This window comes from Sphaerodactylus townsendi, linkage group LG04 (genome assembly GCF_021028975.2).
Source record: "Sphaerodactylus townsendi isolate TG3544 linkage group LG04, MPM_Stown_v2.3, whole genome shotgun sequence".
Taxonomy (NCBI): domain Eukaryota; kingdom Metazoa; phylum Chordata; class Lepidosauria; order Squamata; family Sphaerodactylidae; genus Sphaerodactylus; species Sphaerodactylus townsendi.
The window spans coordinates 104,895,667-104,967,755 of record NC_059428.1 but is presented as its reverse complement, the minus strand read 5'-3'; positions in this window follow the sequence as shown (position 1 = coordinate 104,967,755).

Below are 72,089 nucleotides of genomic sequence, written 5' to 3'. Positions count from 1 at the left end.
GCTTACTCTTAATATATACTCCTAGTAGATTGAAAGTTCTAGTCTTAAGCCAAATATTTGGTGTAACTTGAGTTTACCTCAGTTGTTGGTGATTAGAAAAAGAGAAATGTTGCGGCAATTGTACTCCAGAGTCTTATAAGCCTGACCCACCCAAGAACATGGAAGTTTTCAGCAAGGACAGAAATATACACAATTGCCTGTCTTTCAATTTAATTTGACCATCTTACTTACACTCTCCCTCATCAAAGTCAAATTGTCCTTGTTCCACTGCGAGCTTTCCCACAGCAGAGGGCCCACAAGACCTCAGATTGGAAAGAAGAGGGGGTTGCACCACCTGATTCCTGCTCCTTTCAGTATCATTCTCTCTCTCATGCTGTCTGAGTGTGGATACTTCATCCTCCCTAGCCTTCTGCCAACCCTCCTTAACTGGGCCACCCTCTCCAACCCCATCCCAGGTCTGGCTCCGACCCTTCATCCTTTCACCCAATCCAGAAAAGTACTGGAGCCAGCTACAGCCATTGTTTCCTCCCTTGGATGGGTCTTGATGAGGTGATGGGTTCTAACAGGCTGCCAAGCATGATTACTTAGCTGGGAGTCTATAGCCACACCCTGCCTGTTTGGGGCATGTCCTGGCTGGGCTGAAGCTGCTGCCAGCTGAGTGTAGCTTGCCTCAGACAAGGTTTGTAGTGCCTACAAGATTTGGGCAGGTCCTGTTGCTGGATAGATTATGTGGAATCAACTGTACAACTGAAAATTTCTATGGCACTGAAATTACCATATATCTAGACAGGTTTTGGATTCACTAGTATAGAATCCATTTGAAGGCATGGAGAACATTTTTCCCCCTGGAAGACAATGCTTAGCAAAAGATGCCAGTCATGTGGATTAGTTTGCACTAGTCTTGTGGATCATGTGGCTTGCACATTACATGAATTTATGGAGAGCAGAGATAGGACACAATAGAATAACAGTTGCAGCTGCCAGATGCCCCTGTGCTGCGTTTGAACAGTTGTTTTGCAAAGTATTTGATTGCCGAAATTTAGAAGTGGTCTCCCATTAGGAAGACCACAGTCAGTTGCTGGGCAGACTACAACCTTCTATTCTGAAGGAGTATTAGAGTGGAACCAAGGAAGAAAGATGGAGGATAAAGTAAATCAGGAGCTATACAAATAAGAATACAATGGGATGTTAAGACATTTGTTGACTCCTTGTCTGCATTAGGCTTCAAAACCCTGAATTTAGCTACAGTTGTAGACAAGTTTATTGTCTGTAATGACTGACTGATAAGATTCCCAAGGCTCTAGAACCCCCTACTACACTCCTATATTTCTGCAGTCAACTGATCTACCACCAATTGTTCCTATGTTTACAGCAGTGCAATCCTATGCAGGGTTAGCTGAATCTAAGCTCATTGAAACTATGGCATTGAAATACGTGCCTGTACACATATCTTCACATACTATCACACACAGTTTATTTTTCATGCTGCCCATGGAAGCATTCTTCTCTTCCTTGTCCAAGTCCAAAAAGTAATACTATGTTCCTTGCCAACGTTTATTTTGAAAATCTCTAAATGGCTCCCTACAACTATTCACAAGCCTGCTTTGGAACAGGGCAATTAAAAAGGTAAGGGGAAAACAAACATAATAAGCGGTAAAAAGGCTCTTAATAGAACACCCATAAAATATTTACAAACCCTGGGGACAACCACTTTGTGGTTTAAAAGAAGGAGAATTTATTTATAGGCACTATATTTGCCTGTTACCATACTACTGTGAGCAGATTGTTTTGGGAATGCTTATTTACATTTCATTTCACCAGCAAAGAAGTCAGTTGTTAAAACGGTGAAGAAATATGAAAGTTTCTTCTGGAACTAGATGAAGACACGGGAGGGAGGCAGGGGGGAGGGAGAGACAAAGGCTATTTTCGGCACAGCACAACTGAAACATCCTGAGGACGGGGAGAAGCATTTTGAGGAGGAACTCCACACAGCTTTCCCCCCAAGACGTCTTCAGGATGTTTTATTTCAGCTCAGTCTGTTGTATCTTAAAAACACTAAACTAGCAAACTTTTCCCTCAAGATGGCTTCAAGACATCTTCTGCTTGCTGTGTGGAGCTCAGGAAACATTTTATTGCTCCTGCCCAATTTCAAAGCTCTCATTTTCAATTTTTCTGCCCCTTGTGCCTGTCATTTTTTGCTGCTCCATGCCACCCTCCATGCCACCCTCCATGCCACCCACTACTTCCTGAAGGGTTCCCATGGATGTTTACTCTGTTGCCATCGCAGCCGCTTCCCATTTTAGTATTTAAAGTACGTTAGTTTTCCTTTTTTTCCCATTAGGTTTCTTTGAAGCTATGAAGACACAAGATGAGAATCAGCTATGAGTCACTTCATTGAAAACAACATAAAAATGCGGGAAAATAACATATTTGCAGAATCACCAAATAAAACTAAGTTTATTCACGTACTTTAAATGCTAAAATGGTGGGTGGCGGCAATGCCAGCAAAGAAAACGTCCATGGGGAACCTTCAGGAAATGGCGAGTGGCATGGAGAATCACTGCAGCAGCAGAAAATGGTGGTGAAAAGAACCATTTTCACTGGCAATGCTATTTTTTCTGTGCTTTGTGGACAAAAAAATCCAAAGCCAGTTCTTTTTTTATGACAGTTCTTACCCACTCCCCCACCCCTCAAATGGCAGAGTTTGAAGCTAACAGGGGCCTGCAGGGATGGCTTTCTCTCTGAACAAGACATGGACCCTGGCCTGCAGTCCTCTCTACCACTAGCAGATGGCCCAATCTCCATGGAGGAAAGGAGAAAAGGCAAAGGAGACCTTGGTACTAAAACAGAAGTTGCAAATAGCACCATTAAAAATTATGCAAAAAGGGCCTCAGTGGAAAAATAATCTCAGTGGCTACCAACTCAACCCTGGGTGGCTATGGTAGCAGATCCAATGTTCTGGAATATAACCCCTGAACCAGGTGATGGAGATTGAGTGGAATCCAAGGTGTAATGTAGTTCTACTTCCCCTGTCCTGAGCTTGAGGGAGGGCAGACATCTTCCCCCTCAAGTCTATGGAAGTAGTCAGGAGGTGTCATGCCCCCACCGAGCCTTTGGTTATTTCCTCTTTAAAATTTAGTTTCCCCATAGTCAATATGGTTTTGCTTTATTGTTAAGTCTTCCAAGGGAGGGTATTTTAGTTAGTCCCTGCCCCTTTAAGACTTTTCCCAGTAGGCAATTTCCTTTTCCTTACCCAGCAACCCCGGTTCTAGTTTAGCCAGTCAGTCTCAATGAGGTGCTATGGGAAGCTGGAGTCTGTTAATATTCCTGACGTCCATATGTCCATATGGTGGTCTAAAGGGAGGTCCATATGACTATATGGTGGTCTAAAGAGGACAAGCCAAGTTTATCATCAGAGCAAAGACCAAGACTTCAGAGCTGTAAGGAACCAAGAGACAGTGAACTATCTGAAAGCAGCCAGAAAGGGACAAAGTCTGCAGCTTCTAACATCCTGATAGTCAGACCCAAGGGAGGAGTTAGGGTCTTGTTTCTCTCCATTAATAAAGCCACTATAAGAACTGTTGATACTGGCTTGTGTCTCCCCCTTTCTGTCCCAGCTGAGAACAGGGCACCTCCAACAGAGTCACTTGGGGGGGGGGGCAGGAGGGTCTAAGTCAGTAGTGGTGAACATATGGCACGGGTGCCAGAGGTGGCACTCAGAGCACATGTGCACAGAGTTTGTCATGTGGGGGGCTTGCTTTTGAGCAAACCCTCCTAGGGCCGTGATTCACCTCTTCAAAGTGTTGCACAGTTGCTTCAAAGCAAAGCCACTGACTACCACCAAGCTTACTCCCTAACGTGTGCCTCGGAGCCAACCGTGTTTTCTAAACTAAAACCTCAGTATTCAGGTTAAATTGCCATGTTGGCACTTTGCGATAAGTGGGTTTTGGGTTGCTGTTTGGGCACTCGGTCTCGAAAAGGTTTGCCATCACTGGTCTAAGAGAACTGCAACATAGTCAGATGTCCTTCCCTCCTCTCTCATTCAAGAGATCACATGGTTCCCCCATGTTCCCATTGGTTGGTATAGACCTGGGGGAAATGGGTTGCTCTCTACAGGAGGAACCCTTTGCAGCAGACCACTAAAGTAGGTAGGAAAGCCCCTTTTCAGGCACCTGCCCCAGCCATTCACCAGGAAATGTTACTCCTCAGTCTCATACTGAAAAGGAAAAGGTAGAGTTTTAATCTGAGGACAACGGAACAGCACCCAACTAAACTATTTAATGGAGAAGATTCGGGGATTCCGGTATTGGAAGTGCCAAGATCAGGATGCCCTTTATCCTCAGAGCAAGAGTGGAAATTTAGAAACCTACTATGAGGGTTCCTTCTGCTCTGAGGTAAGGAGGGTATGTTGCCCACCAAGAGAAAGAAAAGAGAAACAGATAAGGTATCTGACAGTCTCAGTTCAAGGATAAGTGAGAGAATAAGCTTAGAGCTGTGAATGTTTACATATGTGTGCATCATAGGAAGAATACTCAGTTTGTTTCCCTTCCTCAAAAACAATTCACATTCTTACCTGTAGTCCTAACTCACGTCATTACAACAGTTTTTCACCTATTCACACTAATGTTTTGTATTATTATGTTCCTTCCTATCTTTCTTTTTCTAAGCTTGGAAAATACTTTGGAGATTCTCAGGAGATTCTTCCCCTCCCAGGTTACAGTAAGTGATAAATTAGTCCTGCCTCCCTGAACAGCTGGTGGGAATCACCCATGATCAAGGTGACCTACTTACCTAAGAGCAGAAGGAACCCTCACACCAAGCATCCAAGGGACACCCGCATATAACAAGAAAAAACCCTTTCCTTATCCTCAATCACCAGGGAGAAAAAGAATGGAAGAGACTCATTTTTATCTAGCCTCTTTCATTAAAAATAATATAAACAAAACCTTATGGACAGAATGCCTGTCTGGGAAGCAGTTCGCTCCAAAAAGAACATCATTTTCCTATTTTTGATCTTTCTCAATCACTTAAAAAAAATCAGTTGTAATCCAGAGAGAGAGGGCATAGTTATTATGACATTTCACTTGAACTGCGAAAATATCAAAGGTTGGCACGTCTCAGGGAAAACTCACGCTATGGCCTAAAAAGGGATTAGCCCATCTCTTACAGGTTCTGCTACCAGTAGCAGACAATCTCAACAGGATGCTGCAGTTTTAATTTCACCTGGCAACCGGAAAATTATCTATGCTAGGATGGCTAAGCAACTGCCAGCAGATGAAGTCCCCAACACAAATCTTTACTGACCCCAAGCAAGTTTACCCATTTTAAGGGATATTTTAAAAAAAGACATGTGTAAGGAAAAATGTGTTTTCAAACAGTAAGAAATTGAGAAGGGGCACACTTGAATGTTAATCTGCTTTGAGTATCACCTAGGCCAGTGGTGGCGAACCTTTGGCACTCCAGATGTTATAGACTACAAAATATTCAGGGCATCTCTTTCAGCCTTCAAATGATTTCATGCTTTATTTATAACACTTCCATGCTGCCTCTTTAGAGACATGTTCAAGGTGGGTGTCTTTATGTTGCTTCTTCTGAGACCACATAGCAGGTTTCTCCTCAAGGCAACCTTGTATGTCTTCCCATGGCCAATTGGCCATGCTGGCAGGGGCTGATGGGAATTGTAGTCTAAAACATCTGGAGTGCCAAAGGTTCGCCACCACGGACCTAGGCCCCTTCCGCACATGCAGAATAATGCACTTTCAATCCACTTTCACAATTGTTTGCAAGTGGACTTTGCTATTTTGCACAATAAAATCCAGCTGCAAAGTGCATTGAAAGTGGATTGAAAGTGCATTATTCTGCATGTGCGGAAGGTGGCCTAAAAAGGTGGACTACAAATGAAGCACACGCAAACACCCCTGAATTTTACAGCTTTTTTTCTTTAGCATGTTATTTCTAAATGCACATTTGTATGTAACACTACTCCTGAGTACACAGTGTGCCGTATTTCTGAACATTTACACTGGTAGAAAGTGTAGTCAAGCCTTAGTCAAGCCGTAGTCAAGTTGTAGCAACTTCATAAGATCTGCAAAGCAAGAGATGAACTCTTAAGCCACGTTCAGAAATGTTGGCAACTATATAACAAGTTTGACTTCTGGATTTATTGACCTTATATCCAAATACATTATTGATCCTTTAGACAGATAATGTGGCTAATGCATAATTATTACCGTTTAGATTTTAACATTTATGAGGACCATTCTGCAAGTGCGGGTATCATGTGAAGGATTTCATGGTCTGGCTTATATTTATCTCATACCACACAATGTAAAAGGTAGATTATTGTGTGCATTTTTGGTTAAAAATGACCAAATTTTGGATAAATTTCACAAATAACATTTTTTCCTTTTTTTTCCACATTACAATACCTGGCTATGATTAAAATATATTTCTTTCTGTAATGTGTATATTAGAAAACTTTAATTTTGACCACTGAGGAAAGCCTTCCAGACTGAAATGCATATGGTCTTAGTTGGTCATTTGATACGGACTTCAGATATATATGTTTGATTATTACAGTTTTTGTAAAACTAAAAAGTTGCATTTTGGATCAGTAGTGTTTTTAATTGCCTATTTGTGTACACTTTATAATAAATATTGGGTTGATTTTATTTGTGTAACTTAAACTCTTGTGAACAGCGCATATACAGTTAAGGTTGAGTTTGTTTCCTCTTTTCCCTGCTGGCAATGACACCACAACAACCTGTTGTGCTAGAGAGGACAGGAAAGATCAATTTGTGGCATTAATGTGTAACATCCCATTCATACATGCAAACCATCACTTGATGCATTAATGAGCCAGTAATGAACTCCCAACCATGAATCGGTCTCTAGTTTAGCTTAATTCCCTGTTCTTAGAAATTGCAAAGCTTGATCAACTAAAAGAGAGAGGTTTGTAATACTTATTTCAAAAGAAAGAGCAGTCACTGATTTAAAAACAAATTAAAAAAATGCAGCAAAGAGTCACCAATGGAACAAACAAAACAACTTGGACCAGCTGGTATTGCAAGCACCAGATTCTGAGCTGTCTGAACCTGAATTACTAACTGAGCAGTCTAACTAGCTTCAACAAACTGTTAAATATGTTTGACTTGACAGCTTTTTAACAATGTCTTCTTAAGTCGGTGGGCAGCAGTTGATCAACACAAAATTCATAGAATGTACATTAGATTTAGATAAAGCAGCATTTTGGAAGATAATTGCCACAACAAAACCAATTTGTCATTCTGGCTGCCCAAAACCATTTTATTTTCAAGTGAGTTTAATTTATTTGGGCAGAAATAAAGGGCACTCAAGCCTTTCTGCGTACATACAAAAACATAATATATAAATACCACAAAACCTCTCTTTGCTGATGTGTTCAGCTTCTCAGAATGTTATATTTGGGATGTACTTACATAAGTTTTCATCTGTTCATAACATGGGACATATTGCCCCCAAATGAAGTCCAATCCACACGTAGCATTTCTTTTGCAGTAGCCTGTCATAGACCTGCCGAAAACTTCTGATTAGACATATCATGTGTATGTGACTGGTTCCATCCCATCCCTCCAAGCCTTCCCTCCAAGTTATCTGAAGGTCAGGTGGGAAAGACCCACCATCTGGCCCCGCATCATGGATGAAATATCAACCCATTTCAATTCCGATTCATGTCTGCTTTAGATACAAAACCAACCTTGGTTACGTATTGTCAAAGGCTTTCTTGGCCAGAACACAGCCATACAGCCCGGAAACCACACAGCACCCCAACCTTGGTTACCCGAACTTATTGCCTTTGTGAGTAGAGCAACGGGGGTCATGTATCCCTATTGAATCTTATGGATCTCTGTTCCATCCTCCAAGATATCCTTCTGGTTTGACTGGCCAAGCATGGGATTGAGCACAATATGCCCTGAACGTTCCACTCCTCCTTAATCAGTGGTTTCCAGAAGGCAGCATTAGGGAACTACTTTTAGTAACTGGATTGTAGAAATCCCATGCTGTTCAATATGTTCATACAATCACTAGAAGATTATGTCAACCAGCTCTGTTTCTCCTTAGCAGATGAATCAGGTAGGTCAACGGAAGACCTGGACAAGCGCTTGGAAATGGATGAAGGCAAACAAACTAAGGCTCGATGTACACAAAAGAGATGCTGAGACAGTTACCAGAAGTTAGATACAGATAGCATATCACCCTGTATTGAAAGATTTACAGTAGCTGCTAGTGTTGTCAGGTGGCAACAAGTGGGAGACTGACATGACAAGGAGGCACCTTGCCAGTGGTGTAATGATGTCACCCACAACAAAATGAGATCACTTCCAGCACAACCAGAAGTAACATACCTAAGTACTAGTGACAATCCAAATCTGGCTAAAACTCTATATATTACCCATAGAGTTTTGACTGAATGCCAAAGTGTTCCCAACAACTTGACAACATCACTTCCAGTCATGTCAGTAGTGTTGTTACTGTGTCAGGATGTCAGAGATCTCCATCCCAATTTCCTCCTCGTTTTTTCCTGCCATCAAGCCATCTGTCATAGGGAAGGGCCAGCCAGAGAGAGGTTGTATCCCAACTGAAATAGGAATCTGGCAATCATATAAGATGCTTATTTGATTCAGGGCTCAATTGAAGATGTGAATTCTCAAATTTAAAAAACCTTGAATAGCTTAGGACAAAAGAAATGGAAGGACAATTTTCTTCTCCATGGGCTGGCCGATCAACTAAGATCTTCATCTCAAGTCCTCCTCTGGGTGCTGATACTCAAAGAACTGATGACCAGAGACAGGAATTTGGGGGTCCCCATCTATGAAATGCCCCCCCTTGATCCACTTGGCTGTTACCGCTTTCATCATTTATGCACCAGTTCAAGACATTTTTTATTTCTCCAGGCTTTTAATGGAGCACTTTATCCTGACCACCTTTTCCATTCATTAACCGGTCATTCTACCATCTGTTTTCTCATCTCTATGTAATATTATCTAACTGACACTTGCTAATTTACTCTGGGGTTTTGGTTAATTTAGTCTCAATTTCTGGTGTGTTATTGCTTTTGACATTACAGTCTTTTGCTGACAATGGTTATGACTTGGTAGCTTTGAGAAACTATTTTGTTTAATGTGAAATAGGCCATTTTTTTTTAACTGGTCCAGGTTGTTTATTGTTGCTTGTAATTTAACTGCCTTATTTGATTTCATAGTTGGTTGTGATATTGCTGCAAGCCATCTTGGCCTGGCCAGCCCTGCAGAGGAGCCAAATACTTTAAATAGTTTCCCTCCATTGGATCTGGCCACAAGGAACTGTGGTGCTTCCCCACTCACAGATTGCACTGTGTCATCGGAAGCATCCCCAATTTAAATGAGATTGTGCACAAACACAACATGTTACCATGCCTCTGCCACTCGCCATGTCTCTCCTTTTTCATACAGAGTGCAATAAAAGACTCCCACTTGGAATTAAACTCTGGCTCCTTCTAAAACATAGAATGCAGGCGCCTGAATGTACTGAAGTTTGTTTGCTCCTACAAATTCTAGATCACAATTTAATCTGGGTTTAGAATCTTGGTTTGTATGAAGTAACAAAACTCCTCTATTTGCCTGCATCTGCATTTGTGTTTCAAACTGGGGGTCCTGACTTGTGCACTGTGCAAAGAGGCAAGAGGAGCTCATGTGCAAGCATGACAACAAGCCTTTGTCCATAATTCAACAGAGACATGGAGCTGGAAGTTACCTCAAGGGTTGTCTAGTCCATAACACAGGAAATTCACAACTACCTCTCTCAAAACTACCTCCTTCACAACTACCGCCCCAGTAACCTATGTCCAGAGGAAGGCAGTGGTGTATCTGCCTAGGGAAAAGGTGGGTCAAATGTCCCCGGGCTCCCCCCTGTGGGGGGGGGGCACAAAAATTGCAAGTTCGTTTGTGTGTATTTTGAATTTTTAGTGTTTTTTCAGAGGTTTGCCTGCAGGGGGCGCTGTGTTTTGGCTGGCAGCACCAAAATTTCAGGGATTCTTTGGTAGACTCTTCTGATGATACCACCCAGGATTGGTGATGTTTGGTTCAGGGGGCCCAAAGGGGGTGCCCCATACCCCATTGTTTCCAATGGGAGCTAATAGAAGATGGGGGCTACACTTTTGGGAGTCCATACTTTTGGATCCCCTGAACCAAACTTCACCAAACCTGGGTGGTATCATCAGGAGAGTCTCTTACTCATCCCACCCAGGCTTTGTGAAGTTTTGTCCAGGGGGACCAAAGCTATGGACTCCCAAAGGGGTGCCCCCACCCCCATTTTTTTCCAATGGGAGCTAATAGGAGATGTGGGCTACACCTTTGAGGGTCCATAATTTTGCCCCCCCCCTGCACCAAACATCACCAAACCTGGGTGGTATAATCAGGAGGGCCTCTTACTGATACCACCCAAGTTTTGTGAAGTTTTGTCCAGGGGGCCCAAAGCTCCCAAAGGGGGTGCCCCCCATACCCCATTGTTTCCAATGGGAGCTAATAGGAGATGTGGGCTACACTTTTGAGGGTCCATAACTTTGGATCCCCTAAACCAAACTTCACCAAACCTGGGTGGCATCATCAGGAGATCCTCCTAAAAATACCCTGAAATTTTGGTGTTGCTAGCTCAACAATTACACCTCTGACAGCAGGCACCCCTCAAATTCCTCAAGATTCTCCTTTTAAATCCACCCCCTTCAGCATGGGTTTAAAGGGAGAATCTGAGGTCCCCAGTTTAAACATGGAAAGTGATGTTGTTTCAGGGGTGGTGAGAATCTACTCCAAAACAGCATCACTTTCAATCTTGTTTTAACTGGGGACCCCAGATTCTCCCTTTAAGGTGGATTTAAAAGAAGAACCTGGGCTCCCTAATTTAAACACCATTGAAAGTGATGCTGTATGGGGGTGGATTCCACTGGAGGTGTTTTGTGAGAGAGGATGCTGACATTTGTTTGGTAAATGTTTTGCTGGGGGTGATTTGTGAGAGATTTACATGCTTAATACCCACTTGCAATGGCTTGGAGCTATTTCTCAGGCTAACAACATACCTCATAGGGTTGGTGTGAGGTCAAAATTAGGAAAGATAGTTGGTGGGGAGAGAGCCATGTATGTTTTGCTGGGGGTGGGGGGTGATTTGTGAGATATGATGCTGACAAATCACCCCCCACCCCCAGCAAAACATACATGGCTCTCTCCCCACCAACTCTGTTTCATAATTACCAAATTATGTAGTGTGGTGAGAACCGCAAAGGATTGCGAAGAGCTCCAAGCGGACCTTGATAAATTAGGTGAGTGGGCTAAGAAGTGGCAAATGCAGTTCAATGTAGCAAAATGTAAAGTGATGCACATAGGGGCAAAAAATCCAAACTTCACATACATGCTACAGGGATCAGTGCTATCAGTCACAGACCAGGAAAGGGATTTGGGCGTCTTAGTTGATAGTTCCATGGGAATGTCAACTCAATGCATGGCAGCTGTGAAAAAGGCAAACTCTATGCCGGGGATAATTAGGAAAGGAATTGATAATAAAACTGCAAAGATTGTCATGCCCTTATATAAAGCAGTGGCGCGACCGCACTTGGAGTACAGTGTTCAGTTCTGGTCACCACATCTCAAAAGGATATCAAAGAGATAGAAAAAGTCCACGGTGGGGGAGGGTGGCTGCCCATATTGGGGAGGGCACCAAACTCAGGTTTTGTCCCCGGGCTCCAATTTGCCTAGATACGCCTCTGGAGGGAGGCAAAAAACCTTTAGGATCCCTGACCAATCTTGCTTGGAGGAAAATCCCTTCCAGATCCCAAAGTGGAGATCAGCATTATGTATATAAAAAAGGGTCACAAGAGCCAAGCACTGACTTATCCCTTTCTGCCCTCCCTCTCATGATCTGCCTATGTCCACAGTATCAGCCTTGCTATCAGATGGTCATCTAGTCTCTGTTTAAAAACTTCCAAAGGAGAACCCACCACCTCCTGAGAAAGACAGTTCAACTGAGGAATCACTCTGACTGTCAGGATGTTCTTCCTAACATTTAGCCAAAAAGTATTTTGATTTCATTTCAACCTGTTGGTTGTGATCTAATATGCCGTCTTTACCAAAACTTACCAAAAAATGACCTGTGGGTAGCAACATTAAACATTAGTAATGTTTAAAAGAACAAATAGGGGAAAACAGCCGTGCAGCCTGCCAACATTATTATATATTGAGCAAAGATGGGCTTTCACTAATGTAAGATGCAATTCCTTTCCCTCTGCCTTCCTTAATGGGTACTGTTTAAGGACACCCCCCCTCAAGAACGGATGTGCTCTTTCTGTATCAACACTATTGAAACTGTAGAACATATTTTATGCATTTGCCCTAAACATGCTCATTATAGACCTGATTTCTTCAGTATATTATCCTCCCTTGTAAGAGATTGCCTTACAGTTAATAGAGCTGGTAGCGGAATTTCTAACTAATGTATTAATGAACTAATAGAGTTTAAATGTCTGGATCTGTTACCCAGTTTGTACTACTGATACCTAACAAAGGTCTGATTGATTGATTGATTGATTGATGGATGGATGGATTGATTGATTGATTGATTGATGTATTTATTAGATTTTTTTAGTTGTCAGGTCTTATGGTGATATACAATACTTAAATAACATCATAACAGATAAGTTAAAAAGAACAAAATCAGATACTATATATAAAATATTAAGATACTACGATTACCATACAACAATTAAACCACGCGAAAACATCTGGTTAACCTCCAAAGGCCAACCTGAACAATTCAGTCTTGCAAGCACTGTAGAAACCAAGCAAGTCCCACAAGGCAAGAGTATCATCAGAGGATGAATTCTGCTGGGTAGGGGCCATAGTGTGGTGATTAAATTGTTGAACAAGTATCTGAGTAGAATCCCCACACTCATGGAAGCTTGATGGGCTATTTTGGGCCTGTTACAGATTCTCAGGCTAACGTACCTCACAGGGCTGCTTTGGATGCCCCACTGGGAAGAAAGGTGGAATATAAATCAAGTAAATAAATAAATTCTAGAAAATCCTTCCTGATAAACTATGCATTAATGCCCGCACTCCCCCCCACAATCCCCACCTCCCAGCATTACAATTCTTATGGAAAGTGAACAGTATAAGAACGTGCCACACTTCTTAAGGGAAAGCATTCCATAGTATGGCAACCAATACCTACATAGAGTGGGCTGGTGTTGTGGCTGATATCAGACAGTTCATAAGGAAGGATCAACCAAGAGATAAGCTGGGTTTCCGGGGTTCAAGAAATGAGATAGTTCTGTACTAAATGCAACTGACAGAAAGCATTCTTTGCCACTGTGCTTACTTTGTCTTCTACAAAACAGCAAGAGCATTGTTAATTGTAATGTATTTACAGGGGTAATCACGTTCAACTCAATTGAATCTGGGTGGAACACCACACTGCTCCCTCTGCCTTCTTGCTCAACATCACTTCCATCTTTTCTGGATTCATCATGAGCTTGCTTGTTCTCATCTACTTAATCACAGCTTCCAGACACCCGACCACCTTGTGCATAGGACTGTGCGGAACTGGAAGGTATTGTAATGTGTTAATGCAGCCTGTGTGTGAATTTGGTCTAAATTCATTTAGAATTGTAGCTGTAGTTGTTCATGATCCTGGAGAATTTACTTGGAAGCTGGTTTTATTTATTTAAACTGGACATACTTGCAAGAAATGTGTTTAGAATCAAGATAAAAGACAGGGTGTGTGGTTTTAAGGGAGAACAGTATTAGACCACCATGAAATGGGGGAAAAGAGGCACATTGTTTCAATGGGTTTTATACCTCAGAATTGTTTTATAGAGCAGAATACCTAACAATAGAAATAAAGCAAATAAAGCTTACAACTGCCCGAAAATAAAAAGGGCTTTCCAGTCCAATTCTATGGCATCGCTTACTATAGAGTATTACTCGATTCCTCTTTCAGTAATTGTTTACCAAGATTTATCTGGCACAGTAATTTACTTTTTAGCTAGGCCTCACTGTCTATTCAGCGCTATATTTACTTCATTTAGAACAACAATCAATAGAACAAAACCTAAGGCCCGAGACCAATTCATGCAAATAGCATAGATAATTGGCAAGGAAATGAATATAACCAGCAAGGACCGTCCAAGTTTCACGGTGACATTTCAAATTAATCATTGTAAGTAAATTTATATTACTATTATTATAAAATCATAATAGCTGTAATATATATTTCCCCTTCTCCCTCCACTTCTGTTAAGCAAATGAAATATCTGAAACCCCAGTTGAAGAAGATAAAGGAACTCTTTCTAAGTTAAAAACAAACAAACCCTCTGTTGTAAATGTGGATGTTTGCATTCTGGTGATGGGGGAAAGGGGGTTCAGGGAAATAATTCTTAGATACTCCCATCCCTGTTTTATTGTCCCAGCATAAAATTGTGAGCATTAAAAGCAGGAAGTCCTTTTCAGGCTGATAAGAAGTAGGAGCTACCATTCTGCCGCATTAAGAAAGCATGATAGCGGATGAAATGGGAGCATTATTTGTTGCAGTTTTGTATAGGCTATTGTTGTTGTTGTTTTTTAAAGAAAGATTCCAATAAGTGGCTGTAGACAGCTTTAACTTTTTTTTTATTTTAAAAGTCCAGCTGTTTCAGATGCCTCCAAAATGATGTTATTATTCCATTATTATGGAATTTCTCAAATTCAATTATGGTAATTTCCAGACCAGTTATTTGCCTTTGGTTCGATTCTGGCCCTTTCCTCACAAATCTCCTAAAATGTTTGTAAAATGTTTCCCCCCCCCCCCCGCTTTTTTTATTTTCACTCACCCCCTTGAAATGACTACATGGGGGGCATTTTCTGTTTCCCTGTTTTTTCCCAGTATGTGGACAAATCAGTGCTTCATAGCCTCATGCTGAAGTTCCCTGAGTCTTCTGTATTCGATGCTACGAAGATTAAGCCCCCACAAATCTCAAAAATGCTCTGAAATACTCCAAAAACAGAGCAAGGGGCTTCTGCAGGCAAGGAGTGAACTCACAAAATGACTTCTTAAAGGGACAACACACAAATGAAGCCTTTTAAAAAAGGTTTCAGCCCAAAGAATTGCTGGAAAAGAGGATGCATTTAAAAATTTTTGAGGCTGCAAATAAAATGTATTGGGGGGGGGGGGGCGAACAATGCAGAACTCCTCGGAGGAAACTTCTGTTTTGTGAGCAGCCCATGCCCGCCATTTTATGCTTCTTCGTGATTCTCTGTGCCACCCCACAGCAGTTTCCTCTGCTTGCAGCTCATCCACCTGCATTTCATGTTCAAAAAAAGTACATAAAGTTAGTTTTTGAAGAGGATGACGTGGGCGAGGGAAGCAGTGTGGCCGTGGTTGGAGCTCCAGCCACGGCGGCTTCCCTTCTTTCCAAGCAGGCAGGCTGCTCAGAGGGAAGGGAAATGGCATAGTTGCTACTGGAACTCCAGGCGCAGCCACTTCCTCTCAGCCAGCAGAGGAGCAGCCTGCAGGCTTCTCTTCCCCTCACCCATGACTTCTCTGGCACCACAGGTGCAGGGACGGGCTTCTCTTCCTGTCCCTGCACCTGCAGCACCAGAGAAGTCATGGGTGAGGGGAACTCTTCCCATCCCTCATGCTCCACGTGTACAGCTGGGCAGGGAAGAGGAGCTGCCCAGGCAGCAGCCCCGGTGTGAGAGAATCCTCTGTCCCCACCGGCTCAGGTAAGTGGGGCATGGGGGGATGAATGGGTGGAGGCGGGGCACCATGCCAGTGCAGGGGTGCTGCGCTGTAGGTGAGGGAGGGCACCTGGAGAAGGTATTCAGAAAACACCCGGGCTTCTGCACCACATGGATCCCCTAAATGTGTGAATGGGTGCCATATATTTTTTTCTCCAAACTGATAATTGTATTTTTATGAGTGAACATATTTAAACACACATGAAGCTGCCTTATACCAAATGAGACCACTGGTTCATTAAAGTCAGCATTGTCTACTCAGACTGGCAGTGGAAGTGGTATCACATCTCTCTATGGACTGACAGAAACTCTATAGTAAAACCACAGAGATTCTGATAATTCCTGGAGTTGACTGAGGTCATGTCTGGGAAAAGCCTGGAAGTAGCATCATGTTATTGCTATTTATTTGTTTATTTTTCCCTTTCAGCCACTCCAAGTAATGGGAGACCTAGCAACTCTCATACCACCTCTTTTTTTAACCCGGAGTAATTTTTTTTAATCTACAATATTTTTTTTAAATCGAGAATAAATTTCCCCTGGTGTGTTTCCAGGATACACAAACACTGTTGAGTCTTTCTAAAGTATGTTGTTTCTTGTTTTAATGTCATATTTATATAAACCCAAAATGTACAGAAAAGACAGCGTACATTGTAATGATGGTGGCATTGTATTATATGCTAAGAGAAGCCAAATTTCATTAGATTAGAGGTCTTGCAAATGTATGGACAAAATCACTATGGATATGTATTCATGTCAAATTCATTAAACTTGGGTCATAAAAGAGAAAAGTTGATGAAATAATTGTGTTTTAGCAATTACTTATGGAATCAAGAGCAGATTTAGATCTAAACAATACTCAAATTGTACTGTCAGCTATCAAACAAATTGGAGGCAATAGCTAGCACAATTCAATTAAATTGTCGTGACTCCCAAATTTATGTATATGTGGCTGTCTAGAACTGATTCACACGTTCATGCCCTTGACTGGATAAATTTATCCATAAATATGTGTGTGTGTTTTCTGTATACCCTCTTAGGTTTGAAACAGCTCATAGCCTTTTGAGGGGCAATGTACATGTGATAAGCACATGGGCCCTTTCGGCAATATTTTGGGACTTTTCTCAGATGCCACTGAATCAGCTATTAGTTATTCTGGAAAAACCAGGACAACAGTACCTGCCATTTTGAAGTGGGTTTGAATGATTAAATGCTGGAGCGGTGGCTTGAAAGATATCCTGATGAACCACTGCTAAATATTGCATTATAACAGATCGCCTCCTTCAGCAGTGATGTATGGCTTAGAAGCACCACTTGACATTCCAGAGAAACTTATTATACAGTGCTGACTGTTGTGTTACATATTTCACAACTTATTTATAATGTACACACCTGAGGATGAACTTCTAAAAGATATCAGTATTTATATCAAAGATTAATTTGTGGTCAGTAGAACAGCAGGTGAACCAGTTAAAAGCTCTTTGTATTGCTGTACTGGAGTACAGCAGTGTAGAAGAAATCATATAGAAGCACTCTAAGAAGAAGAGAAGAAGTAGAGTTTGGATTTACACTCTGCTTTTCTCAATCATAAAGGTCTCAAAGTGGCTTACAAACTCCTTCCCTTCCTCTCCCCACAGTGGATACCCTCTGAGGTAGGAGGGGAAGACAGAGTTCAGAGAGAACTGTGGCTAGCCCAATGTTACCCAAGAGGCTTCATGTGTAGGAGTGGGGTAACAAACCTGATTCACAGTTTAGCGTCTACCTATCCTGTGGAAGCGTGGGGGATCAAACCCACTTCTCCAGATTAGAATCCACCGCTCCTAACTACTACATCATACAACTTACTATCTCCTCGGGATGCTTCACATAAGGTACAAAATGTTGGGCAGTAGTTAGTTTGTCAGGGTGGAAGGTTAGGGGTTGAATCCCCACTCTGTCGTGGAGTTTGCGGCACTGGCGTAATGCCCATTGGGCAAGGTGGGCAGCTGCCCAGGGCATCACCTTGTGGGGAGGCATCAAAATGCTGGGTTCGTTTTTGGGTATTTTAGTGGTTTTCCATATTTGGCCTGCAGGGGGCGCTGTTTTTAGGCTAGCGGCACCAAACTTTCAGTGTATCATCAGGAGACTGTCCTTATGCTGCCCCCCAAGTTTGGTGAGGTTTGGTTCAAGGAGTCCAAAGTTATGGATTCCCAAAGGGGGTGCCCCTATCCCCCATTGTTTCCAATGGGAGCTAATAGGAGATGGGGGTACAGTTTTGAGGGTCCATAACTTTGGCCCCCCTGAACCAAACTGCACCAAACCTGGGGGGTATCATTAGGGAAGTCTCCTTATGAGACCCTGAAAGTTTTGAGACTGCCTTCAGAAATGTGCCCCCCCCCCCAGCCTGCAACCCCCATTGACAGCAATGCAGAAAACTCAATGCAGAACAAAGATTCTTGGGCAAATTTCGGGATGTTCTTGCAGGGAGGGCATTCTTGGACATATCAGTACCAAAATTTCAGGGTATCATCTGGAGACTGTCATGATGGCACCCCCGAGGTTTGGTGCAGTTTGGTTCAGGGGGTCCAAAGTTATGGACCCTCAAAAGGGTAGTCCCCATCTCCTTAGCAAAGAATGGGGGATGGGGCACCCCCTTTGAGGGTACATAACTTTGGACCCCCTAAACCAAACTGCATCAAACTTTGGGGGTACCATAAGGACAGTTTCCAAATGATACCCTGAAATTTTGGTGCCGATACATCCAAAAATGCGCCCCCTGCAGGAACATCCCAGAAATTTGCCCTAGAATCTTTATTCTGCATTGAGTTTTCTGTATTGCTGGCCATGGGGGTTGCAGGCTGGGGGGGAACATTTCTGAAGGCACAGTCTCATAACTTTCAGAGTCTCATCAGGAGACTGCCCTAATGATACCCCCCAGGTTTGGTGCAGGTTGGTGCAGGGGGGGCCAAAGTTATGGACCCTCAAAACTGTAGCCCCCATCTCCTATTAGCTCCCATTGGAAACAATGGAAGATAGGGGCACCCCATTTGGGAGTCCATAACTTTGGACTCCTTGAACCAAACCTCACCAAACTTGGGGAGTAGCATAAGGACAGTCTCCTGATGATATGCTGAAATTTAGGTGCTGATATGTCTAAAAATGCACCCCCTGCAAGCACCAATGTACTGGTGCAAAATATTTTTTGGTCGTGGTGGAGTGGCCGCCCATGGAGGGGGGGGGATTCAACTCAGGTTTTGCCCAGGGCTACAGTTTGCCCAGGGCTGCCTCGTTACGCCCCTGGTTTGTGGTGTGGGTTTTTTCGGTATAACCTATGTCACAGGATTGTTGTAAGGTTTAAGAGAGTGTTTTATCATTGTTCCCTCTCTTCTCCTAAGGTGTCCATATATAGCTGCCTTAAACTGAATTAGACTACTGGTCCACCAAGGTCAGTATTAACTACTCAGACTGGAAGTGGCTCTCCAGACAAAGGTCTTTCACATCACCACGTTGATCCTTTTAATTGGAGATGCCAGTGATTAAGCCTGGTATCTTCTGCATGCCCAGCAGATGTTCTACCGCTGAGCCACAGCCCAACCCCAAAGTCGGAGACCCACTCCTGTTTCTTCCTGTGAAGGAGGGGGAAAGAACTTTGCAAATAGAGGGAACACATTCTTTACAGTCAGACCCTACACATGTTTACACAGTAGTAAGCCCCACTGTCTACATTAGAGGAAAGAGTATATTCTGTATACTCTGTGCAAGTTTGGTACCATTACCTTTATAAACAGCTGCCCCAGAACCCGGTGTATATTTGCAAATAATGGTCCGGAACTCCAGAACTACATGGATTTGAATCCCGAACCTGTAATGTCCTACTAGAAAATAAGCAGCCACAATAACATTTTACCCTTGAAGCCCTGACCCAAAGTTATAACAACATTAGCAATAAAGCCCACTGTGTTGTGCTAACAATACAGCAGGCTCTAGACAGCTGCTGTGGCGAACACAGCTGCGAGGCAATATATAATTTCCTTTTTTATTTTAGAGAATATGTATTCAAAGCTTCACAATATGAAAATCCATGCCGATTCTCAAATCTGTGAAGCTTCAAAGACATATCCTCTAAAATATAGGGGGGAGGGATGATCCTGCATGCTCAGTCCAGTACCCAGGATTGGGAACTCCCCCCCTCACTTCCCAAGGTCTGTAGGGCAATCTTACCCCAGCTCTCCTGTTCCAGCCTAAAAGGGCTCAGACAGAAGAGGTGAGGGGGCATCTTCCCCCGCTCTCCTGTTTCAGCCCAAAAGGGATCAGATAGGAGAGGTGGGGGAATCTTGCTTGTGGGGCTGAGAAGCCCAGCATGCAAGATCGCACCTGCTCTCCTCCACCTCTGCTGTCCCAAATGGAATGTGTGGCAATTGGCTAGGAGTGTGTTGTCACCACACATTCCATCCTTAGGCAATTATGTCTTAGGATTTATCTTGCTGAATGCACCTAGTAACTACTATACCGCTGTAACTTATAGATGGGAATTAAGCAACCTATGACAAGGACTGCAGTCTAAATCCTGGATCAATACACATATCCTTGTGCTGTATCTTCTGATGCTCAAGCATCCATTTGGGAACCGAATTTTTTGCTCACTATAGAGAAAGATCCAAAAGGTATTTCATAAATTAAACATAAAACATTTATAAAGAGTGATTCATGCAACTATATTTCACAAAAATTGAGAAGTTTCATGATCACCATTAAAAATGTGTAAGTTAATCTTTAACGTGGATCAGTGTATCCCAGAACAAAATGCCTTTTGTAAAAAATGTATTGCAATTTAATTTTATGCCATAGAAGCAAAGAATAAACATGCTTGGCATCAGGAACAAGATTATTATTAACATCTTCATATTGCAGATGAAATGGGATAAGGACTGCTAACTCACTGCTGACTCACATGATTTTTTTCTGGGCTAGATGTGGTACTATTAAAGTTGAAATCCATTGAATACAAAGGTCCTGTGGCTGGGTCAGGGGCTGGTGTGCTGCCACAGCAGCACAAAGCACCAGGGCTGACAATAGTTCATCAGGCAATAATTCAAGAGATCCCAAGTCCATGGGAAAGTCCAGAACAATGTCCATCAAACCAGGAGTCAGAAGCCAGGAAGGTATACAGCAACAAGGAGGAACCAAGAATCAAGGTCAAGAAGCTGGTCTGTAGTCAGTCAGGATCTAGAACCAATGGTAGCATGCAGGCACAGGTTAGGAAGAACACACTTTGCAACCACAAAAGGCCTTTTATTCCTACTTGCCTGTGACTGCTCCTGCAAAGACTGGGTAATGCTTAGCCTGTAACCTTGCTGAGCAGTGCCTCCCCTTTAAGGCCAGTCTCAACCCTCATCTGCAAAGCAGGCCAACATCTGGAGACCCAGAGTTACTGGCATCTTTCTTAGTCCTGTTAATTAGCTCTGAGCCAGAAGCCTGTGATGGTTCAGGGTCTATTGATTCAGCTGGTGTCTCTTCCTCGGATGAGCTGTCACCTACAGCAGGAGGGGCCATGGAGGGACTTAAGTCAGGGGATTCAGCTTCTAACTCTGGATGGGGTTCACCTAGAACCAGCCCTCTCCATCTGAAGTCTGAGAGTGATCTTGGATGCCTCAATTTCTTTAGAGACCTTAGTAGAGATGGCGGTTCGGGAGCTCCTACCCAGCGGTTCGGCCTGAGCTGGGCGTGGCTCGGGCGAGCTCGGGTGCCGCTGGGCCGAGCCAAGGCCCTCCGAACATCAGCCGCTCCAAATCCATGAGGTTCGGAGTGGTGGGTCCCCCGAACTGCAGCTCACCCCGAGCCTGGGAAAAAATACCCATCCCGCGTGCATGACGAGCCCTGCAAGGGCAGCGTGGAATCCCCGCCCCCCAAAAAACAAAAAAATTCCCCTGCGCACACGCAGATGAGCCCTGCAAGAGCAGCGTGGGATCCCTGCCCCGGCAAAATAAAAAACCCCTTCCGGGCGCACGCAGCTGAGTCCTGCAAAAAAGAAAAAAAACCTTCCAGCTGGCAGTTTAAAAATGTAAACAAACACTCCCAGCTGGCAAGGTTTGGCTGGGGACAAACACAGGGACGTAGGTATAGATTTTTTATGGGGGGATTCAGGGGTGGGGCCACACCCCCACCCGCCCCTAGGGAATGGCCTCGCATCCCCAAGCCCCACCCCTGGCCTAGTGCTTATAAAAGCAGCTCTCCAAGGCCAGGGACGGCAGACTCCCCTGCCCTGCCCTCCCCTGCCCCCCACCAGCTGGGCCCCCAGCCAGCAGCCTGCAGTTCCTTCTGCCCTCTCCTCTGGGCAGAGACATAGAGAGAAAATGGAGCCCAGTGCCAAATCTGAGTTTTGCCCCCCTCCCCCCGGGGCAGCCGCTGTGATGCTGGAATCCACCCCCAAGCAGCATCACTTTCAATGGTGTTTAAACTAGAGAACCCAAATTCTCCTTTTAAATCCACCTTAAAGGGAGAATCTGGGGTCCCTAGTTAAATAACATTGAAAGTGATGATGTTTTGGGGTGGATTATCACCCACCCTGAAACAGCATCACTTTCAATGTGGCGTAGTGGTTAACAGCAGGTGCATGCTAATCTGGAGGAACCAGGTTTGATTCCCTGCTCTGCCACTTGAGCTGTGGAGGCTTATCTGGGGAATTCAGATTAGCCTGTGCCCTCCCACACACGCCAGCTGGGTGACCTTGGGCTAGTCACAGCTTTTCGGAGCTCTCTCAGCCCCACCCACCACACAGGGTTTTTGTTGTGAGGGAGGAAGGGCAAGGAGCCTTTTCTGCCCTGGCTCCAACCTTGTGGATTTCAATTGAGTGAAACCCAAGTCCTATGGGATCTTGTGCAATTCCATAAAGCACAGATAACAGAGGTGTTACATGAGCCATTTCCTCCACCACACCTGAGGTTTTTATTAATCTTCTTTCAGTTGAAAATTGGCTAGTGTTGTATCACTGCAAAAGTATTAAAGATGTGTAGTGGATTTTCTAAATTCCTATTTTTCTTTCTTTTTTCAAAACAAAGTTTCTGGCTCCTTACACTGCCTGGCCTTTATACTTTTAATGGAAGGAGAATGAAAGCTGAAATGCAGAGAACCCATCTCTCTATATATAAAGCTAACAGTGACTTTGTTAGTCAAGCCCTAATGCCGAAACGGCTGGACTGATCACAGGATGTCCCTCCCCGTTCTGGGCAGGTAATCAAACCTTCAAATTGCCGAAAGTCCATACCTGAGCCAGGTAAAACGTCTTTTTCCTGGCGCACCAGGCCATGAAGCTGGCTGTGTTCAACTGTCACTCTTAGAATGTTCGTGAGCATGTCTGTGGCCTGAGGGCTTGGTATGCCCTTAGAATGTTCGTGCAGATGGCCAGAGATGAGTAGTGAAAACAGTAAATAGGTAATACTGTTAGGTAATACGAGTGAAAGTGAAACATGTACACACTTTGCCATGTGAGACGTCAGGTGGGGTTTCCCCCCCCCCCACATGCAGGTAACTTTCACTCTCTGTGCCTCACCCAATACTACCACACAACACACATACTCTCATTCACATCCATCTCATCCTCACACACCTCACTCTGCCATCCCTCACATCCAACCACCACTTACCCACTTCCTAACCCATATTCGCCACAGCTCTCTTTTACTAAAAGCGAGCTGGAGTTTGCCTTTTTCTTCTAAGAAAATCTGCGGGTGGGGGCGAACCAACACTACTGGCTCTGCTTCTTTTGCACATGGCCCTTTAAGAACCCAGGGAGCTGGCCTCGATCTGAACGCCTCACCACCCTGCCTCTGCTGCCTGACTGGGATAGCCTCCTTGCTCCAGTTCTGCCTTACCCAAGCCAGGACTGTGCATGTCAACCAGCCTCATGGACAGCGGGATTTGCACTCTGGACAGTTCCATTGTGGAATGGAAAGGGTTACCTTATACTAAAAACACAAGACACCACCATATAACAATGTGAATTGAAAAGGGAAAGAGGGATTCCATCTGACCACCCCAAAAGGCTATGCTGCAGATCATTGGACCTGCATGGACATCTGTGTGGGTTGCAGACTGTGATGAGAAGGACAATTGCCACACCAACGTGTGGCCGGGCCCTGCTAGTTATACATATAGCTATAGTGTTCTATCGTCTAGCATTATTCTATTTCTGATTTAATGCTATTCAATTTCTCTGCATTTCAGTGAACCTGTTTCACATATTGCTATAATGATATCTCAGTATAAACACTATTCAGTTTCTATGATAGGGGAGGAAACATCTGCTTTACAATCCAGGCCTCAGGGGAGTCTACCAGCAAGCCGGGTAATTTTCCAGCTAGGGAGGGTAAGCTCTTCTGCCTTTGATGGCAGCAGTGCTGAGAAGCCTCCAGCAAAGACAATGACAGTTTGGTAAACCCCAAGGCCAGTTCAGACCTTTCTCTTTTAAAATTTAGATGGCCACAGGTTGAGGCCAGGTCTACTTGATCATCAGCGAAACACCAACAGCTATTTCCTGACCAGCTTTCTCCTGCACCTTCCTGAAATACTGATGAAAATCCAGATTATTTTTCATTGATCCTGTAAACTTGGTGGTCTATTGTATCATGTCAGGTAGGTTCAAGTCAACTTGAAACACTTTATTTTGGATATAATTTCAGCTCATATTTATCTGAATACAAACCTGTCTGGTGACTGGGATTTCACCATTCCAGTGCTTTAGATTCAGTCCCATCCTCAGTTATTTCGCTCCTGCCTTTATGAATTTCTCTTTAGCCTAAAACATTCCTTGACATTCCTGCCAAAACAGCTTATCATATTTGCAAAGTTATTGGCACATAAATTATATTTGGACCAGCGACACACTATATCTATATGGACTTTCATTAACTAACAAGCATTATTTTGTTATCTATAATTATATGTATCTCACAATGAATCATATATACACTGAATACTTTTGTCAACAGTTTAAAAGAAAACAGTTTTCCAGGTAAATCCCTGGTACTGTTTTTTTCTTGACAGAAGATGTTTGCATATATGTTCCAATTTTTTAAAAAAGGTCATCTAATTTTTCTTAGAAAACATATTATTTCCTTTTTAAAGATTATTTTAAATAGGTTCTCCTTGAAATCATTCAGGAATCTCAAAGTAATTTAGAAAATAATAATGTTCTAGTGGAACTGTTACAAAACAGGATGATTTTGACATGGCATAAATTTTCATACTGCTATAAGAAAGCACAACAAAGTATAAAGATGATACACTCAACGAAATTACATAGATAGCATAAATGTTATGAAGTAATGATTGACTGAACTAATGGAAATTGAAAAGCATGAAGTGAATGCTTTCTCTTATTAAAAAGTGCTATATAAATGGTATAATGCTCAGTGTACATGGCACTGTGAAGCTGAGACATTCACTCCTGGTCTTGTACCCACTGAGAAGTAGGGCAGGTTCCAATTGCTACAGCAGCATCTGGAGATGGTATCACTGCTGGGTTCCACGGAAATACGTGGTGAGTTCGCCCAAATGACAGCCAGCAGAAGGATCCGTTTCAGCCTTGGGAAGACATACAAGGTTGCCTTGAGGAGAAACCTGCTATGTGGTCTCGGAAGAAGAAGAGTTTGGATTTATATCCCCCCTTTCTCTCCTATAGGAGACTCAAAGGGGCTTACAATCTCCTTGCCCTTCCCCCCTCACAACAAACACTCTGTGAGGTAAGTGGGGCTGAGAGAGCTCCGGAAAGCTGTGACTAGCCCAAGGTCACCCAGCTGGCATGTGTGGGAGTGCATAGGCTAATCTGAATTCCCCAGATAAGCCTCCACAACTCAGGCAGCAGTGCTGGGAATCAAACCTGGTTCCTCCAGGTCAGAGTGCACCTGCTCTTAGCCGCTACGCCACTGAAGCAACATAAAGACACCCACCTTGAACATGTCTCTAAAGAGGCAGAATGGAAGTGTTATAAATAAAGCATGAAATCATTTGAAGGCTGAAAGAGATGCCCTGAATATCTGGCTTCCCCCTGCCCCACCCCTGCGTACACTAGACTGTCTCCCATTGGTGACAGAGGACAATCAAAGGCTTAAGAGGCCTCCAATCAAAAACTAGGTTCCATACATCTGGAACCTTCTCCAAACATTGCTAAATTCTGCATGACATGGAAACCCTTAATATAGACTTGCCTGTGGAAAATGTGACATTTCACATTCACCACAAGGGGAAAGGGAAGTCTCTGCTGTTCTAAGAAACTTCCCATCTAAATTTCAACAATGAATTGAAAATGATCAAGCAGAGAAGTGTGTAATATGAACATACACAAAAGTATTTAGACTTCATTTCAGTTGGTTGTAAGGATACACTTGAGAGCCAAAGCTCACCATTAATTTTACCAGAGAGATATCATCTAACTTTATCTAGCAATATGCAAAACACTTCTTATGAGACTAGTGTTACAAAGGCCAAGTTGCAGAAAACCACACAACTAGCACTATGTTTCAGGCTTGTAGGCACCAGTTGCTATTCCTGTGCTGCGTGACAATGTGCTGCTGAAACTGATGGGACTTTCAAAAGCTTTTTTCTTTTTTCTTTTGGAAGCCTGGCAAGGCTGGGCCTGCTGTTCAGAGACAAAAATCCCACTGGCATGCCAAGCCTGAGGCACACCCACAGCCGCTCTTTGGAGATCAGCCACATAGTTAACAAGCAATTAATTGCTTCGGAGATAACAGCACACATAAAGCTTTTGTAAATGAGTAAATGGATGAACCACAGTAGTGCCCAGATAGGTTGCCAAGTATGGCTTTATGTTTTAGTTGCACTATTTTACCCTGGAGATTTTCATGGCTAAACCATTCTAAGCTATAATATCAAAAACTGGGATCCAGAGAAACACACAATTAGTTCTAGTGGAGCTTTAAATTTGTGTTTGTCAAACAATATCCATATATACTGTGAGGTTAAATTTGTCAAGAGCCACCTTTCTCTGGGAGCTTCCTTGCACAATGCAGACTCAAACCAAATGCCATATAAAAAGTAAATAACATGCCTGATCAAGCTCCACACACTTGGGAGACCTGACCTGAGATGCTTTTCATATTGAGGAACCTTTGAAACAAAAAATGGAGGGTCACTGTTCAATGGTAAACATCACACTGCACATGCAGAAGTCCTTCGGCATATACAAAGCAGCTCTTGGGGTCCTAGCCAGTATTCTGAAGCATACAGCCTCAACGGTAAGTATCAAAGCCTGTTGAAAGGCAACTTTCCCCTCTGTCTGCTAGCACATACATATCTTTTCCAGAAGGACCAACACCTTATTCCAAGAGAGTTATCTCTAATTTTAGTGTAATTTATTTATTCATAAATGTATGAATCATGAGCAATACATACATACCCAATACATTTTTGCATCCTCAGGAGTAAAGTCCAGCTCTCCAAAAGCCTGAGACTAAAAGAACTTTGGGAGATCCTAGGCTATACTGTGAAGTTCACTGAATGACCTTGGACTAATCATCCATGCTAAATTTCTCTGAAGATCATTTTGAAGGGTGGGAGGTAATTGTTGTAGGGTCCCTCATATCCTTAGAGGAGGATAGAACATAAATGTGAAAAAAGATACTACCTTTTGCACAACAAAATAACTTAAGATTTGTTCATCAGTTTTCTACTTGTCAAAAAACAAGACTAGTAATATTTTTCCAGCCTTGCAGACGTTAAAGGAATGGGATTGCTATGAAAGTTAAATTGGCCTGAACACCATACAAGATATGAAGACTTTCTAATACTAATAATGTTTAAAGTCTGTGTGAAATCATGAGCCAAGAACTCTGGTGCCAGTTTCCATTAAAAGGGACAATTAACCATAGAGTAATGGTAGATAAATACATGACTAGTGACAAAGTAAGTGCTATGTAACTCTAGAGTAATTATCTGGTTCCCTCTATCTTTTTTTTAATAAAACAAAGCCTTATCCTATCTAAAAAAGTGGAAGTTACATCATAATTAGTCTTTGGTAACTGGAGGTATAATTATCAAGAAATCTGCATGAATATAATTTGGTATTTACATAGTCTTTGCAGTATAATTACAAGTTAGCTGACTGATTACACAGGGTGTGCCATAGAAGAGAAAGTGATACCAACACAAAAAAATCATGACAAAATAATTGTCATCTTACTAACAAAAAAATGTAGTTTTTAACAACATTTTTTGGTGCAAGAGCACAATATGTTTGGAGGTGGGGGGACAATAGTGCATGACACAAAAGACAACCAGTCAGAGCACTGCCTTTAAACATGCCCAAACATATCTTGAAACATCTCAGTAATAAATGGGAAAGCAAGAGGATTTGCCTTCCTAATTCACAAATAATCTTGCATCATTTTTAGCAGCAGCTACTACACCTCTTGTTTTATTTCACTAGGCCATCTGCAGTGCTAATATGAATAGCTCCTTAAATGCTCAGATTCTCTGTGGATGATGCGTAGTATAGGCAATGAGGGAAAAAGAATGCCAAACAGATTCATTTTTAAAAGCAAACAATAACCAGCGTTGTTGTTGCTGGCTTTGAAAAATATATGCTAAAAGCCACTGTTAGGCCTTTTTTTTTTTCATGAGCTCTTCACATCCAATAACTGACTCCAATCCCTGCTTATTGACATATGGCTTCGGTTGCAGTCAATTACAGGATGGCGTAAGGAGATTATTTCTTAAATTGGAAGTCATTATTAGGAACCTATTTGCATAAAAATGGCAACACACAATGAGCGAGTTTGCTTGGAATTGTATGGAAATGAACGTAACAAAAAGTCTGAAAACACAAAAGCTATCCAGATAAACAAATAATTCTGCTTCTCAAAAAGATATCTTATTTCAATTCCTCCGCTTACAGAGCAGGCAAACAGAGCAGGCAATCAGCTCTCTTTAAAGATCAACTAATATTCTCATTGAAGTGTTTTAGATCTCTTTCGGTATCCTCATATGTTTTTCCCTCCTTACAACAAGTAGATAGTTTGCAATTACCAGGAATGAGCTAATATTTCCTACTTCATTTCTTTTTTGTATTTATTTTTCTTCTTTACAGTTTCAGTCCCTATATCCTGTTCCACATAAAGACCTAAATAAAATTGTAACTTCACCTGCCATTTCCTCCTGCCCCCCTACATGCTACATGCACCCCCTTCACACTCATTGCAGCCTGGTCCAGACTAGACAATGAGTGGAGCATGTGGAGCACATGGAGGGATGGCAAGAGGAAATGGCAGATGAAGCTACAATTTTACTTAGGTCTTTATGTGGAACAGAATATATGGTAGATGGTTTTGTAGATTTACATGTCTGCTAGTTGTACAGTTTTCATATGTGTATTCAGTAGTTATATGAATATTATTTATTGTGAGTGGTTGAAGTATGAATAAAATTAAACAGTTCATAGATTTTACAGGGGGCCATAGGCAATGGCCCTTTCCACACAAGTAATTGAAAATATTTTGAAAACGTCTTCAAAACATTTTCAATTCTCCCATTTGTTCACATGCACTCCCTCAAAATGATTCCTGGCCACCATTTTGTGGCTGTTCTGTTTTGTTTTTACAGAAGTGTAAAACTGATGGTCCAAAGCTCCAAAATCTTGTGCTGTGATTTTCTTCAAAGCTATGAACACAGAACCCCCACCCCCACCCCTGAGAGACTTAAAGACCTACACAAGCACGTTAAAATGTTTTCAGAAAAAGAATCACTTGGGAACAGGATGCAAATAAATCATTTTGAGACTGAAAATAAAACATTTTGGGCTAAAAAAATTATGCATAACTCTTCAGAGGAAACATTTTATTTCCTGCCTCAAAATATTTTATTTTTGTTTTGCAGAAAGGACCAATGACAAGAAGAAAGGAAAATTGAAACAGTTTTTTGACTTGAAAAACCAGCAATAAGCATTTTAACATCATTCTTACCCATTACTGAGCTTGGTACTGAGGTGTGTTTTTTTAAACTGTGCTTTAAAACCACAAAAGTCTGATCTGATAAATCTGGCTTTCCGGCAAAGACAGATAATGTTCATTCCACTAATCCATGTATCACAACCCTTTCATTTGTGGTTGGCAAACAATTCTTCTTTCAGTATTGTCCTGTTTCTTTCCCCCATTCAACTTGGGTCTTCACACATAAGAACTTTTAAACATATCGAAAGGAAGTGTATTTAAAAATAGGTAAAAATCTGATCATTGATCTCTGGATCCAGTCCAACATGTTTTTGGTGAAATAATTCATACTGTGAACTGCCATAAGAAGAAGAGTTTGGATTTATATCCCATCTTTCTCTCCTGTATGGAGAGTCAAGGTGGCTTACAAGCTCCTTTCCCTTCTTCTCCCCACAACAGACACCTTGAAAGGTAGGTGGGGCTGACATAGTTCCAAAGAACTGTGATTAGCCCAAGGTCACCCAGCAGGAATGTAGGAGTGGGAAACACATCTGGTTCACTAGATAAGCCTCCACCATTCAGGTGGAGGAGTGGGGAATCAAACCCGGTTCTCCATATTAGAATCCACCTGCTCTTAACCCACTACACCATGCTGGCTCTACACAGTACAGGTGCCTATCCTCACGTGGATGGAGTCAATGTGAAACACAAAGCTCCACTTACTTCAGTAGAGGATACTAAAGTGCACCTTGTTTCACTGATATTTGCTCCTCATTATACAAGTCTTTCCACACATTTTCCTGTATGCACATTCCTTTCTCCTGAGACTAAAGGCTGATGTTTTTAAGATATTTTCTTGATAAAACAAGAACCCATGCAGCTGCACTCCTAATCTAGGCTAAATAAATGTGATCCTGTTCGATTTTGAAAAAGGTGGGGGAGAAGACATTCTGAGATGGGCTTGAAAGGTGGTCACACTCTAGCCCTTTAATCTATCAAGGTTTATTCTTCACTTCCTCAAAGGTGTTGAGGGAGATGTATATGGTTTTTCCCTTCCCATTTTATCCCCTCAACAATACAGTGAGGTACATTAGTGAATGTCTTAAGATAACTTATTAGTTTCTTGACTGAATTACGTAAGTGGGACTTCCCAGTCTTAGTACAACACCCTGTCTACTCGTCACCACATCAGCTTCCTTTCTCCTAAAAGAACTTAAACAAAAAACCACAAGATTATTAGGTGAATGAGTGCAGCAAGCAACAGAACAAGTTCTCATTTTTTTTTAAAAAAAAAAGAGGCATTGAAAAGTCTAATAGCAGTGGAAGGACAGAATAATGTGTAGGAGATGGCAAGTTTATGGAATATCCCTTATGACCAGTCATTCCTATTAAACGCCTACAAGTTCTTGCATACAAAAAGAGTCTGTTTGGTGCAAAGAGGAATACATGTGGATTACACATCAGCTATTCACTTTTTCTGTAGATTACACACACAAAGACAGTGTGCACTTACGTAGATGGCATCAGAATTACAAAATTCAGGAAGATTCTTACAGTAATTAAATGAGTCAATAAGTTAGTGGAACAAAATAAGGACGGGGTAATTCTGCAGCACAAATTATCAAGAATTTTAAATCCTTCAGTAATTCTTCTTTGAAACCAGTTACATTTCTATTGCCTTTACTGTATTTAGGAAGTACAGGGTATAAAGGCATAGGATCTTTACATTGTTAGTGTGATAAGCTCCAGTTCTTCCCTTTAAACATATGTAAATGCTTGAGGTCACCCAGGTGAGGCCGGAAAGAATCCAGGTTCACTCTCCTCCCCCACTGATTGTGAACCCAAAGATCAGTCATGGTGGCTTCTGGAGTTCAGTGGAATCATTAAAAGAAACCTTAGAGCATCATCCCCATCCACATTAAAACAGCCATAAATCTTTGTCCAAGTATCATGCTGAAGCCATATAAAACCTGAAAACAAACTAAGCTCTGTCAGAGAGATAAAGATCTGCCATACGCTTTAAGGACAGCCAGTGGCATCAAAGGAGTTAACTGAAAAAGGAGAGAGATTACAACCGATAGCCTGATGGCTGTTTTAGGCTCCAGACAGCCCTGAAGTGTGTTCCTACAGGTTTGAAGTGATCACATTCCATTCCTGCAAGACAGCTGCAGTAGTTTGGAGAGGTATTCCCATCTGATTCAATTGATCTTTGTGATAATCAGTACATGTTCTAAGGCTGTGATGGGGTGCTTTTGCAATACTCACTGACATTCTCCAAGCCCTCAGGGTTTCCAGAATTTCACTGTCTCTTTCTACACCTAGGCTGCAATCAGGATTCAAGGGGAAAGCAAAAAAAAAAAAAAGGAATCAAAGGCAAAAGTATTATAATGCACCTATATAAAAAGATGTTTACTCACAAACCTGGTGAAAGAAGATCTACAAAACATAAAGAAAAATCAAAAATTATCTCTGTGGGAGGGCTAAAGTAGTCAGTTTCAGAATGGGTCTAGATTTTATATTCTCAGTGACTTCCCCAGTGAAGTAAGCTGGAGTTCTTGAGTGAAGAAAGCTCTTGAATCCCAACATGTTAGACACTGATAAATCTGGTGGAAGTTGCATCAGGACAGATTGCATTGTGGGACCTGGAACAAAAACTTCATGTGAACTCAGTTAAGCAACTGATAATGCCCTCCTTCAGACTTAATAGTAATAGCTTATGCCATTGGATCTTTTGCAATCATAAAAGGTTAAGTTAAAAAAATATAGGTGGCACAGAATATATTGGAGCTAGGAAAGATTTAGTGTACTGCCTCTGAAATTCTAGCTTGTTTCTGGGTCATGCACTTGCCAAACTTGATTTAACTCCTGACTACCCAAATTTACTGCAGCAGTAGCCTTTGTGAGTTGGACCTCATCGGAAGAAGTGACATCTGAGTCACAACAACTTATGCCGGAATACACTTGATTTAGTCTTAAAAGTGCCACTTGGTTTCTGTCTTACTTTGCTACAACAGACTAACATAGCTACTCTTTTGAAATTCTTGGCATGAGGAGCAAAAGATATTGCCCTATTGTGTTTGTTACTGTAGGTGATTACAACTGCTTACCAAATAGTAACTTAACGATGATAACACATACAACTCCCTGCTAAATGTGTACCGAAATTTAATTTAAAATTTTGCAAAAAATAAAAGCTTTGCCATTTTGCAGAAAGATATTGGGGTGCTCTCTGACATGCACACACACACACACGAACGCACACACAAATTAGCTCTCCCAGGGAAAAACAAAACTGGAACATACAGGTATGACAGGAACTAAACCACAACTCTCTTTACACCTTTGTGGAAACCATCTAGGCCCACAAAAAATGCCGAAATCAACTGAGCTCAGGAAAGGTTTAGCTCTTTTGCTTGCCCTGGGTTTTGAACATATGAAGCTGCTTTGTACAGAGTCAGGCTATTTGTTTATCAAAATCACCATTGCGTACTCTGGCAGCTGATCCCCAAGCACAGTTCTTTCACATCTCCTTTTAACTGAAGATGCCAGGAATTTAACTGGACCTTTTTAATGAGCAACAGATATTATACAACTGAGCCATAACCCCAACCCTAAAATATTGACTCACATTTAAAAAAAAAAATAGGTACAACAAGCAGGGTACATTAAATGGCTATTAACAAACTGATAAAGCATGATGGAAACAATGGCCCGTTCTGCACAAATCACCTAAAACATTTGTGAAATGTTTTCAATCCCCCGCCTTTTCCACACTGTTTGTTCACACTCATCCCCTCGAAATGATTCGTGGCTGCCCCCTTTTTTTTAGTTATTCGTAGAATCAATGCTTCAGTGCTTCCTGGTTGTGATTCTCTATAGCTCATATAATCAATGCATTGAAGATTTTAACCCCACCAACATTTTAAAAAACATGAAAATAAACAGGTGGGGGTGGAACAGAGTTAGCTCAGGGACATGATAAAATGGTGCCAAAGAGGAAGTTCAGGGATAGCACAAAGATGTGAAAAAATGGCAGTGGGAAAGAGAAAATGTAATAAATATTTATTTATATGATCACACAGCAAGGGAAGACATCTTGAAAACATTTCAGATTAAAGAATCGTTTTTAAAAGATTAATTTAAAATGTTTTGAAATATGTAATATATACAGAATGTAAGGGGGGGATGCAGAACTCCATGGAGGAAACATTTTATTTCCTGCCTCAAAACATTTTAAAAGGTTTGTGTGGAAAGGACTATAACCAAGCACATAAAATCCCACCAACTTTAGTGGAAAAGATCTTAGGACAGCCACTCCCTTTTTAGCCCTTTGAGCCTTTAAAATGGTAACCTCACCCCATCCCTGCTTGAGGACCCCAGGAAAGGAGGGCTCACTCATACCACAATGTTGCCAAATGTCTCCTTGGGCCAGCTTCCTAACTAAGAAATTTAATTTCCTGCAGATGTTTGACTTTTTCTCCCATCTGACTGCTATTTGGAAGCAATGATATAATGAGTCATGGTATAATTTGTCACCAATCTATTTTCAAATTGGAGGGGGGAGTCACAATAGATAGACATGTGTTCTATTTAAATCAATGGCAAATTAATACAAAACAGAACCAAAAAACCCAAAGAGGTGCAATGATGGTCACAAAGTAATCCTTAAAACCTGCAGTGCTGCGTACATTTCTTTGCAATAGGCAGGACAGATTGTTCACATAAGTGAGCCATGCCACATGCACAGGGAAAAGTGAGCAGAGTCAGTTTAAATGAAGAGAAAATGCATTAATCAATCAAAAGTTCCTTCTCTAGATAAACACACTCACGCTGCCCCAGATTCTTTGACCCAGAGTTTGGAGTTCGTGGTGGGATGACTATGGCAGAGCCAGTTGAAATTAAATCCATCAAAGATGAAGGTCCTGTGGCTGGGACGAGGGGGACCAGACATGGGATTCCAACAGCTGAATTTGGATGGTGAAGCTTTAACTCCTGCCTCACCTGTAAAGAGCCTGGGTGTGATCCTGTAGTCCTCCTTGTCTATGGAGGCCCAGGTCACACATACTGCCAGGCCAGGACAGCCTTTTTCCATCTCTTTCAGGCCAGGAAGTTGGCCCCCTATCTGTCCCGTACAGATCTGGCAATAGTCATCCCTGCAAAATTCACCTCCAGCCTAGATTACTATAACTCACTCTCTGCTGGCTTACCCTTGAGACTGCTCCAGAAACTGCAGCTGGTTCAAAATGGAGCCCCAAGAGTGCTCACTGGGACATGAGTGACAGAACACATTAGACCAGTGTTCCATCGGCTTCACTGGTTACCAGTTGCATTCCAGATAGTTTTCAAGGTATTGGTTCTAACCTTTAAGGCCTTGAGTGGACTGGAACTAGTTGTATCTTCAGGACCGCATCTCCCTACACCAGTCCCAAAGGACCCCCCCCCATAGCAATTTACTAGTGGTCCATGGCCCCAGGGATATCCCACCAGAGCCAGGGACTTGTCAGCTCTGGCTCCTGTCTGGTGGAACTCACTCCTGGCAGACATGAGGGCTCTGTGAAATATAAACCAAGACTGAAATGTTCCGCCTGGCATACAGTCAATAATGCCAAGCCCAAATAGTAATATCTTGACCCCCAAATTTTCACTGCCTCCTCTCTCACCCATAAAAGTTAGAACTAGGGTGAGAGTGGGACTGGTATATGGGTAAGCTGTTGCTTAACCACCATCGATGGAATTGTGTATTTTTATATATTGGAGAATTTTAATTATATTTCTCTGTACTTGTATTGATATATTTTGTTAAGACTGTTTTTAAATATGTATGTTTAACTGCCCTGAGCAAGCCCTGGTCAGGGAGGGCAGAATATTAAATCGGTTAAATAAATCAAACAATGCTTTTGTATGCCATCTGTGAGTCAGAGCTCAGGATATAACTACACACAACATGAAACATATCTTTAGGACCGCATCTCCCCATATTGCTCTACAAGGCCCCTCTGTTTGGCCCAAGAGATATCTAGCTGGCTTCGACGAGAGCCAGGGCTTTTCTGACCCTGACTCCGGCCTGGTGGAATAAGCTACCTGGTGATGTCAGAGCCCTGCGGGAATTATGTCATTTCTGCAGGGCCTGCAAGGCGTGGCTGTTCCACCGGGCCTTTCCCAACTAGCCAGCCAGATTGATTGAACACAGCAGAACATCTTTTGGTCTCCAGAGGGGGGGGGAGAGGAAGGGTGGAGAAAAGTGGGAAGGATTAACTTATGTCATCAATTTAATTACCAGTTCAGCATTTTAATATTTGTTAAGTGATTCAAGTTTTAAATTAGGATTTATATTTTAATGTTTACTGAATGTAACCTGCCCATAGCCCTTTGGGGATAGGGCGGGATATAAATTCAATTAAATAAATAAATAAACATGGGGCTGTCATCGAACACAGCTCTCCTCCGTTGAGTTTTCTACTCTTCTTCAAGTTATTAAACTGCATCTATCCCCAACTAAAATGGAATCACTATGGAAGACATAAAGTCTACTATGGAATTATCAACTATCTTTTGAATTGCAGAATTGAATTGAAGTAATTCTAGTTGTACCAGGTAGCATAGTGGTGTCTTTCATTGCATGGCAATTTATAATTTTAATCCCACAATAGTAGCTCTGTGTAGGGATGCTGCAAATTTCATGGTGAATGTGTTGGGCAGTTGAACTTACCATGTTAGACTATGTCAGCCAGATGTGTGTCAATTGCCAAGTCACTTTGGTTCGAGACAACTTGAATAGCTTTGAATCTGTTTTTTTAATTATTTTTTTTTGCAAAACTGAAAATGTCTGAAAAACCATTAACGGCAGTATGGACTAACTGGACAAATCTTGAACCTTGAACAGTAGGTTGTTCTTTTTTTGAGACAAAGCATTTAATGTATTTTGTTGTGTTGTATTGAGTATTCATTTATGACTAATTTTTATTATTTGGGACTCAGTTAATTGTTTGTTTAACCAACTGTCTGTGGAACAGGGCAGTGGAGCTCCAGGTAGGGGAGAAAGCAGAATTCATGGCACTGTACAAGAATGTGCATGCATGAACGGAAGATTCACTGCATAGTGCTGCTCTGTTAAGAAGGCATAGTTGAATAACCTGCCATACAGCTGTAATAGGGTGACAAACAGACATCAACAAATCCATTCCCTGTTAGCAACTGACAGAGAGAGAGAGAGAGAGAGAGAGAGAGAGAGAGAGAGATATGAGCTGGATCAGCAGATGTTCAAGCATCTCTAGTCCAGCTGTCCAATCACTTATAAAGAAACATTTTCATCTGCACTATTGCTGGCAGTTAAGAAAAATAGGTGTTCTTAGCTGCCCTGCTCCTCCCCTCTTTCCTAGCATCAAGAGACTCACAATGTGTTTACTGGGTAGTTCACTAGAAATGAGCAGAGAAATCGAAATGATCAGATATATTTGGACAGGAGACCTCTAAGGAATACCAGGGGCATCATACAGATGCAGGACATGACAAACCACCTCTGAACATCTCTTGCCTTGAAAACCCACCAGGGGTTGCCCTAAGAAGTCAACTGGACAACAAAGGGAGAGGGGTATCTGAAGGTCACTTTTCTCTAGGATGCAATATCTTCTTCCAAAAAAGCACTTGAGCTGAAAGGATCAAAAGAACTCTTCAGAACATCAAGAAGAATCATGGCAAAATCTAATACTGCTTTCCTGCTTCTGCTCTTGATAATCCAGTTAATAGCACCACCCCTCTTACATACTAATTGTGTACGTGAACTAATATTAGCGCAGCAAATCTGCCGAGGCTTAATGACAGGTTAGGCCTATAGCCTGGGGGACAATCAAAAACCATCCACCTCTCCCAGCTGATCATTTAAGCACCAGAAATACTCTTCTCCTGAGTCACCATTACTTAATTAAAATCACCACGTAGTACCTTCTGTGAAAGTCATTTCAAACCTTAGGATAAGATTAATAAGTATGTCTAAGCAACTGACACTGGGAAGTCAAATGTAAGTAGACTAATGAACAGCAGAGAGAACAAAGGGACGCAGCAAGGAGATGGTGCAGGCCGGCTTTTACCTGGAAACTGGGCCTGATGCCTAAAGGCAAGAGAGGTCATACCCAGGCACCCACGCTGCTTGCAGAATCTGCTGTCCTCAGCCCTGGCTTCAGGTCCACTCACAAGGAGTTATTCATTTATCATGAAAGGATAAGCCGCAGACACACTTCCAGCTGCATCCTTCACTTGACAGATTTATGCAGACATTCCATATTATTGTAGCTGCGTTTGCTCTGACCCTCCTGTCAGCTACTGCTGTGTGCTGAAGGTAGGGCATTTTCTTCTGCAAGCCAAGTCACTTGACCAAGGCCAAATGATCTGAATCTCGACAGGTGCAGCTTCCAGTCAGAGATTAGCCAAACTCAAGGCAAGCGGGACTGCATCTAGACCAGACTTGCCCAGAGTGCAACAAGGAAAAGGTATTGCCTGTTGACTAGATAAAGATCAGGATCTCAGTAGACTTCAAACTATAAACTGCAAAAGCTTCCATCTCCCTTCTGAACTAGTGAGCTCAGTACATTGTACATAAAATGTCAATAATACATCACCAAGCATCAGGAAACACTGTTAAATCATGAGGTTCCCAATTCAAATCCCAGAATACCTTCCTATCACTTCCCCAATTTGTTAAAGCCCAATTCATATGAACATCTGCAGTATGATAACCACCTCTGGGTCACACAGATGAGATTGTGTTATATTGCAGGCCCCTAAGAGATCATGTGGGAAGAAATTACATCAGTTTACCTTAAGCATGAGTTCAAGCTCTAGGATTATATATCTAGGAATCAGAGCTCCAGATTCATGATGCTTGTGTCCTTCACTTGTACTCCCCAAACAGCATCTAGACTACCACTCTACATCACAGTTGTCAAATCACTTGCTGAACCAGACCAAAAAGCATCTCCATATCGAAGCAACTGCACAGAGCAGCTAGAAAGTTAGCAGAGGAAGAAACTTGACCCATTTGTGAACTCTCAAGATTATGCTGTACTGTGCTGCGCACACAGGAAAATCCACTTAATTATTTCTATAGTGTAATAATAATAAAATATTTAATAATATGTGAATGCTGCCTGATACATACAATGAGGCCACTGTGAGAAAAAATAAAATAAAAGGAATGACAGAATCTTATTGGTTTGTTATATGAGGGTATAGACTCAGGGCTTTAGTCTTGGAAAGTATATAATCAGCTGGTGCATGAGCCATGGATTCACATTTGTGATCCAGCTTATATGCCAGAAAGCAACATGAATTAGCTCAGAATCATGACCTGTCTCTATTTCTAAAATGATTATACTTCTCACTTGGCTGCAATTTAGTGTGGCAGCCCTCTGAACACAAGCATGGTTTCTCCTCTGCAGACAACGCATATGGAAGAAGCAATGGGTGCTTACAAAATTCCACACGATGGGTTCGATCTGTCAGACATTTTGTTCACTTGGTCAATTCCTGCCCCTATCCCAGTTCCAGGTATTTGTTCCTGTGATCTATGAACCACATCAAAGCCTTACGAGTAGTCAGTAGAGACCCCCTCTTTTCTCTCTTTTTCACCAGTGGGAAAGTTGGCTGGATCCATCACAACATCTACATGGTTTGGGATCATGGCTTTTGTTTTGCCTACATCTTCCGGCATACCAGGTCCTGTCTCCAAAATGCATCTCCCTTTCGGATACCATCCTCTTACCCTCTCCTTAGAGAAGGCTTTGTATTTCCTTTCCCACATTCGGCAACCTATTCTACAGGTACCACTTTTTGTTAAGAGTTTTAGCTCTGAAGGTTAAGATAAGTGAAGAAAAAAAGGAAAGAAACATCGTGACAATGTACCTGAACCCATGTATCTGAATGATTTACTAAAGCTGTCAATAGCATTAAATAGGAACTGTCCCTGGCTGAGATTTGAAAGAGCCACAGAAAGAAAAACAGAGGGGGAGGTGTGTTAATCTGTTGCAGCAAAATTAAAACAGGAGTCCAATGAGACCTTGAAGACTAACCTTGTTACAGGATAAACTTTTGTATGAGTCAGAGACCAGACAAAAGGAGAAGAAAAAACTTTATATAACACATACTGGATTGGTTTTTTTTACTGCATTAGTGCATTTTTATAGTCTATCCAATGTCATTTACTACTCGTAAAGCTCACCGGACACCGCATGTTTGAGTGGTGATTAGCCAGGCTTATTATGCAATTAGTAACCATCAAAATTTACAAGAGAAGCTAAATTGGCCCAGCTCATCTCAGTGGATCCTTTCATACAACAGGGTTAAAACTGGTATTGGCATAAATCAGCCCATAACAACCTGTATACACTCAGAAGAAATAACTTGCATATAAATTCAGAAGAAATAACTTGTTTGTATAAATCATAATACTGGTATCTGTAAACTAGCCAGTATTTTGTTTGCCTGTCTGTGTTCTGTCTGGAAACTCAAAAACAAGATTCTACCCTAGCTTTACCCACAACCCAAGCCTAGGGAAACTTTTTTTTATAAAAGCCACAACTTGATAATCCTACCAATGCTATAGTAAAAAAATTGCCTTATTTTGATAAATAATGTACTTATTTCTCCTTGCAGAGACAGCGTAAAACTATTCTACTTAAACAAGAATGGTCTGATTATTGTTCCTGAGAAACATTTAGGAATATTGATTGGCCAGAACACCTCTATTATAGTAGAATCACTAGTCATTTTATATTGTGTCATTGGTTAATCCTAGACATGAATTGTAAGGATAAATGAAAACCTTTGAATGAAATGGTCACCTATGAATTAATTTGAAATTAAAAGGTGTTTCCTTCTTCACTGATATGACAAGCTACCATGCGTGTTGACTCAGGGCACAAGTAAATTTACTTAGAACTTCAATGAAAAGTAAAGGGATTCTATCTATTCTTGCCAAATATATTACATACTTTTAGGGTCGTATACAAGGATTTTATCACAAGTTAGAAATGTTTTACACAACTAGAACTGAAAGCAATTGGAAAAACAGATTTGGCAACACTGACATTAAAAAAAAATCCAAATAATGGGAAAAAGCAGATTTCTCCTCAAACAAAAGCCTGTGATTTACCTTGGAGAGAATATTGGACTTTGCCTGATACAAAATGGGTTCAAATCACCATTTAGCACACATTGTTCACAAGTTGTCCAGGAAAAAAAAAAGGTCAAAGCATGGTCTTCTGAAAGCCACCACTTGTCCCAAGACAAACATTTCCACTTTATCCTCTAGCCCCTCGGGGATAGGGCGGTATATTAAATTAAAATAATAATAATAATAATAATAATAATAATAATAATAATAATAATAATAATAATAATAATAATAATAATAATACTCAAGCATCATAAGAAAACAAAACACAAAGCTTGCTCAGCAATGTAAGTCCCCTAGAGGACCACTTCAACAGTCCCAGACCAGGAATGACCAGTGAATGATGTCTATGTGTCTCAGCAGCAACCCTATCCACACAAACCACATAAAACATTTTGAGGCAGGAACTAAAACATTTCTTTCATGGAGTTCTGCATGGTTTTTAGTCCAAGACATTTTATTTCCTGGCTGAAAACATTTTATTTGTATGCTGTTCTTGAGTGATTCTTTTTTGAAAAATTTTGAAAACATTTTCACTTGCTGTGCAATCTCTTTAAAACATTTCCCATGCCTTTCTGCAGTCCCTGGGCTTCCTCTGCAACAACTCTTTTTGAGCTCGCGCCAGCCATCTCACACTATATTTCCATCAGGTTTTAGAAATTATTTTGTGGAGGTCAACATAGCTACATAGACATGACCCCTAGAGAATCACAGTATGAGGCTTTAACGTTTTGTAGCTACAAATCTAAGCAGTTTTAAAAACGGAATGACCACAAAATGGGTGCCAGGAAGCATTTTTGCAAGGGTGAGCACAGACAAATGGGTTGTGTTGTTTTTTTAAAAAAATTGCAAAACATTTTCAGGGGCTTGAGTGAAATGGGCTAACCTTGCATGGAACAAAACCACATCTCTGACAGTGACAAGTCAAATTGCATCATGCAAGCCACCTTGACAATGAAAGGTGAGGATTTGCTATCTACACAACACTGTTTATACATGCTGCTATTTTATCTATTTTCCCCATTTTACAGTATTAAAACAAGTCAATGCAAGAGATGTTCAACTATGGTGGACTCACTGGGTGGCCTTCTGAACATCACTATTTCTCAACAGCAGTTCTCATTCCCCAAAATTAAAAAAAATGCTAGTATTAGTCTCTCCCAGGATTGTTTTAAAGATGCCTGTCATAAAAAGGACCACATAGCACTTTGGTATGACATATGCTGCAGATATTGCGAACAATTATTTCAGGGGTGGGGGGTGGGGATGGGATTTCCTCTTTGCCAAAGAGCTTTTAAAAGGACAAGGCTGCTTTTCCCAACAGAGGCAGCTGTCCTAATTCATATATTGGCATTATGTTATTATTTTCTGTCCGTTGCTAATGGTCTCTGTTGAGCATCTGCGGCACCATCAATCTGAGGCCTCTGCGGGCCTATTTACAAATGACTCTATCATAAAGAGCATTTTGAACATAGAATGGAACGACATATAGGATGGCAGGCAGAGCACTCTGGAGAAAAGAGCAGTTTGATCTCAGGGACTTCATTTTGAGGGGAAAAATGAGAAAAGGCTGACGATTCTGCATACATTTGACTTTTGAGGAACAAAGATTAATATAATTAAATAATTTATTCACTCCACTTCAACTGTAATCCACCCTTCTTCCCAGCGGGGACCCAAATTGGCTTATATCATTCCCTCCTTCTCCATTTCATCCTCACAACAATCCTTTGAGGTAGGTAAGGCTAACAGTATACAGGCTAAGCAGTGCAAGGTCACCCACCAAACAGATCCCAGTTTGACAATCTAACCACTGTACTATATTGATTCATTTTAATAATAGAAATTTAATTTAATAATGAGTACTTAATTTAATAATAAATACTTAAATAAATACATTTAATAATGAATACTTGCAGGGGGTATTTCATTGTCCCCTTACCCATTATATCTTCTTTCCCTTTCCAGGCAGCCTCCATAGCCTCTCCCCTTTTCCTGCTTCCTTCTATTTTTCCCACCATCCAGCCAATCTATTTTTAACTGCCCTCTGTCTTCAGCTTTCCCTCATTCCCTCACCCAAACAGCCTCTCTCCAGAAAACTCTGGCCAAATTGCCCATTGCCTGTTGAACCGAGCCCAGTTGCAAAGACTTATAGGGGGTACATCACGTTTTGCTATATCCCCTCCCCATACTATTACCTCTTTCCCTCTTCTTGGCAGCTCCCCATCCTCCCGTTTCCCTGCTTTCCTGCTGTCCTTCATACCCACCCACCAACCTACAGCCCTTTTATTTGCCTTGTCTGAGACTCTAACAACTACATCCATGGCTGGACAACTTTAAGCTTTCCTGGACGAGGCAAATTGTTCAGATCCTTTCCAATCTGGTCTGAGGCCTGGTTATGATTCCAGACCTACCTGGAAGATAAGTTTGAGGTGATACTAAGGACTTGATAATAAAATTGATAATAAAACGGCAAAGATTGTCATGCCCTTATATAAAGCAGTGGTGCGACCGCACTTGGAGTACTGCGTCCAGTTCTGGTCGCCGCATCTCAAAAAGGATATTGAGGAGATAGAAAAAGTGCAGAGAAGGGCAACAAGGATGATTGAGGAACTGGAGCACCTTCCCTATGAGGAGAGGCTGCAGCGTTTGGGACTCTTTTAGTTCGAGAGAGGAGGCGCTCCTGGAGGGAGGGGATATGACTTGAAGTCCATAAAATTATGCATGGGTAGAAAATGTTGACAGAGAGAAATTTTTCTCTCTTTCTCACAATACTATAGAACTAGGGGGCATACATTGAAAAATGCTAAAATAACCAGAACTGAATAAAAGGAAACACCGCCTTCAATGCAACGTGTGATTGGTGTTTGGAATATGCTGCCACAGGAGGTGGTGGGATGGCCACTAACCTGGATAGCTTTAAAAGGGGCTTGGACAGATTTTATGGAGGAGAAGCCTACATTTATGGCTACCAATCTTGATCCTCCTTGATCTGGAGATTGCAAATGCCTTTAACAGACCAGGTGATCAGGAGCAACAGCCGCAGAAGGCCATTGCTAAGTGCTCTCACATCCCTTTAAGCAATGCGGGAGTCTCAAAGCGCACCTGGTGGGCCACTTCGCGAGGAAGCAGTGTTGACCAGCTGGATCTTTTACTTTAATTTTGGTCTGATCCAGCTGGTTTGTTCTTATGTTCTTATGTTCTTATGACTGCTTCTTAGCCCAATGGCCTCTAGGGTCCCACAAGGTTTCTGCTTATTCCCTATGCTTTTTAACATCTACAGCTGGGTGAAGTCATCCAGAGATCTGCGCTGGGTTGTCACCAGTATGCAGATGACACTCAGCTCTATCTCACCCTTCTGGCTGATCTCAGGGAGGCTGTGGAAATCCTGAACTGGTACTTGAAAGGAGTTCTGGATGTGGGCTAATAAACTGAACCTTAATCCTGACAAGACGGAAGTGCTATTGGTGAGTGGAAGTTCTGACCCAGGATTGAAGGTATCAGTGGTCCTAGATGTAATTACATTCCTCTTGAAGGAACATGTGTATAGTTTAGGGGTGCTTTTGGATGCAGGTCTACTGCTGAATGAGCAGGTGAAATGTGCAGTGAGGAGTGCATTTTACCAGCTTTAACTGACTACAGATGAAGACTTTTTTGTTTCACTTCGCATCCCCTCCTCCCCAGTGTTTTATCTGTTTTTATTTTGTTTGCACTTAAAGCTTTAATTTTACATTGTTTTAATGACGAGTTGGCGTGTTAGGTTTACTGGCATTTAAGATGAGACTTTAATCCATATGGTTTCATTTATTACTGCCTCGTAAGGGTCTTTATGTAAATGTATGGGGATCGGGCACCTTTGTTGGATAATAGCCGAAGCAGTCCGGGAGGATGCTTTGACTATTGCCATGCCGGGGAGGAGGGGTTGCTGCTGTTGAACAGTAAGCAAGCAAGCAGCCAAGCATGGATGAGTCATGCAAATAACATGGTAGAACTTGTCCAGTGGTTGTTATCAGGACTGGTTCGTCTTCTTTCAAAGGTCAGAACAACAGTCCTGGAAAGGGTCCTGAGCCCTTCCTGCTGTCTTTTTCTGACTGAAACCAAGATTTGAAAGTTGGTTATAAGGTTGTGGTTCTTTAGCAAAGGCTACTGAAGGCATCGGTTTTTAAAAGCTACTGGTGCTCCTTTTTCATTTGGGTTTTTAAATCCACCTCCCATGTAATTTTTTTCCAGATTTTAGATTTTCTGCAAACCCGGAGCTTTCCTCAGATTTGTAGAAAATCCTTATTCCTATTCTGCCCTTGTTTCTAACTCTGGCATCAAGTATCCACAGATGACAACACTGATAATTTGATGCATTTGGAATTTGGGTAATTTACTAAAAGTTTAAAGAGAAATGCACATACTTTGGTTCCCATGGAAAAGCCTCCAAAGACAGCATAAAACCTGATGGGAACTCCTGTCCTCCACTCAGGTAATTTCTCAAGATCTAGCTGAGTAGTTAAGCTATCTTCAGGGCTTAAAACAGATAGGTGAAGAGGGCAAAAATGTTTTAATAGGTTGTTATATGGGCAGATGCCAAACCAGTTTGCATGTTTCAAGACTTCCTCATCTAGTTTGATAGGGCATGGATATGATCACTTTCTATCTCCCTTTCACCGCAAACCCCGCAGGGCTTTAGATATTCTGGAGATTTGAAACCCTGGATTCATGGAAGCCCAGCTAAACCTGAAAATCAGCTAAATGTCAGTGAAGTCAGGATGACAGAGAGGATAATCATGTGTCTCCTGTATGGCGGCGATGAGCAGTGATGACTGTCTGGTTCTCATCTCCTGTCTTGGGTGACTTTTCCTGATGGTAAAGGGCATGAAGAACACTTCTCAAGAATCAATCATTTTCCTGCAAACTGCACACAGATGGCGATGGAGCTGGGCGAACTTTTCATGGAAGAGGATATCAATTTACTCATAGCCAGAGTTAGGCAAGAGAGATACTGAGAAGGGCAACATGAGTATTAACTATTATGGTACCATGAGAAGGGAATGTGTTGCTTACACAGTTCCCTTGAACAGACAAACGAGTGGCAAGTCCAGCCTCATGAGATGTACACAGCATGAACTTATACATTGAAAGTTGAAAAGCCCTACAGAGACAAGTAATAGCTCTACACTTGCATGGAGAAGCCATTGGAGCTGTGAGGAACAGTTGGCAGCCAAGAAAATTCAGGAAGGTGTTCACAGGCCACAAACGTCTGAGCCCTTTTAATTGGAAGCTCTGCTATCGTGATCCCTCTTATTCCTGAAATCACTGATCACCCAAACAGCATAAGATTCCCAAGGTACCTCTGTAGTAGATGGTTCTTGTGAGCAGCTATTTATACATACTGAGGACCAAATCAGATTTTTAAAAATTATTCTTTCCTTTATATCCCATCATTTTTCCCAATGGGAACCCAAAGCAGCCATTCGAGAGCCAAATGCTATGGTTTGACCTAGATGGAGCTCTAATCTGGAGCAACTGTGTTTGGCATTCTACTGACCTTCAGCAAGAAGCCTGTTTGCCAATTTCCTACAGTCAGCTTTCTAGAACCCTTCTCAGCCCCAACTTATCCTCTGCTGCCATCTATTGTGGAGTTATGGCATGGAAACAGCAGTGCCTGAACTTTTCAGCGGTTGATGATAGTTGGGCATCTTTCCTTACATCACTCCTTCCCCACCCCCATTTCTAATGCCCCATAAACCAGCCACCATGCAAAGGTGGCATGCATGAGAGGGGATAGTCCAAGGTCATCCAGTGGGCTTCCATGGCATAGTTGCAATCTGAACCTGGCTTTCCCAAATCAGAAAAAAAACTGGCATTCCCAAATTCCATTCCCAGAATCTCAGATACATGGACTGTAACTGGAGCTGGGGGTCAAGCCTTTCCTTCCATAATTTTCTCATCCTAAACCACCCTGAGCAAGCCACGGCCTGGTCCACCAGGGTAATTCTACACGGCCCCTAACGGGCAATAGCAGCCCATTGGGAGCCAAAACCAGCATTGGTAAAGGAGGCTTACAACATTTTGTGTCACAGTCCTGATTTGAATAAGGAATCTGTGTGTCTGATATTGGAGTTTCTTTTTAAAAATCCAAGAGCCTAGAACATAGAATTCACAGCAGACATCTGATTTGATCCAGGAACAAACACATAACATATGGATTTGAAAAAGCTTGGCAATGCAGGTTTGGAATGTCGACTGCTTCATAAAGTGCATAATTGGACATTTCATTTTCCAGCAAGATAGCCAATGATGCCTGGCACAGCTGTAGACAAACAAAAACCTGGGAGAGCAAGATTCAAGTACAATAGTACTTTAAAGATACAAGTGGTTGATACAGGAAGATCTGACTCACAAAAGATTATACCTGGAACCCTTGCTGGGTTTTGGGATGCTACTGGACTCAAATCTTAAGTCGTTTCCACATGGCAAAATTATACCTGTGTACCCCCTGTTTTTTTTAACCTGGCTCTATTATATCCGGGGGTGTCCGTTCGCATGGCTGTCTGTTTTTTGAAGGAATCCAATGAGGCCCAGGGAGGAAATACTCCAGTTTGTTTCGGGGCTTCTGTATTTACATTGCAAGCATATCTGAGCATGCCCAGTGTCCCAGATTCTGATTGGCTGTTGTTTTTTAATGGCAGGTGCAAGCATATCTGAGCATGCCTGGTGTCCAACATTTTGATTGGCTGTTGCTTTTTGAGTAGCAGTTTAAATGAACATCAGGCGAGGAGATCAGGTGGCTGAACGGGACAAATAAACCGATTCTGCTCCAGACTGGTGTTTGCACTGTAGCAGATTCATGGGATTTTTTAAAAAAAGAGCCACCAATTTGGTGGTTTTTGAATACCTTGGGATGAGGGAAATATTGTGGGGCAAACCTGCTGTACGATCGGGAACCGTGCAGAATTGTTGTACCGAATGGGGCATTTCTCTTACTCAACCCAGGATATTTTGACCGTGCAGAAACGGCCTTATGCTTCCATTGCAGACCAATAATGCTACCCATCTAAAAGAATTTAGGAGGAGACACTTGCAATGGAAGAAGGAATCAGATTTCTTTGTAAAAGGAAAACACTGGGAATCACTGGGGTGTTGTGGGGATTCCGGGCTGTATGGCTGTGTTCCAGTAACATTTTCTCCTGATGTTTCACCTGCATCTGTGATTGGCATCTTCAGGATGTGGACATGGCCCACCCACCCTAGTGGATAGGGAGGGAGGGGAGGGGTGTCATGCAAGGGAAGGGGAGGGAGGGAGGGAGGGGATGGGAGGGTGGCATGCAAGGAAGGAGGGGGAGGGCCCCCAGCATCTGGACATGGCCCACCCCCCCAGCAAAGGGAGGGAGAGGGTGGCTTGCAAGGGAGGAGAGGGAGGGGGAGAAATACTTTCTACTCACTTCTGGAGAGCGTTAGGGACCTAAGCTTGGCAACCTTTTGGCCTGCATGGGATACTGGCATTAGGATTTTACTTCCCAGAATTGCTCATCCGTGCCTGATGCACCCTTACAAGGATTTTCAAAAGACACCTGATCACCAACTCAATCAATTAGGACTTTTTGGTCAATACTGCAATCATGCTACCTCAAAGTAGACATGGGTTGCATTTTGTAAAGATTGTCCCCACTCATACCAATTTCTGTCATATCTCAGGCCCCTTCCGTACATGCAGAATAATGCTCTTCCAACCCACTTTCAATGCAATTTGACGATGGATTTTACTATGCGAAATAGCAAAATTAAGGTATATTATTTTGCATGTGTGGAAAGGGCCTCACAGCTACTAAGCTGTACAACAATGCTAAAAACTAAAGGTTTGGCTCCCAAGTCAGATTCTTGTATAGGCTTCCCAGCATCTATTGGTGGCTCTAGAAAAAAAATAGGGCCTCAAGGAGTTAAGAAACAACCTCAAAAATCACATGTCCATTTGACATTGTCTCTTGCAAATCAAATCTAAATGCTGACTTCTCAGGGGCTCCTTTTCAAAGCTGTTTCCTTAGGGAAGAACGGAGGCAATGTTAGCCTGTACTTCATTAAAAAATACCAGAAAAAGAATTTTGTGTCATTTCTCAAATAAGTTAAGCATTTGTCTGTATAAAAGTGATCAATCAACTAACCATGTAGCAGATAATCTTAGCCCAGCACCCAGCAGGCCATGATTAAAGTACAAACATCTGCAAAGTCATTTACATGACACAACTCCTAAAGTTCCTTGTTTGCTGCTGCAGGACACAACAGGGGAGAATGGGAAATATCCCAGCCACTTCGTAGGTCTTTTTTCTCTCTGCTAAATTGAAAGCACATCCCTATAGCAAATAATCATCAACCCCCATTAATATATTGAGATGGCACACAGGTCTCTATTTTGCCACACATGTGCTTGTTAGGAAGCTATGATTAGCCACTGCAATGTTTTTACCACCCGTTTCCAATAAGAGCAGGGTGAGTAATAAAATTTGAGGGCCTGCTGGCTCAGCCACTGCCATTCTTTTAAATACATCATTAATAATGTAGCTGAAAATTAGCAACTAAGATGCTTTTCCCAACAGAATGTTTTTTTCTAAGCACCACAGCAGCATGGAATACATCTGTTTCCAGTAGCAGAGCAACTCCAGTCAAGCGGATGTTGCTGCATCCAAATAAAAAGAAGGGTTGGGGGGAGCAGAAGTCTAATATATTCAAATGTTAACCACAGTGGAAACTGTTACTGCTCAAAATCAAACCAGTTTGCAATGCACCATTGTTTTTACGCCAGGATTGAACATGAAGAGGATGTCGACCATCTTCCTGCCCGTTTACCCACAACTGCCACACAAGAGTGTATACTGTGGTTAAAGAAGAGACTTGTAGCCTTTGCAAGTGAATATGTTCCATATTTGCTGCCTTCGTCAAGTGTATTGTAGTTTCTTTTCCTGAGTCCAATCAAAACACTGGCAATCAAAAGACAAATCTGACATTTACCAGCAATGCAAGGAATTCACAAGTAATTGCAGATTACAGGCCATTCAGAAAATAGCCTTAAGAAGGAGGGATTGGCCGGGGAAACTTACTTCTGCACATTCTTTAATCTATGCCTGCAGGATGACCTTCAGGGTTTGATCAAAGAAATCAATTGTTCCAAATTGGGATGTCCCATCTCAAGAGTGAGAAATGGAAAAAGGTCTACATTGGTAACTACATTTCAGTAGCTGCACTGCAGAATAACCTATCATAGGTCGATTCCCCATGGGAAAAATCATCCTGGGATTGGACCGGAGCCATAAATACTAGTACCTTTTGATCTCAGTCTGTCACTCCCCACCGCAGCTGAGTTCTGGAGTTGAAACTGAGATTAGAGCCCGGGATCATCTCAGCGCCTCCTCTGCTCCGCATTCCCGATTGGGCGGGAAGCCGGGAACATTTTTTTTAACATAATGGCTACATAGCTACATCGTCACAATGCAAAGAGCTTCATGGCCAAGAACAGCGCACAAACGTGTGCCTATTAGTTGCATGGTTGTGGCTTCATATGCAAGAAGAAAAAATAAAAAGGTGTGTTCCTGCCCATCCTGAGTCTCCCATTCTGCACATGCCCAGGAGACTTAGCTGTGATTGTCTGCCAGAACGAACAGAGTCTCAGGGTGGGAAAAACAACTCCCCACGCTACTGGGCTCATCCTGTGTTCGCCAGAAAATGCCAGAAAAGGTGTACCTTCCTGGCGGTTTCTGAAAAACCCTGGATGAGGTGGGTATTGCAGGGATGACATGGGATTGAGTCGAATTCGACCCAGGAGTCATGGGGAGTTCTCCCATTGTCCCAAGACACCTACCAGGGATATCACACGTTATTTCCCCTGTGGGGAATTGACCACATTCATCCCATGGCCCTTTCCACACAAATCTCCAAAAACATTTGTAAAACATTTCAGTCCTCCCCCCTGTTGTTTGCACTCACCCCCTCGAAATGATTCCTGGTTGCCATTTTTGGTTTTTCCCTGGTTTTTCCCAGTGCATGGACCAATCAGTGTCTCATGCTGCAGTTCCCTGAGTCTTCTGTAGTCGATGCTGTGGAGATTAAACCCCACAAAATCTAAAAAATGCTCAGAAATACACAAGGCAAGGGGCTTCTGAAGGCAAGGAATGAACTCACAAAATGGCATCTTAAAGAAACAACACAAAACTTTTCAGCCAAAAGAATTGCTAGAAAAGAGGGTACATTTTAAACTCTGCAAATAAAATATTTGGGGGTAAAAAAAAAAAGCAGAACTCCTTGGAGGAAATGTCCTGAGACGTTTTAAAGTGTCTTTTTGGAAAGGGCCAGTATGTTTTGCTTCAGTTGTGGTACTTTGGACCCAACACAGATTTAGACTGCAAAATTTCACTGCTTTAACTATCAGCCCTGTAAACTCTAACAAAGCTTGCATGAAAGCAAGTCCTATTGATTTCAGCATGACTTATTTCCCAATTTCTGCACCTTCAGCAATGTAAGAAAATGCACATGAGGAACCAAAAATTCATAATATGCTTTTCGGATTTAATAAATTCCAGTTTGTAGAACTTGTTCATCACCACCAATAGTTAACCATCTCATTTTGTGTGGGTTTTTACACTGGGTTTACTGGAATTGTGCTGGTAACAGAACTTGCATAGCAATACAATATGATTTTCTGTGGTTTTATTTTCACCCATTAAAAAAGAGCAGAAATTAGGGAAGTCTCTGCTGCTAAAGAGTTCTACGAAGAACAGAGATGACAACAAGGAGAAAAATGACACCATTTAATTATCATGTGGGTTTGGGGGCGGTTTGGGGGGCAGCGATAAAACTGGCACTGTTGGCAGTTTCAACCCTCCACATTGTCTTTTCAGTGTAACATCCGTTTAAACTGGCATCTGACGGTCCATTCTAAGCATTGCCAACATTAAACATTTGGCAGCACAGTCTCCATTTAGGCTGGCAGGCACGCACAGGACAAAAAACAGATTACAGGCTTGAATGTACTAAACAGAAAGGCATATTTCAATAGTGCTTGAATGTCTCTTAACAAGATTACCCAGAAAAAGCTAATCTTGATCACCTAGCCTCAGGTTCACTCACTGGCACTCACTTGGCTTACATAATTAGCTGGCTCCAGGAACCTGCTAGACTGGATTCATAACTAAACGTGGTCTGGAGAACAGGCTTCCAAACTATCTTGCTTCCCTGGGTTTCCCCAGGAAGAATAATAATGGTAGATACTTTAGTGTATAACAGCATGTGCATCTGAGGGGAGCACAGTCTAGCCATGTTCTTTGTTCCCAAAATCTGATGGTAAGGGCCCAAACAGCTGGCTAGGGTATAAACTGAATTGAGTGACCTGAAGAGAAGAACTTTAAAAATGTTTTCTTACAGAATGGTGACAATTGATCAGGGTGCTCCCACAGGGAATGCTGCTGCATAAACCCTGACATTGGGCTAGCAATACAGCCACAACCCCAATGAGGACTCTTGTTCAACATAAGTAGGCAGGCTCTTTGCTAACGCAATTCCAGCTGAGAATGTTTGCATAATCTGGCATGCTCTACACACTGCACAAAAAGATACAGAGGAAGGGAAATCAATGCAAAGGTTTTGACCATATAAAAACTGTGCTGGGTAAATCAAATAAATGCACCCTCACAGCTATGGGAGCTAATAAAATTGGCATGCTGATTCAACCGACAGCAACTATATACTCGGAAAGTTAAGATCTGAGAAAGATAGGTTAAGTGAGAGAAGAGTTCAGTTTTGCAGCTGAGAGTTAGAGAAAGTCAGAAGTTGGATTTTGAGGGTTGAGGGAGAGGGTTAGCCTAAGGACAGTGTGAATTAATGATATAAGGAGATATCAGAATTTTAGTTAAGTTTCTTTTCCTGGGTACTGTGTATACAAATGTATTTTAGTATGTCAGCAGGGTTTGATGGATCTAGTGTATAACATAACTGCCACATGTATTTACATGCATTAAACCTGCCTGAGAGAGGGTTATTCCTTTGGCATGTACTATTTAAAACCTAACATCCCACAACTCCTTTCTCAGTATTAATATTTACCGCAGTTCTCACAGTGTGTATGTTAATATTTACCTCAGTGATGTGTTTCTTTCGGAATAAACATTGTTACTTTAAAAAGCAAATCAACTTGTTCAGGAAAGTTTACCTCGGTTATCAATCCAGGTTTGTGCCAGCTTATACTCAGACCTAGATTCTAACCCCTTGAATTATTTTTGATTTCCTGCTAGGAATGCTGCTGCAATAGGTGGGAAATTGTATGCTGCAGAGAAAAATCTGGCCAAGAAATCTGTGACACAAACATTTTGCTTACGTCCTCTGTAAGGCTGTAAGGCTGGTCTCTGGATGTGAATGTGTCTCTTCATTTAAAAGCGACCCACAGAAGACCTCATTATGCATAAGTCCATGTAAAGTGGGATTTGGGGTGGGATTTGGGGTGAAAATATTGGCCCTTTCTGCACAGCTCAAACAAAATACCTTGAGGATGAGGGGAAAAAACTGTTTTGGGGAGGAACTCTGCAAAGGTTTTCCACCAAAATGTCCTCAGGATGTTTTATTTCAGCTCAATCTACGGTTTTTAGAAAACTCTAAATTAGCAATCTTTTTACCCGCAATACAGGTTTAAGACATCTCCTGTTAGCTCTTTGTGAACAAACAGACTGGGAGCATTTTATTTTTCCTGCCCAATAAAGCTTTGGTTTTCACTGGTTTTCACTTTGGTTTTCACTGGTGCCAGTCATTTTCTGCTGCTTGAATCCTGTGTTGTGGTGGCCATTTGCTGAACTTGTCCAGGAACGTTTGTTCTGCATGCATCATACCTGGGCTTCTTTTCAGTAAATAAACTACATGAATCAACTCAGCTGTTCCTGCTGATTCTGAAAATATATAATTTTCCTGTTTTGGTTTGTTTTTTTAAAAAAAATTGAAGACACGAACAAATGATATAAGTATCGGTAGGTGATTCTCAACAGTCACTGAGAGTATCATCCCTGTAGAGAAGGAGATAATGTTGTTGCTTTTACTGAGACCAATGCAAATATCGCCTGAACCATAACATATGATAGAATATGAATACACTTTTTGAACAAAATTTCTGTGTACATCTGTACCATAAAATAAGGACTGAAGAACTTTGACAGAATCATTTCACTTTGAAATAGGAATGCATTCTGGTCTCAAGTCGCACAGCCTTATAAAACATGCCTATTTCCACATACATTCTGTTTCTCCAAGAATATGCTGCTCCACACATCCAAATTTTATACCAAGGGTTAACAAAATTGCCTGCACAAAGAACTGCAAAGTGTCACAGGCAGTTCCTGCAATTCTGCAAAGGGCAGCAGATTCTGAAAGGACTAAGCTCTAAACTCATTTGTTACTAAATTTCCTTATCTGCAGCACAGATGTTGGCTCTCATGTACTGCAGGATTACATGGGTTTTAGGAAAATTTAATCTAGCACTGCATAGGGTTGCCAGCTCTGGGTTGGGAAATACCTAGAGATTTGGGTGGTGGAGCCTAAGGAGGGCAGGGTTTGGGAGGGGAGGGACTTCAGTGGGGTATAATGCCATAGAGACCACTTTCAAAGCAACCATTTTATCCAGGTGTGCATATGTAGGGGGTTCATGTTTGCAGAAAGGAATACCAAACTGTCCCCAAGTCTACCATTAGTCTGCTGCCTATTCTCCCCAGGTTTTCTTTTATATCTAATTTTTCCTAGCCTGGCCCTAAGTATAACCCAAGATAAGGGGTGTTCCGCAGAAGAAAACAGATGAGAACAGGAAGTATTGTATCCAATTCACCCTTGCCTATGGTTAACCTTGACAATTGTGTCCACAGGAAGGTTTGTTTTCTGAAGGAAGATGAAGTTATACTCTCTGTCTTTGCTTTTCTGCTCTGCACATCACTCTCCTGGACCACTCTCTTTCCACCTAGCTCCAATGGTCTTTCCCAGTTTACACTGTCCAGGCCACTTCTTGATCTGAAGCCCTACATCTAAGTCTTTGGCCAATTATGCACAGCACAAATAAGGCATCCACAAGAAGTCCTTAGGATGCCTTATTTCTGTTCGAGCCGTCCAATTTTGAGAATTCAAAACTACCAACCCCCCCCCCTCCCCAAGTCATCTGCAAGTTGTCTCCTCTTGCTTTGTGGAGTTCAGGAAGTGAGGAGACATCTTACTTATCCTGTCTGATCGTTAAAGCCTTTTGTCAGTTTTATCCACTGCTAGCACCCAATATTTTGTGGTTCTGTCCAGGCCTACAGCTTTTTTGCTTAAGGTTTTCCCAGGACATTTGCTCTGCAGGCTCTGATCCTGTGAGCCTTTTCAGCCCCCAAAGTACATGGTTCTCAGCTTGTCCTGCCAATTCCTGCAATATATTTTCAAGGAGTTGTCTTCAAAGAGGTGCAGACGCGATTTTAGAATCACAGCCGATTTTCATATCGTGTCTGCGTGTCTTTGAAGAAAGCTCCTCAAGAAAGGGGGGTCAGAACTATACATTGCCAGAATTGGCAGAATGAGCAGAGTACAACCATGTATGTTTCAGGCTGAAAAGGGGCCCAGGATTTGGGGCCTGCAGAGCCAACATCCGGGACAACCTTCACCAAATAGTTGCATGCACAGAGAATCCCTGCAGCACAAAATGTCAGGTATCAGCAGCAGAGGAAATTGACAAGAGGTTTTAATGGTTGGGTGTGGGGGGAAAAAACCTCTTGCTCCTCTGATGTCTTTTTTGTCTGTGCTGTCCAAACAAAAAATTAGGAGCCGCCTTTTTAAAAAATGTCCCCAGGACGTCTTATTTGTGGTGTGCATAATCGGCCTTTGTTTCCTGGGCTCTCTTCGCTCCTGGCTCTTTTTGTTCTTGGTTCTTCTGTTGAACAGCAGCAACTCAGCAAAGGGTAGTGAGAACCCATTCAGCTGACCACAGCCAGCCCTTCTGTCAATCATTTTCAGGCTCTTCAAAACCACCATTAATCCCATGTGGCATTATTTTGTATGTATGTGTTTGTGTATAATATATACAAAGGTTTTCTTCATGTTACTTTTAGAAAGCAGACACATATTTTAAAATTATTATTGCACATATTCATGTGTTTTTTAATGTACGCAGTAGAGTTTTCTGCCTCCTAGGACAGTAACTATACTATAGGATGTGATACATCTTGCAGGCCAAACAAGACTCAGACACAGGTTGTTAACACTGGTACACCCCCTAAAGTGTTCCAACTGCTTTTGGAATGATTCAGTAGACTTCAAAATATAATAACTGCAATAGACCAAATGGAAAACTTTTATAGCCACCATGAAACTGAAGCAACAGCAGTGTTTCTACATCACAGACATACCTGCATGTGTCTCAACCTTACTTTCATGTCCCAACTATCCTTTTTTTCTCCTCCACTCCTACATTCCTGTTGCTCTACATTGTCTGAAGAGAAAGTTAACTCTGCCACTGAACAAAGACCTTTTGATACTCCCCTAAGCTACTGACAAGTAATTTTGCATTTCTAACTATAGTACAAGAGGAACTGTATCCTCATTGTGTGAGTTTCACCATGTTACTATCCACGCAGATTCAGCAAGGGAGAGGGAAAAGACAAAAGAAAGTCACAGCATTTTTTGCCAGGCCCCTTCATTTACATGCTGACAGGTATAAAAGAAAGCAGAAATTCTACTGCAACTTAAAAACCAGGGTTTTCTCTTCAGTGCTAAGTATATATTTCTTTCCATTGACCACTTTTTTGTTTTTGGGTTTTTTTTAAAAAAATGTGTTTTTTTCTCTCTGCTTACATATCCTTAGCAAAAGAAACGCTTGTTGGCACAGGTAGTTTTAATCTACTTAACTAATGGTATATTAATGTCAAGGTGAGCCGACCCCATTATTTAAAGAATTGAAGCAATGACAATCAGGGTTCAAACTGAACTTCACTAAAGGTGCCAACTGTTGAGTTTTTTAAAACAAAATATCTGTCACTTTACCATTTTTATCAGATCAGTGCAGGCACAGCCTCTGTAGGAGAGAGAAATTCACACAGCAGCAGGGAAAATGGAGTCCATGAGCCTGGAACGCATCTCCAGTCTCCCAACCACAGCAGTCTTGCACAGAGTTACTCCATTCTAAGCTCTTAGCTTAAAATGACATAGAAGGGTGCAATTTTGCATAAAGATTGCACTGTGGGGAAAATATTCTGTATCCTACCAGGCTACTAAGCAAAGTTCAAAGACCTCCCCCCCCCCCCAAGGTCTTATTCCAACTTCAGTGACCACTGCAAAAAAGCTACAAAGCCAAAGGTAGGATACCACCCATTACCTCTATATCACACCCTTGAGCTGCTTTCAAAACACTACTGTGGTAAATACTGAGCTAAACTTGGACAGGGAAACAAGTTTCCTCTCCATTTTGGCCTTGTGAATCCCACTCATTATTTTTAGCAAAAGTTCAGAGGGCAGATGAAAGGCAGAAAAATATTTGCAAGAAGCGATAGAATTTTATACATCAGTCCAGAACAAAAGGACTGGGGGGGGGGGGACACAAAGAGCACACACAGTGTCCCTTAAGGTAAGAAGAATGGCACTATCAACAGTTGGCTGAAGGGGGGCAATGGCTGTGAATTGGGGTGAATAAATTTGTGAGGTAATTGGAGTAATGGGGGGGCAGGTTTAACCATAGTGTTTTGGATGACTCCTAGAGTACTGCCCCACCGTAATCACTTCAGATTTGGTGCTGGAAGTGATATCATGTGCTTGATTACATTTCTCTGATCCCAATTCCTCTGGGGAGGGGTGAGGCTGGGGAGGGGTGAGGCTGCCCATGTCAGCACTAAGAATGAGTTATGATTTTTTTCCCCTACCAGTTATACCATTCAAAAAGGCTGTTTTCTCACTGAAAACCAAGCCCCACCAAAACCTAGCATATCACCACAAACCATTGATACAACTATCTTCTTTCAACCCCAACTTCAATTGGCCAAGTCTTCAGCAGACCATGAATGAAAGAAAAGTTCACCTTTCTAAGATGTTGGCTTCAGGCTGCAATTCTTTATGCACTTGGGAGGAAAGTCCTATTAAATCCTATGGGATTTACTTTTAAGTAAACAGGGATGGGATCAGGTACATTTCTCTCAGATTTGTGATTTAATTAGCATTCATTGCACTAACAGAAAATTATGATGAGGAATTAAATAAGTGATTATGATCTCATAATTTATAAATCAATTCCAGCCTTTATTAAAAATCCTTCAGAAAAAAAGTATAGATAATTAGGCTGTTATATAGTAACTCATGCATATCAAATATCTCAGCCAAGGAGGTTAATTGAAGCTCTCTCTTCATCATTGTAAATGTCTCCAAACTGCTTTGACTGGGTCAAGTGGAAACAAAAAAGGTACACTCTAATAAATGTGCTGAACAAATTAATGGCAGAAAGAAAACACTAGTCAGAATAATATATTCCTTTGCATATTTATAGGTTACTAAAGGGTTTTATGACCACTTCTCTCAGTTGTATATGGTTCTGTACAAACTACCGGGCTAAATTAACAAACTCTCAGCAGACAATTCTTTTTTTCAATAGTTACAAACTAAACAACTGAAGAGCATATTATTGTTTAACTCTAGGAAATAAAGGACATTTAACTGGGCTTTTCCATTTGTAATTGATCCACATGGAAAATGCAGGAATGCCTTGCTGGATCAGACAAAGCTTCTCCTAACCTACTCGGCAACAGTAAGTTTACTTATTTTTATCTCATTGTTTACCTTCCATTACTGAACTCAGCACAACATTTGGACTCTAAGCAAGACACCCAGGCCTGCTTTGGCTTAGCAAGTTTACTGTATCATGCGTGCCCCCAACCATACCTTGGGATTCCTGTATGCTCATAAAAGCAACAGCTTTCCTTCCTTCACCTCAGCGTCTGTTACAACAGCAGATAGTTCAATGTCGCAGCAAATCCATGTCTTATCAGCAGTGCATTTTCTAGATGTGTGTTGATGACCCATTTAACCTATCAGTAAAGGGCTAAATTATCTAGGTATACATTATTAAAACCACAAAGCAGCAGGCAAATGACACATATTTAAAACATTATGGCTGTTCACCAAATAGCTTACATGGTAAACACAAGCAATTACTTTAACATGAAGGGTTGTTAATGTCATTCCCACACAAAAAATCTCTGTACAGTTATCAAATTTGTCACAAGCAGGAGTGTATGGATAACTAACCCCACGCTGGATTATCTGGAAGCTTCTCTTTAGCAAACAATTTGTTCTTTCTATATAGCTGCTATCTTCAGGTTCCAATTCCTCTTTTTAATGTACTTATTAATGGAGGGGAATTTACATGAGAACAGGCCCTTTGTTTCTAAAGCATTTGTCTACTTCTCCACTCTTCGGATCCCATCCTGCTTCTGTTAACATGAATGAAAGTTTTGTTGGCAAATTCAAAAGAAGGTAGGAACAAGCTCTGGTGCTGAGGCCCTGCTAACAATCCAAGTCCTGATAAAGCCAGAAGGGCTCAGCATCTTTCAGGTACAGGCAATTTAAAAAGCACAATGCCTTTTCTGTAGAAACAGTAATTAGCGGCTGCAGCAATCTTATGATGTCACCAGGGATTATGATTTTATGGGAGGAGCAAACAGCAGGATCACATGTATTTCAAAGAGACTATTTTCATGCAAATATTCTTCATTATACAAAAGAGGAAGGTAAAACAGGGGGAAAAACAGGAGCTGTAGAACTGAAAAGCATTATGTTTTAAAACAATGTTTTCTATGCAATGGCTTATTCATCATGGAAGGGGTCCTCTCTTAACTCTTCGCGCTGCTCCAACAATTTTATAATAAATGGGGAAACAAAGGCCTATTAACAGGGAAGGACATATCCAATTGCTTGCTCGTGAACAAGAAAAGCAACCCTTTTATGAAATCTTCTCTGAGTTGTCATTCAGTTCTAAGACATCCATCTTCAAAGGTGGTGGTAGTGGTGGTATTATAGTATTATTTATTATTTATTATAAACATCCATGTAATGCTCTAGAGTATCCAAGGATTTCAATGACTATTTTAGTAATCTTCATATTACTAGGAATTATTTTATATCCATAATGCAAACACGGGGTTGAATCCAACCAGATTTTTTAATCTATCTCACTGAATTCTCTTCCTTACTACAAAATCCATTCCATATACCTTTTGTCCATGCAGATCCCAACAGAGCCTTTTTGTGTGGTCAAAGGAAACCTTTCCATCAATTTTTGTTATGGTGGATCCAACTCAGAAAGCAGAGATGGAGAGATGATGGCTTGCCTGAACTTGAGTGCTTATTGAATTAATGGCAAAGGCAAAAGTGAACCCAGGGATCTTCTGGTTCAAAGCTTATGGTGTCAGCTATAAGCAGGACCTCTCAGATCTGTTTAATTGGACTTACTGCCTGGAAAGGACAGATGTGGCTAAAACATGATTGCAACTGGGCAGTGCACAAAGAGTTGACACAGAAGTGAACCTCAGTGCATATGGAGAAGAGTGTGTGAAGAAGAGTGTGAGAGAGAACAGTGTGAGGTAGCTTCACTTGAAGAGTAGGTCTGGTGTAGTCATGAGCCCACACAGTCAACAAAAGTTATCTATAGTTTGTCTCAGAAAGGTTGGGCAACTACACAGGGCATGCATAAGGGCTAGGTGCTTGCACAAAATGGAAGCCAAAAACACTTAATAGAGCAGGTGCCATTACCTGAAGGAATAGAAACACATACCCCCCCACACACAAAATCACTTTTTGAAACCAAATTAGAGCTGCAGTAGCACATGTTCATTACTGTATCAGTCCCTTGTCAATTTCCTCCTACAAAAGTCCCCCTGTCAATTTCACTCACCCCTAACTGCAGACACAGTGTATCTTCATTTCAACACTGCATCACTAATTCAAGATGAAATTGACAAAACTGATGAAATCAATCTGGTTTTTATCTATGCTCTAATGTTACATTGCTAATGCAATATGATGAAGATATATTGTCGAAGGCTTTCACGGCCGGAATCACTTGGGTGCTGTGTGGTTTCCGGGCTGTATGGCCGTGTTCTAGCAGCATTCTCTCCTGACGTTCCGCCTGCATCTGTGGCTGGCGTCTTCAGAGGATCTGATGTTGGGAAAGCAAGTGGAGTATATATCTGGACACTCCAACAGGTATATTTACTCCACTTGCTTTTCCCAACATCAGATCCTCTGAAGATGCCAGCCACAGATGCAGGCGGAACGTCAGGAGAGAATGCTGCTAGAACACGGCCATACAGCCCGGAAACCACACAGCACCCAAATGATGAAGATATTTTTTTAAAAAATTCCTTTCAAAAATGGAGAATAAGGAAGAGGAGAAAATGGCTGATGGGAAGGTTGAGCAACTACATGAGGACATGGATAATGGCCAGCTTTTGGTGCGCAGAGAAATAAAGATGGTTTCAACATGATCACATGCTTAAGGAAAGCTGGCTCGAAAATAGATCTTTTAAAAAACCACACAAAAGTGCTCAGAAAAACAATGGAGGAAAAATGAAGGAAAAGCAATTCCAAAATCAAAGAGAGGGAAAACCATGTGCAATTAAAAGGGGGGGAAAGTATCATTTGGTGGCAAAACACATTGTAAATAACTTTTGTGGAAAAGGTCAGAGTCTCAACCATCACCCAGTTTACCTCAGCTTCCACTACTTCAGGTGGCACCAACAGCCACGCCGCTGCTCACAATTGCCACAACGAGACAATAGATTTCTTAGCAGAACCATTTCATGGAGGAGAAAACATAGTATGAACAATTTTTTAAAAAAAGAAGCAAAAAATGAGCTGCATGGTACTGGATGTGCAACAGTTCTATCCATGCAGCAGGAATACTACAAAATGCAGTATCTCCTGCGCACATTCGGTTCTACAGACGGAAGGATCTATGCACCTGTTCATGTGTGGCCATGGGTAGTGCATAAAATGTTTAGGAGTCTGTTCCACCACCACACCACACTGCAAGTCATGAACTTATGAAGATATCTAGGGATGAGAGGAATGGAACAGTTAATAAATCTTGTCACATTTTGTTCCATCACATTCATGATAGAATTGGCTTTCAAAGGACAATGCTATATCACAGCGTCTACCAAAGATCTGGAAACTGCTGAAGAGGAAACCAAAAGTGACACTGCAAAAAACAGGATCCTGTCGAGGTTTTTGAAATCCAAACATGCTTCTCCTTTAAGCTTGCCCACAGAATGAAGTTTTTTTGTACTTGGTCATAGCACAAACAAAGAATGAGTGTCAGATGATGTGGTTATGCACAGCTGGGCTTGGTTTGGATAAAACTGTAGATCTTGGAGTTAGTCTGAAGACTTCACAGGCAAAAAAAAGATGTGAGAATTATCCTACAAAGCTAGGAAGTGCCGCTTCCATGGGAAGCTCCTGTCAAAAATCTAAACTGGCAGCTGTTCTTCTTGAAAGTGTTACTTCATTTTCATTGGACAAAGTTCATTCAGCTCTCCTTCTCTAGTTCTGACAGGAAGGAGCTCTTCTCACAAGGAAGGTTGCCCGTGCATCTTCTGCCACAGGCATTTATGTTCAGACACAGTTGATATATGGGCTGCTGTTCACAAATTGTCTAGCAGAATCTCTCTTCAAAAACACCTGTACATTTTAATGCAGTTCAGAATTTACTACTTGTCAGAAAGGCACAGACTGAGCTACATTTTGTCAATCATAGCCCAAATCCTTTTACTTGGAGGTATTTTTCATACTGCTTGAGGGCATTTGACATCTCATAAAACTTAAAAATGAATTTTCATCTAGGGAGGGGGGGGAGAGATGACTGAAAATTGTTTCTAATTAATCAAAAAGACAATATAAGGTATGTCAGGTTGATACAGGAAGATTTGGCATTTTACGAATGTTCACAGTGGGAAATACTATATTATCCAAAGGTTGCTGGTTCCACAATTTATTTATTTATTCATTCATTCTGTCTCTCTCAGTAATTATCTGAAACTCAAGGATGTTCGTTAGTATATTACTAGTAGCTCCCTTGAAATGATGACCAACTGAGGTAAAAAAGTTATGTTTCTCAAATTAAACTTGCTTTGACTTCCAAAATATAAGTCTTAAATAAATATTTGCATCCTGGCTTTCATCCCATAGCACGATCAAGGTAGCTTAAAAACAAATTTTAAAATAATATCATAACTATTAAAGATCAATATTCAAATAACTGTATCAACTTGCTCTAGACAGACTGAACCCACAAGTAAAACCACCAACTTGAACTCCCACTCCAATCCCAAGAACAATGATCTTTTGCAAGGTTGTTATGACCAGAAGGGCTTTTTTACTTAACCTGGAGCTACCACAGAAAAAGCATGGATGTGAACTGCAGCTGACTGAAGTTGTGTTTAGATGAGATCACATCTAAATATCTTCATAGATGAGATATGCTATGTGCCAATGTGCCAATCCATGTGCCAATCCATGTTTATATTTGTGTTAAGAATATCTTCAGATGTCCTGTCCTGTGTACCCCCACAGACAAAATCAATATAATGCAGCACTTGGAATCATGAAAATTATATTCAAAGTTTTGTAAAACATCAGGAAATGCTAAAACCTGGGACTTAGTTTAGCAGAACTATTGAAAACTTTTCTATGGCGCTTTCCACACAAACGCTTTAAAATGTTTTGAGGCAGGAAATAAAACATTTCCTCTGTGGAGCTCCACATTGTTTTCACCCCAAAACATTTTATTTGCAGCCTCAAAACGTTTTAAATGAATGACCTTTTTAAGTGATTCTTTAGTTGAAACATTTTCAAAATGGCTTCATTTGCCTATGTGGTCCCTTTAAGATGTTTCCCAAACCTGTCTGCCTTCCTTGCACTTCCTGATTGATGCCATTTTCTCAGCTCACAGCTTGTCCCTTGTATTTATATTTTAATGGTATGAATTTTTGTTGGAAGCTACCTTGAGCTTGACTTATTAAGAAAGGGTGGGGTAAAAGACAAATTAATACATTAAAATACTGTTTAAAATCTGATAAATTGTTCAGATAAGTTTATGGAAGGTGCCATAATCATCACAGGCAACTTAGTGCAATTAGTGATGCCTTAATGCAATTAAAATAACCTATATGGGATAAACTACAGAGGGGGGAAACAGCTGTGGATAAGGTCTCCACTCTTTCTTTGCCCTCAGCCTGTACCCCAAAGAAGGGAGGGAGACCATGGCTGGCAAACTATGAGCAGGATACCTGATAAAGCCATTTGGCCAGGTGTGTGGCCATAGCTGCAGCAAGGCCAGGGCTGGCTGGGTGTCTTCCTGACTGTAGCATAGCCTGGGCCAGTCAGGTGTGCCCCTCACTGAGGTAAGACCAGTACCAGATCCAACCTGGGCACTGTAAGTCTGAAGCGGATTCTGCACGAAAACAGCACAGTGCAGTTGTTGTAAAATGGAGACGCAGCTGCCCCAGGAAGTTCGCATGGCTGGGTGTCCTGTGGACAGCATGCAAATCGACTGGATTGTGGGCCTTCGCATGGAGGTGTGGCGTTTTTTGTTGTTGTTGGGTGTCCATTCCTGCATAGCTACGCAGGAATGCACACATGAACCCCCACAGCCATGCTGACATCCTGCGGGACCCCAATACGCCCCTGTGTGCCTGCGTGGCTACGCGGAAGTGAGCTGTAATTTTTTTAAAACATGCACACACAGTCGGAGCAGAACCGTTTGTTCAGTGCCGGTTGCAGAACGGCATTTTTAAAAAGACTTCCTCATTTAGCGAGTCACATATATGCCGGTTTGGGGAAAATAGGATATTGCAGCTTAGCTTCAGCAGTAGTAACTGTGCGAAGTCCTCACCCACAACGGTGTTCTTACTGTCCTCACGCCACTGATTTTGGTCCGTGCAGAATCTGTCTGAGCTGATCATCTCCTTTTTGGTTGCTCTAGATCACAGCAGCATGGATTTGTACCCATGACTTAATCTGGGTCTTAGTGGCCCCTGTGAAGGGGAAGGGGGTGATCCCCCCAAGCCATTGGCCCACCAAGAGATTTCCTGATGAGCTTAATGGCCAATCTGCCACTGCATGTACAAAGATTTCATCCACCTTTGGGTGTTCAAGAGGCTTTTCAAAATCGCTAAAGGAATTAAAGGACACATGAAGATATTTTAGTAAGGACTAAGAGACTACCCATACTATTCAGCATGGTTTGACTTAGTCCAGAATCAACTCCTAATTTGCTTCAATCAAATATTATGCAGAAAGTCTCAAATATTAGTGTTTCACCCAGGTCCACAACAGACTATGCTAGCAGAAATGCTAATTGCTGTCTCCATTTCTATCAAATCTCCTTTTGCAAAAAAGCTAAACCTGCTCCTATTACAATATGCCTCAAACAAAGATACAGCTAAGTAAGGAATTTTTTTTTCCCCCGCATAACTTGACTGGAAAATTAGCACTTGATTTGAAATTAGTACAACCTAGGAAACAATGAAAGCCATTATGAGAAGAATATTTTTATCTGCTTATGAAGTTTTTAAAAGAATACTAAAAAGAGTATTAATAGATAAAATTAATGCATTGGAAACTCTGAGCAAAAAGATGCATAACAGTTAAAGAGGTTTTCAGAAAGGTTAGAACCTGCTAGAAAACAATTTTGATATCAAGCAAAAAAAATTTAGATGAGGCTTTAACATATACCAAACAATTTTTAAAATGGGCAATAACCCTGAAAAATCAGCCAGATAAAGAAGATGATGAGGAGTTTGAATTTATATCCCTTTTTCTCAACTAAGAACAAAATGTCTTAAACCCTCCTTCCCTTCCTCTTCTCTCCACAACAGATACTTTATGAGGTAAGTGGAACTGAGAGAATTCAGAGAGAACTGTGACTAGTCCAAGGTCACCCAGCAGGCTTTATGTGTAAGGATGGGGAAAGAAATCTGGTTCACCACTCATGTGTAGGAGTGGGGAATCAATCCAGTTCTCCGGATTAGAGTCCACTGCTATTAACCACTACACCACACTCGCTACTAGAGATTTTGATGGTAGATGGTTCTATCACATCTGCAGCAACCCAGATATTGTCTTGTTTTTATTACTATTACACACACCAGAGAAAAACTACAAGGGACGCAGGCAATTTATTTTTCAGGACAAGTGTTTCTGAATATGCCTTAAAAGGACACAGTCTCATTCATATGACAATCTACCACAATTAAAAAGCTAGAAAAAGAAACAGCACCCAGACTTGATTGATTAAATACAGATTTCAGTAAAATACATTAAGATAGTTCGGTCCCTGAGATTAATAAAACTCTTAATAAGTCTGAAGAAACTCCAACATTGCTTTTCCTACAAATTGCAATTATGGTTGTTTCCAAAATACAATTATGGTTGCTTCCAGGAATTTGGTAAAGCCAAAGCAGAATCTTGTTGATCTCTCTCCTTACTACACACCTCCATACAGGCATCCCAAAAAGATAACAACATAGATAATGTAAGAAGAATCATTAGCGTTTTGGAAAATAAGGAAATAGCAAGAAAGGTATTTTGACACTGAAAATGCTTTCGACAGAGTGGAATAGGAGCCTTTCCTTACAATGTTGAAAAATTACACATTAGGCAATTATGTAATTAAACAAGATTAGCTTAATGTATAAAAATTCAAAAGCTAGGGTGACTATACTATCTGAGGAACTCTTTTTTTAAAGAGCTTGACCAGTTTGCCCCTTAAATACTTATTCCTGTTCTTCCTGACAACATACCCCTTAGCTGTCAAAATTAATGTAGATTGATGAATAAAGTCTATTGGGATGTGAACGAGTGAAATAAAAATATAATATGTTGATCTGTGCCAGGAAGTGTTACTTTAATGAAATTGTTTGACATGAACAAAGTTTATAATTCTGCTCCAGGACATAAACTTAATCCTAAAACATATCAGAATTACATTTTTAGGTGAAGATTTCAAGCTAAGCATAAGGACACAGCTTAACATGCCAATTAAGGAAAAATGAGATGTCTGGTTCTTTAGATCTTAAAGGCCTAAACAAGTTTTCTGATAATTAGAACCCAGCCGCAGGTATAAGCTTTTAAATAGTGGAAGGAAAGGATCAAATATTTGAATCAATATGATGCCTAAATTTTGATGTTTGTTTTAAAAGTTTATATAGGGAGTAAAAAAGCTGATTGTAACTTTCCAGGAAAAGAAATAACAGACTGTGCAGGACAGCAAGCTTTGACTATATGTGGTGGGCGGTGGTATTCCCTAAAGCTGCAGAATACTGGGACATGTTGACAGATGCAATCTATGCAAAGCATTCAAAACACTAAGAGAATTTTTAAAAATGAAATCAGTTTTGTCATGAATATTTGCTGATTTAAATAGGAGAGCATTAATAACCTAATTAAACCTAAAATACTGATTGCTAGGCTATGAAAGTTATAGAGGACCTGGATGATCTCTCTCTCTCTCTCTCTCTCTCTCTCTCTGACAAGAACCTGGAGTGCTGGAGAAATGTACAAACTCCACTGTATTAGATGTGTATGAATTTATGAAAGAACGTGGTCCTTGATTTTATTTATATAAAGTGGCTTTATTTATACAAAGTGTTTTTAAAAGCAAAAAAGTGAAGCAGTTGAAAGGATGAGTCACATAACTATAGAGTAAACTTTGCTTAACACTACAGAGACATTTTAAACAGTACACAACTGCATGTTACGTTCAATCATTGTGCATTGTTAAAAGGTTCAAAACCGTTTGGCAGACAAAAACAGTTGTCCCTAATTCAATTGGCAATTCTTCTTTGTTTTTTTTTACAAGAATTAAAATCAAAAATATCTACTTATAAAGCTGCAGATGGGAAAGGATATCTGAAGAGGTGTTCCCTGACACACGGGAAGAAAAAAGCTTCTTTTCAGATGCTGCCTGAAGTGACACATTTGCATTATCCAATAACAAACATATGCCTTTCTCTTAAAAACAATTGTTTCAACACCAGTTGAAACTCGCACAATTAAATGCAACTAAGATTTCTTTTACTGGCTGATAGTACAGTCAATGTTGAGAACGGATTTCAATTGGCCTTCCAAGAGAAAACTAGTATGACAGCCACTTAAAAAGAGTAAAAACAACAGATTTAATAATGACTCCTGAAACAGACATTAAAATTATGAGCAGTGTTAATTATTCATGGTACAATCTGCCATCAAGATAGTTTGTCCTAATAGCTGTTACGTTCACATTTATTATTTCAGCAAGATCAGTTAAGGTTTTGCAATTTTTCTTTCTCCAGGAAGAAATACATATTTTTAGGAAATAATAAATTTCAGTGAGTAAATCAATAGTGTGTCGTCCAATCAACTGTGCCCATCTTTGAATGAGCTCAGCCTCCTCCATAAATGCTTTCCATGTTAGGAAATTCCTGGAGATTTTTTTTTGGGGGGGGGTGGAATCTATGGAGAGTAGAGTGGGGGAAAGCTCTGCAGGGATGGTATACTGGCCCTTTCTGCACAAATCCCCTCCCCCTCGCTTGCATGCCACCCCTAACTCCCTCCCCTCCCTTACTCCCCTTCCCTTGCATGCCACCCCTCCCCTCCCTTTTCTAGAGTGGGTAGGCCATGTCCAGATGCTGGGGCCCCTCCCCCTCCCTTGCATGCCACCCCTCCCCTCCCTTTTCTAGAGTGGGTGGGGCATGTCCAGGTGCCGGGGCCCCTCCCCCTCCCTTGCATGCCACCCCTAACTCCCTCCCTCAAACTTAATTTTTTCCTCAATTTCCTGGGAGGGGCTGTGGGTCAGAGGTAGAGTATCTGTAAAACATTTTCCTTTACTACCATGTATGTTTGCACTCAGTCCCTCCAAACGATGCCTGGCCGTTATTTTGTGATGTGTCTCTATTTTCTCTCGTTTTGCTTGAGAACACTGCTTCTGTGCTTCACAGCAGAGTGTTGCAATTTTCTGCACCTCCAGGAGTCCATCCTTGAATGATTACCCCCCCCCCCCCAATAACGAAACCTGCAGGAAATACAGGAAAACTCAGCAGGAAAAACAGGCAAGGGGTGAGGAGTGAGCTGAAAAAAATTGCACCAATGAGAAAGTGCAGGAAAGGAGAGGTTTGGGACACATCTGAAAGCCATGCTGAAACATTTAAACTGAAGAAGTATTTTAAAAGGACATTAATTTAAAATGTTTTGAGCTGCAAATAAATCGTTTTGAGGTAAAAACAATGCGAAACTCCACACAGGGAATGTTTTATTTCCTGCCTCAAAACATTTTAAAGTGTCTGTGCAGAAAGGGTCTGTTGGTATTTGCAAGTGTCTGTCACAATTCAGTTACTAAGGGGTTAATTGTCTCTGTGTAAATAAATTGCTGAGGTCACTGTTGTATGTCTTGGTCTATTGATTAGTCATTGATCAGTCAAACCACCATTGCTTACATGTTAGTAAGCACGTATATCTAAAGTTATAAAGTTACCTGTTTTCTTTGTTCAATGCACATGTTCAGAGCCACAAGGCAAGATAGCAGACAGAAAGCAAGATGTAGACCTAGACTGTAATTACTACTGTAAATATGTAACTGAGCAGTGCAGCATTTGTGTTTTATTCCATGTAACCCTTCCTTTAAGATAGTAAATTTCTTTTTATACGAAAAGTAACTCAAAGAATCTCTGACTATCTTCTTTTCAGCATCTCTGCTACTGAGTATCTCTATTTAATATATTTACCTTCAGGGCCGCAGAGAGGAGTCCAGCCTTCAGAATGTGACAGGAAACTGATCTTTGTACTCTGGAGATCAGCTGTGATTTTGGAAGGAACTCACACAGGCCGCTTCTGCAGCGGCCGGACAGTCCCAGAAAGAGCCGGGATGACGGCGCCGCAGAGCCACCGTCTGACCAGATACCCGGTTCTCGATGTCCCCGGGCCTCCCGGCATGGTCGCCCGGGGAGGCCTGGAGGACTACCGGCCCTGTGCTTCTGCTCCAGCTGTCGCATGGGCAGGAGGCGTGTCCCCAGGCCTTGGCGACACACGGGAGGCCCGGGGACAAGGTAAGTGCAGGGAGGGAGGGGGGGAGGCGCCTTGAAGCTTCAAGCCGGCGTTTCCAGAAAAGTGCGCTTCCCAGCGCGACTTCGAATGAAAATGCCGGCCTCCAGTCGGGCCCAGTAGCGAGGGGCACACAGCTGCGCAAATGCAGTTGCGCCTTCTCTGGTCATGGCGGTCTGGGGACAGCGTTTTTGCCATCCCCAGGCCGCCATATTCCGCCCATGTATTCCCTCCTCGATCATGGCGGAAACGGCCACAGTCTCTTAAAAAGTAACAGTAATAAAAACAAAGCATTAAAACATATTAATTAAAATCCACCATTTTAAAAAGCCCCAGCTCATCATGTAAACACAGATCATAAAAACATACATCTCAGATAGCTTGAGACAAGCTGGGCTACAAGAATGTTTAAAAAAAAGCAACCCTTTAATTAAAAGCTTGGGAGCACAGAAGCATTTTGCATGACTTCTAAAAGAAAGCTATGTAAGTGCAGGACAGTTCTCAAGGGGAAGAGCATTCCACAAGTGAGGTACCACTGCTGAAAAAGCCCTGCAGGAGCAGGCCTTGTGAGGCAGGTGGGCTGGACAATATGGGAGAAGGAGGTTCTTCAAGTATCCTGCCCCAATCCATTTAGGCTTTAAATGTAAGAAATAGCACTTTGACTTGTGCCCAGAAACAAATGGATAGTCAATGCAGTGCACTGAGGCGATACAATCCCTTCAATCTGTCCTTGAAAAAAGCTTTACTTCATTTTGGATGAGGAGGAATTTCCAAACCTTTTTCAAAGACCACCTAGAGCTTCAGATGTTTGAACTAGTTTTCTACATTGGACTTGGAAACAAATACCACCACCACCACCTAGCAATGGAGTGGTTTTGACAATGGTGTGAATGTTTCCAGAATGCAAAACCAGTTAGCAGCATTGCTCTCTGCACCAAGTGGAGTTTCCAAAACAGGTTTCAATAGCTGAAAACTAAAGTACAACTTACAGGCCAAAATAAGGAAGGATCTGGGCAAGGGAATATTCAAGCTGATTAAATTTATTCCACTATACCTAGAAAGCAAGTTAAGAATTCTATAGTAATCCTTCTGGTTGGAGGCACTGCTGTTCAACCTGCTTCCCGCCTCCCTCCCACCTGCCCTACAGCAACTTCACACAGGTTGCCAGAAAAACCTGCTGTTTGCCTTCTACTTGCATGAAATCTGATGCCTTTGATTTTACAAGGCACATTGTCAAAATGTGCTTTAGACTTTTTGGGGAGTGAGAAGCAAAAGGGATTAAAATGTACCCCATGTGGAAATTGTAATATCAGTTATGTTGCATGTTTAATTATGTCTATATGTGATGGTTTATATACGGAAGACAAAAAGTCCACTCCATTAACATACACTAGACATTTTAGTAGGATTCTTATCTAGCTAGAAGACAAGACCTGTCTGTCATTTAACAACTGTGACAAGTCCATGTATTATAGTACATAATAAGTACTGTTGCCAACTCTGGGCTGGGAATTCCTGGAGATTTTGGGGCACAGCCTCTGAAGGATGGAGCTTAGGGAGGGGAGGGAGCTCAGCTGGAATGTGATTCCATGTGATTCCATTAAGTCTCACCAGGGGAACTCACTTCTGCAGTATAGAGATCAGTTGAAATTCTGGCAAAACTTCATCCACCATCTAGAGGCTGTCAATGCTAACAACAAAATTCAAAGTACTACGAGCAGAATAAAGCTGGTGGAGTGGAACTTCCATGCTACCACTCCTGCTGTGAGCACTGAGGAACAACATGGGGTACACAAGATGAGCAGTAGCAGTGGGAGGCAGGTATCAGGGACAATCACCTTCCAGTACTCTAAACAATGGAAGTACCGCTCAACTGGCAGAACAGAACCTCTGCGTTTAACTCCATATTACCCAGTTTGGATAAGACATTGCTGAAAAGAGAACCATGTTAGTTCTTTCAGTTAAGTTCTTCTATTCCACATTACTTCAATAATTACTTAGGGGTGTGTGTGTGTGTGTTCATTCTTTTCTGGAGGAGAACACTTCAGAACTTGTAATGGTAATTGAGACATTACAGTTCAATTACATTAGAGGAATCTCCACAGAATCATCAGCTACAGGGATATCTGAAGGATTACTATA